Source organism: Nicotiana tabacum, chromosome 19 (assembly GCF_000715075.1).
Source record: "Nicotiana tabacum cultivar K326 chromosome 19, ASM71507v2, whole genome shotgun sequence".
Classification (NCBI taxonomy): domain Eukaryota; kingdom Viridiplantae; phylum Streptophyta; class Magnoliopsida; order Solanales; family Solanaceae; genus Nicotiana; species Nicotiana tabacum.
Window position 1 is genome coordinate 106926779 of NC_134098.1, and position 72089 is coordinate 106998867.

General features: G+C 37.0%; 2 protein-coding genes across 2 annotated transcripts; both read left to right on the forward strand.

Moving 5' to 3' along the window:
* Positions 1 to 22800: 22800 nt before the first annotated feature.
* LOC107772181 (phospholipase A1 PLIP1, chloroplastic) lies at positions 22801 to 30888 on the forward strand. Its single transcript, XM_016591681.2, has 7 exons — positions 22801 to 23178; positions 23376 to 23660; positions 26399 to 27113; positions 28152 to 28679; positions 28832 to 28891; positions 28982 to 29398; positions 29568 to 30888. The coding sequence occupies exons 3-7, from the start codon at positions 26439 to 26441 to the stop codon at positions 29985 to 29987; spliced, it is 2100 nt and encodes a 699-aa protein (XP_016447167.2). The 5' UTR covers positions 22801 to 23178; positions 23376 to 23660; positions 26399 to 26438; the 3' UTR covers positions 29988 to 30888.
* Positions 30889 to 50331: 19443 nt separating this feature from the next.
* LOC142173632 (uncharacterized) lies at positions 50332 to 50967 on the forward strand. Its single transcript, XM_075239258.1, has 2 exons — positions 50332 to 50451; positions 50536 to 50967. The coding sequence occupies exons 1-2, from the start codon at positions 50332 to 50334 to the stop codon at positions 50965 to 50967; spliced, it is 552 nt and encodes a 183-aa protein (XP_075095359.1).
* Positions 50968 to 72089: the final 21122 nt, after the last annotated feature.

Genomic DNA, 72089 nt, shown 5'->3' on the forward strand with positions numbered 1-72089 from the left:
TAAATTCACTTTCAACTTATCATTTATTTCACAAAAGTCACTTAAATATTTTTCATCACTTAAAAGTCACTCAACTTTACCTTTGCAACTTAAAAGTCATTTTAGTTCAAAACTTACAAAATATCCAATAAAAAATATGACATGGCATTACATTTAATTAAAAAATCTAACAATAATGCCACATAATAGACTATATCTAAGTCAGACCCATTTCTTCTTCGGCCCGATTTGACCTATAACCAAAATGGATTATTAATATTTGAACAATTAACTGAACTAGCACTTTGATTTTGTGATTAATTTGTAGAAAAAAAGTCTAAGAAATCTAAGAAAAATTAGGTCTTTTGAATTTATCTTTAGGTTTTTGTAGTACATTTACGGTCAATGACACAATACGTTATCTCTTTCTTTTGTCCAAATTATCGCTCTAGGTTGTCTACGATTGTGGTGTGTATTGACAATTTTTACTATGCAATTTTATTGTGGGTGTTTCTTACTGAGCAGTATTTTTGTCTGTTAGAATTAACTTATTATTCTTGTCTGTTAGTGGTACATTTAATTGTTATGTGAGATTGATATGGTAGTATTTTAACTTCATGAAAAATTATAAAATGATATGAAGGATGCAAAAACTGGTTATGTGCTAGTTGTGTTCATATTTTTAATGAATTTATAGGTAGTGGTATTAAGGTTATTACATAACAAATTAAGATATTTTTAGCTCAAAATAATTGTTCTCTTCTTTTCCTTCTAATTGTGAAGAAGAAATGAGTCTAACTTAGATATGGCCTATTTAAGCTTATATGGTATTATTGTTAGATTTTTTAATTAAATTTAATGCCATGTTATATTTTTTATTGGATATTTTGTAAGTTTTGAACTAAAATGACTTTTAAGTTACAAATGTAAAGTTGAGTGACTTTTAAGTAATAAAAAATAATTAAGTAACTTTTATAAAATAAATAAAAGGTTGGATGACCATAAGTGAAATAAACTTAATAATTCGTCGTTTTAATATCAACTAGTTGTGTGGTTCCTTACATATTAATAGGCTTTAATTTAGCAATCGGGATCTAACATTGGCTTCAACTCCAATAGTAGTTGCTCCCTCCTACTATTTCACCTAACATTTCTCTCTTTTTTCTTGGAGCCCCACTGAGTAATTTTCTTTTCTTGTGGTCATCGATCTCTAAGCGTGAGTTTAGTATGAAGCAAAATGTCATTTTATCACTGTTTTTTTATGTAATTATTTTACGTTGTTTGGTTGTCTTTTATTGGTAAAAGTACTTTACACCAATAAGGATTTTTTTGTTTGTTTTAATGAAGGTAACTTATTTCCTTTATAATTATCTTAAGTTTTTGTTCATTTTATATTAACAGTTTCTAAGGAATATATTAGCAGTAAGGTCAACCTTGATACTCGAGATTACAACCTAAATACCCTACTAATTTATTTTCCAGCGAAAGTTAAAATAATCATAAATTGTCTCTATTTTTTAAGTGGATCGTTTTGATTATTTCTCTTCCCTTTTCTGCTTTTTTTTTTGTTTTTCGTTTCCCGTTTCCCTTATTATAGTTTTAGTAAACTATGACGTACTAAGAGAGGAATCTTTTGTCTAATACGAAGTGAACCGGGGTCCCGGGTTGGGGTGTGGGTGGGGGTGGGGGGAAATAAACTGCCATTAATTTCACCTCTCAATCAATGGATGTTAAAAAGTCATGCAAATTACAATGTCACTGATAACTATACCATTTCTACTTTCATTTCCTTCAATTTCTTGGGTCCACCTCTACCAAACAAGAAAGATAAAAATAAATTACAAAGACAAAAATGTCACATATATAAATTTTTTTTGGGAAGACTTTATCTCCAAGTTGAGTGGTCATGTAATGTTGATGGGTATTCAATAAGGACCACGTTCACTATTCATTTTTTTTTTTTTTGGTCAGGATTCATCGAAAACTCCTTCACCTTGCTTGTGAAACAAAGCAATAATTCGTGCCAAATTTTTAGTTGGTTTGAGTTCATTGGACCTGATACACGAGAAACGCCAATAGAAACGCCACTTTGTTTTTAACTTTTAACTTTTGGCCTCATATTTGAGAAATACAAAATTGCTCCATTATTATTTGTTTGGGTGAAAATTAGTAGCGGATGTGCTTATGCTATATTTTTTAGCTCGAACTTTGTGTTTACTCTTATATATGTTAAGGAAATTAAAGAAAATGTACATTTATTTGAAACCAGATGAGTTTAGCTTTCAGTTTAATCTTTTATGGTTTGTCATACATTTACTTGTCACACATCTCATATCAATAGAACCTAACTGTCCTCTCAAATATTGAAAGGAAAAGGGTTAATTTAATGGGTTAAGTAATTACTATATAAATGCCCTTATAGATATAAAGCATTATATATCTGATCTGATCTTTTTATCTTATGTTATAACTTTTCAAGATGGACGTACAATCTTTCACTAAACGTACAAAATTAACTATAATAAAGTTGTAAACAGGGTTACCTACGTTGTCTTTGAAGTTTAAAATCTTGCCAAGTGCGTCGTTGGTTGTTGTAAAAAAAATTAAGGAAGTTGAAACATGAGTAGACTTCAATTAAGAAAAAGTGCAAAAGCAGCCAAATTTTTACCATGCCTAGGAATTCGTCCAATCAAATTTCCCGAACTTTGATCACTACGACCAAAAATATATTGCTAAGTTCTCGTGTTACACTCCGATTGGAAAATTCTCGTCCTCTGAATATGGCTTATCTCATAGAGTTTACTTTTCCTTTCACTAAATCACTAGGAATCATTTTTTTATTGGATGCATAATAGGGACATAGTTTGGCCAACCCAAACCTTATCCTATAGACCGTCCAAATCTCGTTTCATTGAAATAAAAATTAAATGTTAAAGAACTATATAAAATAAAATAAAAATCATAGTAATATTAAAGATTATTAAAAATATTTAAACATTTTGATTAAAAGACTAATTGAAAAAGAATAAAGAAATGTTCCTTATCTGTGCTTCACTTCATCCCGTTAGTAGTGATGTTGCATCAAAAATGGAAAGTTACCTGAATATCTCTCAACTAAAGGTAACAGAAATGATGTGTTCCTCTTTGATGGACAGCAAACCTAAAGCCACTCAAAACGTTTTTGAGCACTAGGAATGGTCTTCATTTGTTAAGGTTTTCTTCGTTGCATTATTGGACAAATATTACACAAACAAAAAGAACAACCAATAATGTCACATTAAAGTTTAGTTAATGGAGAAATCAGAGAGAAGTTATATCAACTCACTATATATATATATATTAACATTTTTTTATACCATCAGTGAATAACAACTTAATCAACAGTGTAATATATAAAAAAAAACTTAAGTTTTTATAGAATTAATGCTATACTGAATGTAACTTTTACATGTTTAAGGGATACTTTTATGTATTGGCATGGGCTACCTTAAAAGCTCTTTTCCCTGTATCTATACAGCTTGGTGCTTCAGTGTGGCGAATTAACTGCTTTCATTTCCTGCCACTGAGGCAATTAGAAGTATCAAATTTAACTCTCGTCCAAACTTGCACAAATTCGATAAGAAATATATTCATTGCCAGTTCAAATTAACTTGTTCAAAAGTTAGAACCAATTGACCCGATTAGGACAAGAAATAAAGAGCAAAATATACTATTATCTTTTCTGGTTCTCCATACTTGGTAGCACAGGATTATTATTATTTTTTAATTGTTATTTATTTCCCTGGTCGTATTTGATGAGCCTACGTGAAGTCTCAAATAAGGGAATGTGTTCCTAAAACTTACTTATTTTTAGTTGTTCATGACTTGCGACACTAGTTCTTGGGTAGTTATTGAAATTCTGCATTTTAGTTTCTTATTCATATGATTATCTTTTGCAGGTTACACTTGTATTAGTTAATTTGCCTAGCGGGCTGGGCTTGATACCATCACAATGTGGTGGGGTTTAGGTCGTGCCAAAATGGTATAGGAGTACTAGATTTATAAGTCTTACGAATTACGAGCAGTATTGTAGTAGAGTATTGTTTATGAATATGTAGCGCTCGAGTTTCAAACGTCTTTTTTATTTCGAAGCCTGTCTAATAATTCGGTTGTTGCAAAAAATGATCGATTCAAGGTAATTTTAAGCTTGCTTCAAATCTTGATGAGTTGGGCCATTACCGATTGTCTATCTCAAACTGGTCCAACTTGTTTTGACCGGAATACATTTTAGGTTGTTATGACTAATTCATTGAAACTTAACTTATTTCAACCCCTCTAAATTTGACTCGACTTGCCCATTGAACATCTAGACTCTAGAGGCAGGGAGGACGGAGGATGTAATGTAAATAATAAAGATTAAAACATTTGAGCAGCTTAATATATTAGTTGGGTAAAAATATGGCCATTAGCTAAAAGGCGCTACATCAATTTTTATATAATATAAAGTAGGAATAATTGTTTTCATAAGTTTGAGTTGTCCTAAGAGGAAAAAGAATTATTTTAATAAAATTAGTCAAATTTTCTAGCTCAAAGAGAAGAAGTACAGTTTTCTATTAGGATATAGACGATATTTTTCTTTTCTTACTCATATTTGGACAATCTTAATTGCATCGACAAGAAATTTTAACAATTTTCTCGATTTCAGCCAAATATTGAGCATATTATTCTGAACTCTGAAGGGTAAAGGGTTCCTGTTCATCTTAATCGATATTGATTATCCTATTGCAATTGAATTTATTAATTTTAGACTGAAAATTGATTTGAAAGATAATGGGTATCAGTCCCTTCGGGGACATCCGATAGAAAAAAAAGAATTATGAGAATTAGAAGTTCTTAAACTGAAACCCATGTTGTAAATTTGGGCTAAAAACCAGAAGTATTTTGACGGCCCAACAAGTGTACAACTTTTTCCAAGGATTATTTGGACCGCATCACCCCTTCTGAGGTCACCTTTTAAATTATACTGTTCCGTTAGTTCCATCCGATAAATTTTGCATTGCAATCAGATTTAATCATATTGATAGTCATGTTAATGAATTAAATTCAAATTAAAATAGCCAATATATCATGTAGGTTAAATTCCACAATCATAACAAGTTAGGCGGCTTTTCTAGTTTACACGGCTCAATAATTATTTTAGTGAATTTGTCTAATATCACATACTTAGCTTCACACGCATCTAGAAATATTTTATCTATTTTATTTCTCTAGTTGTGACTTGTGAGGCGTGTTCGCTATATGATTGTTGTTGATAAAAACTTTACCTAGTACTACTATTTATTGCTTGTATGAACACTGCTAATCATTTATTTGTCCAAACCAGCTAAGGTACAATAAGTCCCAATCTAGTTACAAACGATTTTTTTTTTCTTACTTTTACACTGCAAACCGGCTATAGAGTTTTGCAAGTATATCTAGTTCAAAGTCTGGTAAAGGAAGATATTTCAATCGATTAATGGTTAGAGTAAAATTGTTAAATGATGATCTTCTTGATAGCTATAAAAGTATTCATAAAACCGTGTTGATAACTTACGGGCAACATGAGTGTTGCATATTTTCTAACCTGCTTCACCAAATTGTATGATCTTCATGTCTTGCACGATTAATGCTCGATCCGAGTTTTGCGAGAGGTTTTCGACTTTTGTATATATTGTTTGAAATAATGGCATTCTCTTTGAATACTAAAGAAGCGATCCAAGGGAAAAGGAGAATAAATATAAATATGGAAAACATTTCTCTTACCCTACATATATATAATATACTGTCTATGCTTTTCACGTAATAACTGCAACATCTTTTAACCTAGTTCCATTACTATTCTAGGCCCTTTTCTTTTCCTCTCAATTCCCACCCAATGCTCTCTGGCGCCGCTCATAATTGACTGTCAAAAACAGTTGTTTTAAAATAAAGAGGCAAAAGAAATGAAAATAGGAAAGAAAAAAAAAGTCATTAATGAAGTAAGGGCGGCACAGTAAATTCTGAAGCTACTCAACCTTTGATGAACGTTCACAATAAATGAGGATGGCCGGATTGCCATAGCCCATAGACACTAAAACTATAATCGGTACTCCCTCCGGTCACTTTAATTGATGTTTTTGTTTTTTTTGGTCCATAATATTTAATTTTTTCAGATATTAAAAAAGAATTAACATTTTTTTTTCAAAGTTGACATTAGAGTAAAAATTTTAAAAGTATTTGTTGTATTCCCAAAGAACATACTAATGTTAATATGGTTAATTTTATTATTAATTAATGTTAAAAGATAAAAAATTTAATATATGTGAACACATTAATTAAAATGAAGTGATAAACTTCTACATTTTGCTTCTTCCATTCTGTTTCTTATATGAACTTTCTTTCCGTACATTATTATTAGAACGTTATTTATTTGAGCATTGAATAGCTCGAGTTTGTCAGAATATTTAGTGTCGCAGGTACTTCCATTACATTGTGCGTTATAAACCAAAGGTTGTGGTGTTCTTGAGTTAATTTTCTCTCGCAGTCTCGTTCTACCCCAGGTGAAATAATACGTACCATTTCCTTTCAGTTTTTTCCTTAATTTCAGTTTCTTTTGTTAGAAATTCAGAAGATACTTCTACTGTGGCCCATATATTAGGTAATAAATTATTTACCTTGTCTTCCAAGTAAATAATATATATTCAGTAGTTATGCTTATATGGTAGTTTCTTTAATGGAAAGAAACATTTTTATTAGGAGTCCCTAGGGCAACCGTAATTTATGAAGAAATCCTTAGGGCTAAGGTATTTGCCTAAGAGTCCCTAGTCTACCTATAAATACGTACCCCATCAGTCTGGCTACGATAGGCACATGCCCAGAAGACTCTTAGGTTTTCTATCAAAGGTTTCAAAGGCAATTTCCTTTAACACTTAAACAACTATATGGCTGAAGGTACGATCTTAATTATTAATATTCCGATGCATAGGCTTTGTGCATATGCTTAATTAACTCAAAGTAGAACCATCGTATTGTTCTTGACCTCTGTTCTTATCGTCAAATTCACGAGTACTGCATTATAAATGTGCCTTGGATCACTGAACGGTAACGTATTTCCTTTAAGCATGGGCCCATATACTTGGATTAATATTACTGTGACTCAATTTGATTGGAATATTTTATAAGTTTTGAATTCTTGATGAAGTGGTCTGCAATTTCTAATGACTATTCTAATATATTCTTTAAGCCATGGAGCAAATGGTCTGCCTTGTATCTATTCATTATGTGTGTCGGTGTTTCGTAATGAATTTGGAAGGTTTCGTATATTATTTTGAATCCTAAAAGTTAAACTTTCTTATAAAATAAAGGTCGTAAAGTAAATAAATCGAAGACAAGTATAGAGGGAGAATGATATTTTTATTCAACTTCAAACTCATGTACATAATTAACTGAAAATTCCTTTATTTATATAAGAAAGGAAGCAACTACGAGGCTTTTCAGGAAGCAGTTGCGAGGCTTTTCTTGAGTTGTTTGTAAGCTATCTGCATGAGCTGCTTGCAACCTGCCTGTTTAATAAGAAGTTGCTGCAAATCATTTCATTGAGTTGCTTGCAACCTGTCTGCATCAATTGCTTGTAGATAAACTTCAATAGAGTATCAAACGGATAATCTTCTTCAGGAAGATTATCTATAGCGGAGTAATAAATGTGACATCTACATTATAATTATTTTCATAACACTCCCCCTTGGATGTTCATTAAAAGATATTGTGCATCGTTAAAACCTTACTAGAAAAAGCCTAGTGAGAAAAATCTCAGTGAAGGAAAAAGAGTACACATATTTAGTAATACGCAATTCTAGCTGCCTCATTAAAAACCTTATAAGAAAAACCCCATGGAAAAAACTTTAGTAAGGAAAAAAAGAGTACAACACGTATTTCACTCCCCCTGATGAAAACCTTGTTCCAAATATTTGAGTCTCCGCATACCTATCTTGTATACCATCTTCTCAAAAATTGAAGTTGGCAAAGATTTAGTGGACAAATCTGCTGGATTGTCACTTGAACAGATTTGTTGTGCATCGATGTCACCATTTTTCTAAAGATCATGTGTGTAGAATAATTTTAGTGAAATATGTTTCGTTCTATCTCCTTTTATAAATCCTCCCTTTAATTGGGCTATGCATGCAGCATTGTCTTCGTATAATATTGTGGGTTTTTTATCACATTCCAACCCACATTTTTCTCGAATAAAATGAATCACTAATCTCAACCATATACATTCCCTACTTGCTTCATGAATAACTATTATTTCAGCATGATTTGAAGAAGTACCAACGATAGATTGCTTTGTGAAGCGCCATGATATGATAATACATCCACTTGTAAACACATACCCGATTTGAGATCGAACTTTATGGGGATTAGATAAATAACCTGCATCTGCATAACCAATATAATATGCACCACCTTTGTTAGCATTAACAAGATACACAAATGCATCAATTGCACTGAGATAGAGTATTTCAGGACCAAGGAGTTCATCATCCTCTTCTGGAGGTCAGAAAGGATCCTTATTCAATTCATGTGATCGAACACCCATTTGGTGTACTTAATGGGTGTGCTTTGTCCATGAAAAATTGTTTTAAGATATTTTCTGTATAGACAGATTGATGGATAAATATCTCGCCTGCTAAATATTTAATTTGCAGACTAAGACAAAATTTTTTCCTTTGGAGCTCTTCTGGAGTTCCTATGAGATTTATGTCATTAACATAAACAATAAGTATAACAAACTATGATGTTGTTTTCTTTGTAAAAATGCATGGACAAATGCCATCATTTACATAACCTTCATTCATCTATTCAGTGAGGCGATTATATCACATGCGCCCAGATTGATTTAAACCGTACAAAGATCTTTGTAATCTGATTGAATACATTTCACGATGCTTTGAACTATATGCTTCAGGCATTTTAAATCTTTCAGGGATCTTCATATAGACTTAATCAAATGAGTCATATAGGTTATGACTGGCATTTAGATAGCATGACATCTTCAGGTGTCTAGACTACAGGTCCGATCCTCACAATCTTTTACAATATTGTGAACTATATTGTATCAAATATATCGTCAACGATCGTTTTGTATCGGTTCCTAAGCGACATAATTTGTTGAGATCTCATCACTTTTCTTATTTTCAGGTACCTGAACTTTTTCTGTAGTTTCATGAAATGTTATGTCGTGGGCTCTTCTAGAGCTCATTTCCTCCTCATTATGATCATTTGCTCCTATCATTTTTCTAGGATTGTTACCTTTGGAACTGATCGGTTTACTACGCTTCACGCGTGCAGTAAACTTTATCCTTCAAGGACTTTAATTTTAATATGAGCATTTGTAGCTGAAATATGATATTTAATTTTGGATCAGCAAATGCTTATGGCATTTTACTTGAATTTTCTTCTAAGCGAGGATCATATTAATGATAATTTGATTCATATAGCATATTTTTCATATGTATATTTCATCCCCCAAATATTAAAAAAACTAACACATATCCCCAATCTTCTTTGGGAAGCCTATTTTTATGCATTGTGGCAGAAAAATTAATCATATACCACACATCAAAAATTATTAGATACTAAAAATATTTGGTTTCTGATCCTAAACCAATTGTGAGGGGAGAACTTATCATATTTTGTTGGTCTGATGCATATAAGTGTTGATGTATGCAATTTAGAAAATCTTAGACCAACACATGAGGCTTTGTTCTCATAAGCAATAGTTTAGCCATTAATAGGAGGTATTCAATACTAAACTAGCTTGGATATAAATCAGCATTATCAAGATGAACTATCTTGATTTCATAATCTGAAAATTATGTTCTTAATTGAGAAAAGCAATTTCAAATGCCAAACTGCAGGTTGACAATAAAAACACATGCAACTATCTTATATATACATCTATAAGTAGTTCACATGATAGGTGAATTAGCTCATATTCACCTTTTGTATATTCCAGAATTTAGGGATTTTAGTCCCAATTTTAGCTGGCATAATCAAGTTATTATGAGAACAAGCAACACAAGAGAATTCTTGAAGAATCTTCTAGTTCTTCAGTATATGCTTATCTGAATTCTCAAATAGCTCATTTAAAAATGGCAAATGAAAACTTCAAGTTTATCATGGCATGTGCTATCTCTAAGTAAACTTCTGGTTTACTATGGCATAAACTTTTGCATCAGTAAACTTCTGATTTACTGTGGCTACTTTTGTATCAGTAAATTTCTGATTTACAGTAGCTACTTTTGCCTCAGTAAAACTTTTAGTTTACTGTGACTGCTTTTGCATTAGTAAGTTTTTGATATACTATGATACATGATATAGTACAAATTAAAGATTAAGGCGGGTCATTTCTCATATACATATTATTTTACTCCCTATAATTGTGGAAACATGAAGATTTTCAATCTTCTAGTCATTTGTAGTCTCAATATGATAGCCATTTATTAGTAAACTGCAGGTTTACTACAACATATATTTTAACCATAACCATATAATATGAATGACATAATTATATATAAGCTCTCCGAGAGTCTTCATTTATCATCCACAATCTAATATTTATCCGACACTACTAGTGTCATGTGTCTTCTAGACAAACAGTTAGATCTTCAGGAGCTTTTGATAAATTTTGTACTACCAAATATTGTTCAGACACTTCTGGTGTCATGAGAGAAAATCATAATCAAATGAACAATATAAAAATAATTCTAAATTTATAAATGACGAAAATTAAGAATTTTAATATTTTTTACCACTACATAATATTTTCCTGCTTCAGGAGGAAATTATAATTATTTACTACTTCAGGAGAAATTTGAAATATTGAGAATATATTCTCTCAATCATATTACCTCTTCTGGAGGTGAATCGTAATATATTTACATCAAGAGCGTATTCATATTTAATATTGTCACATTCACTTCAGGAAATGGATTAATATTATCAAAAGTTCTCTTCCTTCAGGAGATAGAACATAATTATCTGAACGTGCATAATCACATCAAATTGTGATGCTTCGAACCTCTTTTAAGATATTTCTACTTTAGAAACAAATCGAGGTATGAATATAATATAGAGAATTTTCTCGAACTTATCTTCATTGTAACCATAGCAAGCTTAAATTATCACTTCTGATGGTCATAGGCATATAACACTTCTGGTGGTTAACAAAATTTAGTTACAATGAGATTTATGAAACATAACTGCTTCTGGTGGCCATACTCTGCTGGAGTTCAAGTGAACCATGAAGTTAAGTCATAACGAGACTTAGAAAATATTACCACTGTTGGTAATTATATATTTCTCATAAATTCTGTGGAGTTTAGATGGATCTGACATTTTTATTCACTTTGTAATCTTTTATGGAGATGACAACATGATGAAAACAAGTATATAAAAGAAATAGTTGTTATATACTAATATGTATACAAAGCACGTAACATAGCAAGTTGATTCAATATCTATTGTCTTCTTAGCCTTCAAATTTGTATTTCAAATCACAATATACCTGCAAGTCCTGCATTACTAGTTGCTTAGAATTAGCACGTGATGGACATAGATAATAAGCATAATTTTTCAAGCTCACGAAGAAAATCAAATTAAAATTATAAATTACTAAGTCTTATCTTTGAGAAATGACACCAGAAGAATTTCATCTCTTCATAGAGTTGGAAATTAACAAAACCAACGTGTTGTTCACCACTCCAAGGATGTAATTTTTCTCAAAATGCTCTGAATGAACTCGGTTTGTCCACGCACAAGGACAGTATGTTACCTCACAGTCTGGTAGTGATGATGAAATTAGAGATTCGTACTGATAATGTGTTATAAAATAAAGGCTGTAAAGTAAATAAATCGAAGACAAGTATAGAGGAAAATTGATATTTTTATTCAACTTCAAACTCATATACACAATGAACTGAAGACTCCTTTATTTATAGAAGAAAGGAAGCAGCTGCGAGACTTTTCAGGAAGCAGCTGCGATGCTTTTCTTGAACTGCTTGTAAGCTGTCTGCATGAGCTGTTTGCAATCTGCATGTTTAATAAGAAGTTGTTGCAAATTATTTCATTGAGTTGTTTGCAACCTGTCTGCATCAGTTGCTTGTAGATAAACTTCAATAGAGTACCAAACGGATAATCTTCTTCAGAAAAATTATCTATAGCGGAGTAATAAATGGACATCCACATTATAATTATTTTCATAACAAACTTTATTTTTTGGAACTAGAATTCAGTTGCTGCCTTTTAAAACAAAGATTTTTGAAGTGTTCTTGAAGCACTAGTCAATTTAAAGTATTAGATTAGGCCAAATACATATATAGCCCCTTAAAGTTTGCTTCATTTTTCAATACTTTAACTAGGCCTAATAGCTATTGAACACTCTAACCACAATAAAAGTGTACCTATTGAACACATCATTTACAACATGAGAAAAAAAAAATGCTTGTGATTCACACACTTGTGACATGAAAAATAAGTCAGTAAAAAAATGACATATGGTTCTTAATTTAAAAAAAGGCATTTGAGCATGAAAAAAAAAATAACAACAACAATCTAATATAATTTCACTAATAGGGTCTGAGAAGGATAGTGTGTACGCAGACCTTACCTCTACCTGGGATAGAGAGGCTATTTCCGATAGACCCTCAGCTCCCTCACTCCAAAAACTTCCACCTTTCTCTTGGGGTGACTCGAACTCACAACCTCTTGGTTGGAAGTGGATGATACTCACCACTAAAGCAACCCACTCTTGTCCATCGAAATAAAAAAAAAAAAAAGCTAAAATAATTCCAATTCCCCTACTAAGTTTGTTTATCGCTTTTTTTTGGGGGCAATAATTGGTGGAGTCTATGTCGGAGGCCCGGTGGAGGAGGTCAGTGGAGGCAGTAGCGACGGTAATTATGAAGCTGTAGTGAACCCTAATCTCTTTTTCCCTCAATCCTTGATTCCCTTCCTTGCTTTTCTCTTTTTTCCTTTTCTCCCACTTAACAACTAACACAGTTTAAAAATTTGCGGAGCTCCGTGAGTGATTCCAAGGGAGAATTCAACTGGTAGTGGTGTTCCTTCTGGCATAACAGAGTGCACTCTGAAATTACACTGTCGTTATCGTTGCCTTTACTTCCTGTGTTGTGCGGCGCACTTGATGAGGACCTTCAGTTGTTCGACCAGCGGAGCAATCAAGATCGTTGAATCAGAGTAACGTACTTGTCCGCGCTAGCAAAATTGCTGATCTGCTTTATTGAATTGATTGAATGACACGCTAGACATGTTGTAGACCATGGATCTAAAGTCTTAATTTTCATAGAACAATCGTGCTAATGATTGCAATATGCCCATGATTAATTGTTGTTTTGAGCCCATGGTATTTAAATACCTCAACAAATGTAAAGGTAATTTCACTTTTAAGTGTAATTGAAGATTAAAAAAGAGAAATTATATGAGTTTATCTTCATCGTCACATGGAACCAAGGTGGTGGTGGTGCCGCGTTGGAGGTAACGAAGGTAGTGGTGTCAAGATAGAGGTGGTGGCAGCAAGAGAGAAGAAAAATTAAATAAAAAGAAATTAGTTGCTTTATTTTTTCTTTCACGCTCTAAAAAGAATGTGTGATGCACACACTATGCCATGTCAGCAATATGTGTTCAATTGATACACTTTTATTGTAGTTGCAGTGTTCCATAGGCATTGTTCTGTCTAAATGAAATTTACTTTAAGGGGTCATATGTATTTGGCCATTAGATTATTAATCTGGAGGAATTGCCTAGTGAGATTTTGACATGATAAGAAACAAACACTTTAGTTTTCAATTCTGTAATATAACATATTGTGTTCGTTGAAATCTTTGGAAGTTCTTATAATATTTAGATTAATAATAAGAATTATTTGAGGATATATATGCATCCTGCCTATACTTTGTATCTCCACTTTGAAACTAATCAATATTCTATTGAAGTTAATTATAAAGGTTTATCAATGTAAGATGTCAATTTTGAAGTTTTCTTTTGTATTATGTATGCAGGAGTAGCCACAACATCTTGAGTGATTGATGTTTAATCACATAAAGATTAATAATATAAAATTATAATGACATCTATTTAGTCCAGTTATCTCATTGAAATGGCAACTATGCCCTACATGGAGGTAATCATTTCGGTGAGATTAATTGGAATGAGATAGTAAACCTTTAAGTTGAAAATTATCTTATGAACACAGGTACAGATTAATTTCTATGTGTTTTGGTTTACTAGTCTAATAAAGTAAAGTAAATTCTATGCATGAGTTTCAACCTCTACCCACAGGAGGGTCTAGAATTTACTTAGAATTGGTATTTTATGCGATTCACCTTTGATGGATTGTATTTCATAGCTTATGTATGTTTATCCTTGCTTTGCAGTCTTTACAGCTTTCATACCGCTGTTTATAATGAGAATGCTCGAATTCCAATGCTTTCTCGTGACAATTATGTTGAATGAAAGGAGAAAGTCCTTCTCACTTTAGGGTGCTCGGATCTGGACATGGCACTCCGTGTAGAAGAACCACTTATTTTTACGAAATCAAGTACGCCAGCGGCTAAGGCTAATTATGAGCGGTGGGAGCGATCTCATCGCTTAAGTTTAATGCTCATCAAAGCCCACATAAGCCAAAATATTAGGGGTTCTATCCCTAATAGCAATAAGGTCAAAGCTTACATGAAAGCAATTGATGAACAATTTATAAGCTCTGACAAGCCATTGGCCAACACCCTTATGAAGAGGCTCTCAAGTATGACTTTTGACAAAAGTCGTATAGCGCGCGAGCACATTATGGAGATGAGAGACATTGCTGCAAAACTCAAGTTCTTTGAGGTGGATATGTCTGAACCATTTCTTGTGCATTTCATTCTCAACTCCCTTCCTGCGAAATATGGTCTGTATAAGATTTCTTACAACACACATAAGGATAAATGGTCAATCAATAAACTTTTGACCATGTGTGTTCAAGAAGAAGAGAAGTTGAAGCATGAGACACCTGAAAGTGTTAATTTGGCGACTCATAATAAGAGAAATGCAAAGAAGAAAAAAAGTGTTCACATAAAGAAGAAAGGCACTTTTGACAAAGATGTTTGTCGTTTCTGTAACAAGAAGAGACACTGGAAGAAAGATTGCCTGAAATACAAGAAATGACTTGAGAAGAAAGGTAATTTTACCTTTGTATGTTATGAATCTAATTTTACTGAAGTTTCTAATAATACATGGTGGATTGATTCTAGTGCTACAATTCACATTACCAAAATCATGCAAGGCTTTCTAACTCAGAGGAAGTCGATAGGAAATGAACAATACGTCTATTCTAGCAATAGGACGCGCTCACGTGTGGAAGGCGTGGGGACTTATAGGCTCGTTTTGAAGGATGGTACGTTTTCACTTAGTTTTAAAAAATACTTTTTATGTTCCAGAATATTCTAGAAATTTAATTTCTCTTTCAAGACTATCAATAAGTGGATATAATTTAAATGAAAATTTATATAAACTTTAGCTATACCCCACATTTGAATGCAATATTTTAACTTTGCAAGACAAAAAGATTCGCATTAAGCGATGGATTATCAATAGGAACTCATCAAGTCTTTGGCACAAGAGATTGGAACACATCTCTATTGTTAGAGTCAAAAGGTTGGTTAACGATGAAGTTCTAAAAGCTTTTGATTTTTCTGAATTTGGGACTTGTGTGGACTGCATAAAAGGTAAGCAGACAAACAAATCAGCTAAATGTGACAAAAGGAGTTCTCAATTGCTTGAGATCATACATACAGACATATGTGGACCTTTTCCTACCCCTTGCTTGAATGGTGAGAGATATATTATCTCATTTATTGATGACTATTCAAGATATATGATCTCTATTTTCTGTTTAACACATCAGAAGCACTTGATACTTTTAAAGTTTACAAAACAGAAGTAGAGAAACAAACTGGTGCTCAGATCAAAATTGTAAGATCTGATAGGATGAAGAATATTATGGTAGGTACACAGATAGGGGACAAGTTAAGGGTATATTTGCTGAGTTCCTTGAAAATGAAGATATAATTGCCCAATATATCATGCCAGGAACACCATAACAAAATGGTATGGCAGAAAGAAAGAACCGGACATTAATGGATATGGTAAGAAGCATGATTATCAGATCAAGTTTACCTTTATCCTTATGGAGTGAAGCCTTAAAAATTGCTGTGTATATTTTAAATAGGGTTCCATCCAAGGCTGTCCCCAAGACATCTTTCGAGCTACGGAAAGGATGAAAACCTAGTTTAAACTATTTACACATTTGGGAATGTCCAACTGAAGTGCGGGTTTATAACCCATAACTAAAGAAGTTGGATGAAAGAATAATAAGCGGTTTATTTTATAGGCTTTGCCGTTAGGTCTAAGAAATTTTGATTTTATTGGCCTTCTCATTCTCCTAAAATTATTGAAGCTAGAAATGCTAAATTTCTTGAGGAATATGAAGAAAGTGGGAGTGGTTTGACTCAAAGGGTCGAATTTAAAAAAATAAGGGAACCACATGTGGTACCTTTATTTATTGGAAATTTGAATGTTGCTCAGAAAAATTCTCATGAATTATCTGAACAACAACAAGTTCAAGAGCCATCACCACTTAAGGAGCCACAAGAAGATCAACCCGCTTTACCTGAACTTATAGGTGTCAAGGGGCCGGGCCGGGCCAGTAGGGGGTAGAGGAAAAGGGAACCGGCCGGTTTCGTTACCGGGCCGGTTTTCGGTTATTTTTTACCGGGTTTACCAGTTCCGGGTTTCTTCGGTGCAAAATTTAACCGGAACGGTTCCGGGTCTAATGGGTCGGGCCGAGTTTTTTTTTTTTTTTTTTTTGTATTTTGTATAACAGTCGTAATTTATATTAAGATAAAGTAAAAATATAAAACACTAAAAACTAACGTATAAAAAGAATGTTTGAATAAATTTCAAAGGCTTTAAAAGCCTTATATTTGAAAAATTCATTACGAATTTAAGATAATACAATGAACATGAAAAAATATAACTTATAGTATAAGTCTTATACTGGAGTGTTGATAACTTGATATGTAAGGATCATACTTCAAAGGCTTTCATAGTTTCATTTTAAATTTTCATTGCATAATAATACTCCAAATTAATCTAACAAACTAAAACATTAAGCTTAAATACGTCTAATAATTTTAAAATAATACAAATTGTCTCAAATCAACTTAAATACGAATTTTTGGAGGACACTCAAGATAACTCTTCATATGCCTCCTTAAATAGCCTGTGCCCTCCCACTTTCGACGAACATTTAAAACTCGACCGCAGTTCTTGCACTTTACTTTGCAAATTTTTTCATTTTCTTCTACCACCTCAAAATGTTCCCAAACACGAGACATGATTTAACTTGAATTGAGAATTTGAGTTTGAGAATTGAGATATGAATGAAGAAATGAAAAAGAAGGAGGGGGGGGGGGGGATCTATTTATAGTTTTTCAAAGGGCTAAATTAGTAAATAATAAAAGTATTATTTTTGGAGAGAAAATGCCCAAAAAGGGGCTATTCTTGCAAATTAGCCGTTGGGCAATAGTCAAAATGGCAGCTGACCGTTGCCAAATGGTCAACTTTATAAAATAAATAAATTGAAATAGTCGTTGAACCGGTCTGGGCCGGTCCGGTTAACCGATTCCCAAATGACTTGACCATAACGGGTCGTACCGGTCCGATTAACCGGTACCAAAAATTTACCTGGCACAGACCGGTTCCCGTCCCAACCCAGCCCGACCCCCTTACTACCGGGTCGGTCCGATTTAAAATCGGTCGGGCCGATCCGGAACCGGGCCAGCCCGACCCGTTTGACACCTTTACATGAACCTACTGAAGAAGTGTCTGAACCAGTGGGAGTAAGAAAATCCTCAAGAGTTCAAAATCTAGCAATTTCTAGTGACTATATTGTATATCTCCAAGAGTCTGATTATGACATTGGACTAAAAGATGATTTATGCTCTTTTTCACAAGCCATGAGTGGAGAAAACTCCACACTTTGGTATGATACAATGAAAGAAGAGTTAGAATCTATGGCTAAAAATAAAATTTGGAATCTCGTCGAATTACCAAAGGGGTCCTCAGCTATAGGTTCCAAATGGGTCTTTAAAACTAAAAGAGACTCATCTGGTAACATCGAACGATATAAAGCCAGACTTATAGCCAAGGGTTTCACTCATAGGGAAGGCATTGATTATCGTAAAACCTTATCTCTAGTATCAAAGAAGGATTCACCGAGAATAATCATGGCATTAATAGCTCATTTTAATTAGAGTTACATCAAATGGATATGAAAATAACTTTCCTGAATGGAGATCTTGAAAAGGAGGTATACATGCGTCAGCCTGAAGGATTTTGTGATAAAGATAAAAGTCACCTTATTTCCAAGTTGAATAAATCCATTTATGGGCTAAAGCAGGCTTCCCGCCAATGGTATATTAAATTTCATAATGTTTTTTCTTCATTTGGATTTACGGAGAACATCATTGACCAGTGTATATATCTTAAGATAAGTGGGAGCAAATATATTTTTCTAGTCCAATATGTGGATGACATTTTGCTTACAAGTAGTGATTTGGGGTTGTTGCACGAGACTAAACAGTTCCTTATCCAGAATTTTGAGATGAAGGATATAGGTGAAGCCTTTTATGTCATTGGCATAGAGATTCACAGAGATAGATCCCAAAGATTACTTGGACTGTCTCCAAGGGCCAACATTGAAAGAATTCTGAAAAGATCCGGGATGAAGAGCTATTCACCTATAGTAGCACCCATAATTAAAGGTGACAAATTCTCATCGAATCAATGTTAAGGCATTCCCTATGCTTCGCTTGTTGGAAGCCTTATGTATGCACATGTCTGCATTATACATGATATTGCTTTTGTGGTAGGAATGCTTGGTAGATATCAAAGTAACCCTCGTCTTGACTATTGAAAAGCTAGTAAAAGAGTTTTGAGATATTTGCAAGGAACCAAGGATTTTAAGCTCACATACAAATACTCTAACTCATTGGAAGTTATTGGATATTCAGACTTTGATTTGGGTGGATGCAAAGACTCTGGTAAATTCACTTCAAGATATATTTTTCTTCTTGCTAGAGGTGTTGTATCTTGGAGAAGTGTCAAGTAGACAATTGTTGCAACATCCACTATGGAAGCTGAATTTAAAGCATGCTATGAAGCTACATCACAAGCGTTATGGTTGAAGAACTTTATTTCCGGCCGTAGGATTGTCGATTCCATTTTAAGGTCATTGAGAATCTTCCGTGACAATTCAACTGCAGTGTTCTTTTCAAAGAACAATAACAGTGGCAGCCGAAGCAAGTACATCGACATAAAGTACTTGATGGTTAGAGATTATGTGAAGAATCATGATGTAAGTTTTGACATGTTAGTACTACTTTGATTATTGTTGATCCTATGACTAAAGGTTTGCCGACTAATATTTTCAAGGATCATGTAACCCATACGGGGCTTAGTAGCTCAATTTAGTATTGCTTTGCTCTAACAGTTTGTCTAGACATTATGTTTATTTGTATACATGACAGTGCACACTTGATTTTTCATGTACTATTTTATGATCATTGGATCAATAAATTAAGTTGGACTCTGAATGACTTATATTAAGTTTACTCATAAGTTACACTTTGTTAGAACATATTATACATTGTGATGTATGGAAAAAATTGTTTATTTAAGAGTATGACCGCTATAATTCATGTAATGATATATTCTAGTTAAGGTGATTGTTGCATAACTTTTAGTTGAGTGATAAATTCTAAGGCCATATTGTTATGTTTATCTCTCATAAAGGGTTATCTGATTTTAATATGTGGGCCAAGTGAGAGAATGTTAGAAACTCACCGTCTCTTCTAGAGACTTCTAGTGTGGCCTATATATTAGGTAATAAATAATATATTAGATAATATTCTGTAGTTATGCATATATGGTAGTTTCTTTGATGGAAAGAAACGTTTTTATTAGGAGTCCCTAGGGCAACCATAATTTATTGAGAAGTCCCTAGGACTAAAGTATTTGTCTAAGAGTCCTTACCCTACCTATTAATACGCCTGTGACTCCATCAGTTTGGCATCCTACGATAGACACACGCTAGAAGACTCTTTAGGTTTTCTGTCAAAGGTTCTAAAGGCAATTCCCTATATCACTTGAACAACCATAGCTGAAGGTACGTTCTTATTAATATTCCGCTACGTAGGCTATATGTGTATGTGCTTAAATTCTACATCTTTTTCTTACCCTTTGCCATCCAAACAAAGCACAAATTAAATTACATTGATAAAACAACCACATTTTCTATATTAGCTGATTCAGCATGGTGAACAGTGACGTACTGAGACATCTTTATTAGGGATGTTATTCAATACCCCTTCATAGAAAAAGTTCACAAATATATATTTATACAACATTTGTGTACGCTACTACCAACAAATAAATAATACGTCTTGGAGGTGATAGCTGAAACATTTCAGCGATAAGTGAACATGATCTTCAATCCACTGAAATGCAGAGAGGATTCATTGAACTAAGAGTTTCGTTTTTACAAAGATCCAATGGGGCTGACACGTTTTCATGGTAGAGTCATTGCATGGTTTCTGAGAGAGACAAAGTAAGTGGTTTTGCTTCTTTTTGTTTGTTTTTTGGGCATTTGGCTCGCTGCTGGAAAAAATATATAGATGTGTGTGAAACTGTGGAAAGATGGGCAACTGTACTTCTCTAGCCGGGTGGCGAAAGACACCGGTGTTCCACTGCATGCAACCGCACATTTGGCACTCACATTAACTAAACTTTATTGACTGAACTGGAATTAGTATGTCATTTTCTCAATAAATATCTCTCCGATGTCAGATTTTGTTGCATACTGACTAAAATACGCCTTTCTATTTTTTATTTTTATTTTCCCGGATCTATAGTATATTGCCCACGTACTTCTAAACGTGATTTAATTTGAAAAGGAAAAGATCATAGTATGAGATTGTGTAGTTCCCGTACATATCGATGTGTCTAATTTGTCATTGTAAAGAAGCTTTTGCATGGCAAGGTTCAATCTCACGAGCAAGTGCGAGTGCTGAAAACCTTCATTCTCTTTGTCATCAAAAGGAGCTTTTGCATGGTTAAAGGTTCAATCTCACGAGCTCAATGAGCAAGAAACGATATAAAGCTTTCTGTACAATGGTTTAGCTTTATGAAAAAATTGTAAAGGACAAGTGAAAAATTGAAATTATGCAAACATTATTTCTTGGTCTCCCATCTTTGTTAGTGAGAAAGTCTGATTGCTATATCGACAAGTTCGAGGGGCGGAGGCAGAAGTTAAGCTACGGGTTCGCTAAAATTCAATAGCTTTTGTTCCGCAGTGTATTTTATATTAAAAATATTATTAAATATATACAAATATTAAATTTAGAACTTAGTCATTTTCACTTAAAGTCATTGTTCCAATATTTAAAAATCATAAGGTTGAAATTCTGGCTCCGCCTCTGTCGACAACTACCTTCCAATATGATAATTTTATGCTTATCGGCGACTAATTCAACTGACACGCTCTTTTTAAAATTAAACTTTACGGATTCAGATATTGCATCCATATTACGTACTACGTATCCCTCCATTCATTTTTACTTGTCCGGTATTTTAAAAATAGATTTTCACTTTTACTTGTCACTTTTAGCATATCAAGAAGACAATTTTTTTTTTGTTATACCCACAGTATTAATTACTCATTTCAAATCATTTTTTCAAATCCTTTAAAAATACGCATCAACTAATATGAGTATCATGGTAAATTATACAGTTCATTTATTATTTCTTAAGGGGTGTGCAAAGTCAATAGTGGACAAGTAAAAGTGAACGGGGGAGTACAAGTTTTCTCATATAAAAATTGTTAGAACATGCGCAGCGGAATCAATCATGCAATCCAGGCATCACATACATGTAAACTAGACAATGATATCATTACGAGATTAGAAGCACTAACCTCTTGAAATCGTTGCACAGGTCCTCCACAGAGCAAGAATCCAGGGTCGCAGTCTTCTACTATGGTCTTAGTAAAACCTTGGACGAAATTGCTTTGAGTGGGCAAGAACAATACAACTCTAAAAAGTGAATTATTGGGTGAAAAATGTCTTCCTTATGCACACTCGTTTTTCAGCCCTAGAGGGCTCCAAAAACGTGTAGGATTCTACTTGTGCAAGTAGAATTCTACTCTAACTCAACATGATTACTTTTCTCCCAAGTCACTTTTTACCCAAGTCAGTCGAGGTTTTTACTAGGTATAGCAGGGGCCACAGAAATAGTAAGAGGCTACCAATTATAGTATTAATTCGAAAATTTAGATAAATTAATTTCTACTATAATTAATTGCAGTTTATTCCACTAAAAAACTACAATTGAACTCCTCAATCTGAATTTCGAAAATTTACCAACACTTATTTTAACTCCACATGTTAAGATCACAAATATCAATTAATTAAATTAAATCACTGACAATTTAATTTAATCAACTAATTAAATTCTCTATAATTTCGTTTAAACTATTTCATATGACGGATACAAATTCTACCGGTAACAAAAGAATACATTTTAAAGTTAAATGAAAATGACAAAGATATGAGGAAATGGGCTTAATGCCAAGGTTAAAAATGTCAAGCGGAGGTGAAGATTCTCAAAGGAAAAAGAGGGACTCAAATACCACGTGACAAGATTCTTTGAGGCTGGTGTTTGTTATTCCACCCTGCCATTTGCCAACGCCCCTTATATAATACCCCCACAGACACCACAACACTACCCCAGATCTCATGCTCTCCAACTTTTCTATGTTCTTAGCAAAAAGAGAGTGAAGATCTTGGTGTTCATGTGTTTTCTCAGCAGGTTCACAACATTCTCACCACATGAAAATTTACCAAACAATTTCACCTTTCTCAGCACTTGTTCAAGTACATTTAACTTTACATTTCTAATAGGATTCAGTGCAGTGATATGCATTGACGTTCAGTTTATACATTAACTTTTTCTGGCAATCGGAGCTTTGAAATCTGATTCAATCGGCCTTGAAGTAGCTGCAAGACCAAGAGTGGTTTCGGCTATCGCATTGTATGTTAATCATTTATTTTGTTGCTTTTAATTCTACCTTCTCTTTTTTCATTTGTTTCGAATAAAAAATACAACATTCATTAGTATATTAAGTTTTGTTTGTTGTGGTAGATTTTTGGAGTAAATGTTGGACGCATGAGCTTCTTACCCCATATTATTTGAGCCGGAAATGAACTAAATGTTTTCCCCTTTCACAGACGCATTCACATTTGGAGTTGAGGCTTTTGCTCTGCGAGGAAAGTGACTCCATTTCTCCAAAGTTTTCTGGCAGAGACGATTGATCAGAGGTTTCCTCTGTTTTTGCTACTCTCTGTTCAACGTGGCGATTGGATTTATGTTATGTATAAAATAGACGGTATTTGGTTTCTCTTTTCCGGTGGCTTTCTGATCGGAGTTTTGAAATCTGATTTCATGACCTGGAAAAAGCTCTAGAAGTCGTGTGGAATCGTATGTGATCGTTAATCAATATTGAGAATTTCCAGGTATTTATTTCTCTTTTGCTTCATAGTATCCTTAATTATTACTCTCAAATAATTATCTGTGTATTTCTTTTTTACCCACCTTGAGAGAATGGGAGAAAAATAATTAATTTAGTCTTGAACTTCTAAAATGATAAATAATTTGAGACAACTATTTTTAGAAAACATGACAGATAATTTGAGAAAGAATGAAATATTTTTTACTGTCGAGTGAAATTATGATTTCTCAACATTGAGTGATATAGTAATTCTCATATTTTTCAACATTTACTGATACATTGAATTGTTCAGAAATGACAAAAATCTGCTCTTTCTTAAGTTTGTTCTTTGTGGTCAATGTTTGGTGTACTACTTCTTAAATGCTGCTATAGTTCGCTGGTAGATGTTCACTTCAATTACGTATCGCTCTTTTAGTCTTTCTTTTCTAATTCTTTTTCTTTTTCCCGAAGCATAATGCTCTTATTAAATCTTGCAAATGAGTACTCTCGCTATGTTTATTTATGTGCCCTGTTCTGCTTGGGGGCAGTTTAATCAACTTCCGGAATGAGATTAAATATAATTAAGTACCTTTTGAGAAAACCGATTTTCTAGACTTAAAATCTACATTAGTTGATTTATTTGAAAAATACATTGATTTCCTTTTTATACAACTTAAAACAAAACCAAAAAAAACAAAAGGAAGTCATAATAATAGAGCTGGAGTTAGAACCTACTTTTGAACCATTACTGAGCTTTATTTCTTTAAATAGTTGAGCAGCAATCAGAATTGCAATGTGCTTAACTGCCATAATAAAGAGAGTTGTCGCAAAAGTAACAGAAATGTCTTGCAAACAAAATAGTAAAACAGAACAAAGTGGGCAAAGCATAGGTGAAGGCTGATTTTTGGCAAATGTCTTTATCGTTAATTGTTTAGTTATTTATTATTAGAATAATATGGGTTTGAATATAGCATAATAAATACTGAAAATTCAAACAACTGACTCGAATTAATTTAGAATTAAGACATTTTAATGTGACCCGGGGATGAGACGAAAAAGGAAAAAAACAAAGGAATTAATAGAGCTACAATTTTTCTCAATTGAATGACGAAAGACAAAGAAAGCCAGATTTGTGCTGACTAAGATAAATTTAAATTAGAAGAATGGGTTTGCGAGGAGTAGTAAAAGAACCAACTCCTTTACAGCAATTAAGCAAGAACTTTCCAAAAGTAGGAGTGCTTTAATTATTAAGGAGCCTCCTTTTCTGTTGGGACTACTTTGCGTGTTCATTTATGATGGGCAAAAGGAATACTATATCTCTTCGTAATATTATTACTCACTATTTTGCATAGAAATTTCCGTTCTAATGTGAACATATTAGGTGGTAGCTAGGAAACTTATGGGACTACAAATCGTAGGACTTAAGCAGCGACGATAACTCCAAGGATGCAGATGCAGAGGGATTTGATGAACGATATGGTCAATGTAGGAGTTGAAATTAGGAGTGACCCAATCTTCCCATACCCAAACTTCAATTTCTAGTTTCTCATCAAATCTCCTCTCATTAAATGGTTTTCATGGGCTGTTACATTAAGTCATGTGCCTTGGCTTTTGTAGGTTGTAACTCCTTCTTTAGTACTCTTAATCCGAATCACGTTATTTATAGGCGTTTGTATACGTTAAAGATATTATATATGGACTTAATTATAAGAATATTTTTCTAAATTGTAATTTATATATGTCTTTAAATATTCCACTAAATTAACATTTCACTAATTGAATTAATAAGTGTAGATTAGAAAACAAAGTATATATTTTTTGATCGAACATCCATCACCCTCCATGGCTCAATGTCCATTTTTTCTCCTTTAGATTGATCCAGCACCTAGTAGATAAAATTCCACGTAATCGTTGCTTTCGATAAAAAATGGAGTTCAAATTTGTTTCCAGTGCTGAAGTTTAATACTGATCCTCTTTTCATTTTGTTCTTGGACGTTATTGTGGCGGACGCATATATAGTGACGACTGTCTTAGTTGAGAACGCTAAAATTGAGGATCCTACATCGAAATCAACAGCAAAATGCTTATTTTGTCAATTTCATAGATCAAAACAAATCTTTGTTGCTTACCAAGGTACGGACTTGGTTATTATTTCGTGTAAACTTCAGAAGGAAAATGTGGTTGCCACATGCATGACGCAACAGCGACATGGGATGGCTAAATCTAACCCTTCTTTTCTCAAATTTATTCTCTAGCCATTTAGGAGTTCGATCGGACTGATGGTATCCTAAGGTCCTATATGAGGCAGCCCCAGACTGGACTTAGCTTGTCAAGAAATATATATAAAATTATAAACTTTACTAACGCACAGTAAACTTAGAGATTCATGTCCTTGGAAAACTAATTCAAATTTTGGTTTAGGAATATGAAACGATTGTAAAATCCAAAGAAGAACATCGATTACAGTGTTTAATTCTAAAATTCTACTACTGTCTCATTAGAGGTCCAATTACTGTTAAGCCCATGTCCTTTTGATAGATTAGGCAAGCTACATTAATTATGATAAAGTAGTCATGTTCAAAGTTCTCCAAATTTGTGCTTTACGGTCGTTAAATGGAATCATCCTTATGTCCTCGTTGCGCACAAAGCCATATTTTGTCATGAATAGCTTCTTTTTAAGACCCCTCTTCTTTAATGTTTAAATTCAACAAGCCCCCAAGAATCCTTCTTATTCTCCCCTTGATTTCTTCTTCTAATGTGTAGGCTCTAGGTCGCCACAAGCAGTGATCAAGTCTTGGCAATCATGGCATGCAGTTGTGTATCCATAATAAGCTCTCCTGTGACCAAAAGCTCTAAAGATGCGTGGAAGGACCAAGACAACTTCCGGAGTTCATTTTCGAGCAAAGGGAATCGCGAAAAGGCTCAAATGAGAAGATCCTATTCCGACAACCACCTGTGCTGTCGTGCAAATCGTATCCAGTGTTCAGCAACACAGCCAAAACTGAAGAGTAGTCATTCCACAGGAGGTCCCTTTAAACTTCAGTTGTCAAGTTCTTTCCTCCCTGATTCTCTTCGGTCGTTCTTGTTTGATATTGACACCAATAAGGATATTAACATAGAGGACGTTATCTTTGAGACTGATCCTGACCATGATCATGACAACAACGGGATGGAGGTTGAGGACGAGACAAGAAGGTCCAATTGGATTCGAAGGCTCGTGGAACTTAGGAGAAATTGGATAGAGAAACAGAAGAAGAATGACACTGCAGAGATGCTCGACATGGAAAATAGTGGTGGAGATTGCGAGGATGAAGGTTGTGAAGTAGACTATGAAGATGACAATGATGCAGCTGGGGAGATAAACATTGATAGAGAATCCTTCTCCAGGTTGTTAAGGCGAATCTCCTGGTCAGATTCCAAGCTTTTCTCTCAGCTGGCTTTCTTATGCAACATGGCTTATGTTATTCCCGAGATTAAGGTTTGTTCACTTGTCCTGGACATGCATAAAGCTGGTTATTTATTTATTACTAATTTGCTCATAGTTATCTGGATTCAATCTTTACCTTCCTTATACTCCCACTCCACTATATATGAAAAGGAAACAAACAGAAAATGGATATAAATAAGCTATTTATTACTAGTATTCATCATTGTGTATGTTGCCCTTTTCTTTTGTGTGCTTTTTTTTTCCTTTCCTTACTGTGCGAAAAAAGGACATAACATGCATGACAATTGACAGAAAGCTGTTGAGCATTACATCCATCATAGTGAAAACTACCAAAGAAAAGCTCCCAGATTTCCCCCCTTTCAGCTTTGCTCTTTACTCCCTCCTGTCCACAATAAGTCATTTTTTTGGCTATTTTTACACATAGTAAGAAATTTACCTTTTAACATTAATTAGCAATGAAATTGACCATATTAACCTTTACTATCTCTTCACATAAACACTCCCAACACACACTCCAACACTATTTACTCCAAGGGCAATGTAGGAAAAAAATAATTCATTCATTCTTGAAATCTGGAAAAATCAGATATTTTGGACCGCAAGAAAAAGGCCAAAAAATCACTTATTATGGACCGGAGGAAGTATTTTTAGAAGTCATTATCTGGAAGTAAATGGTTTATCAGTATTTGGCACTTGCCTTTCATTTCCAAGGCTAGGGGATTTCTTTGCACGTGAAGCCTTAGGCCACATAATAACACTGAAACCAGAACAAGGTAGGTAGATTTACCCCGACAGCCATATGCAGTGCTCAACAAAGGCCTCCCAGTGCGGTCCCAAACATCTTTTCCTAGTTGATGTTAAATAAGTTTATCATAGCTGTACTTCAGTAAAATAGTCATTTAATCAAGAGGTGCCTAGAGCAATTCACGCCTTTAGGACATTCTTAAACTTCCTCGCCTTTGAAGAAATTCTCCCTGCTTGTGGCATCATTGATTAATTACTACTAGTATATATTTTTGACTGTTCTCATTAAGTCTAAGAAGTGAATATCACTCCTCCAATATGCAGCCCGAGGATTTAGAAAGATGCTATGGTCTGGTCTTCGTAACCTCTTCCTTGGTGAAAAAAGCAGAAGCTATGGCTATCAAAGCCAAGTTCGACAAGGATTCAATTCGTATTCCAGTGCCATCATCAGATAGTGCAGTGCCTAATACAGATAAAACAGAAGAAACTGAGCATAAGCATCTACCTCGGCCATCTGTTGCTTATGATATAGCAGTTTCGGCAGCATCTTATGTCCAATCCCGTGCTAAGGACCTATTATCACTTGGCAATGAAACCAATTTGGCAGTTGATGATGTGACCTTGAAAGGCAATAAAGAGTGTTTCACAGATGAAAAAGATAACTCTTCCCCAAGGGTATACAAGTCAGAGATGGCTGCATATGTAGCTGCATCAACAATGACAACAATGGTTGCTGCTGATGAGGAACAAAAACTGGAGGCAGCAAGGGACCTACAATCACTTCAGTCCTCACCTTGCGAATGGTTTATTTGCGATGACTTAACCACATGTACTCGTTGTTTTGTTATTCAGGTAAATAAGTTCTGATATTGAGATAGAAAAGTTCAAATAAAAATTGGATATGTTATCAAAGTTGGACACTGAAAAAAAAACTTTTTCCCAGATAAAGTGTGGTATGATTTACTTTCACCCAGATTGACAAGCTAACCATGTGTGAACTGCAGGGCTCAGACTCACTGGCATCCTGGCAGGCAAATCTCTTCTTTGAACCCAGCAAATTTGAGGTAGGCATCAGTATTTACTCTCTATAATCTTGTCTTTATAATTATGGAGAAGATTAACTGAATTGGCTATGAACAATTGCATTGCCACAGGAAATGGATGTCTTGGTTCATCGAGGAATTTATGAAGCTGCAAAAGGAATATATGACCAATTCATGCCGGAGATAATGGAGCATCTGCAGAGGTTTGGAAACAAGGCAAAGTTTCAATTTACTGGCCACTCTCTTGGAGGAAGCCTCTCACTTTTGGTCAACTTAATGCTGCTAACCCGAAAGGTCGTCAAACCATCCTCTCTTCTACCAGTTGTCACTTTTGGATCACCATTTGTGTTCTGCGGTGGTAAAAAAGTGCTCAATGATTTGGGTTTAGATGAGAATCATGTGCAATGTGTGATGATGCATAGAGACATTGTTCCGAGGGCATTTTCATGCGTCTACCCAAACCATGTGGCCCAAGTCCTCAAACGTTTGAATAGTACATTCAGATCCCATCCCTGTCTGAATAAGAATGTGAGCACACTCTCTCTTACGTAGTTTCTAGATTTAGAATTTTGGAGTTACTTTAAATCCCATCCAGTGACCGAGAAAAAAGTTACATTTACATTTTTACAACTCAGATGTTACTTTCAGCTTTGTGTAACAATCTAATCCACCCTGGTACATGTGCTTATTTTTGCAGAAAATGTTATACTCTCCAATGGGAAAAATATTCATCATCCAGCCTGATGAGAAGTCATCCGCTCCTCACTCTTTGCTTCCTCCGGGCAGTGGCCTTTATACCCTAGACAACAACCATTGTGCATTTACTAGGAGAGCTTTCAGAGCCTTTCTGAATTCTCCACACCCATTAGAAATTCTAAGTGACCCTACAGCATATGGTTCTGGTGGTACAATTCTCAGGGACCATGACTCGAGCAATTATCTGAAGGCTGTGAACAGCATTATAAGACAACGGAAGAAGCTCCTTGTCCGGAGAGTAAGAAAACAGAGGAACATTATTTGGCCGTTATTGGCTTCACAATCTCCACATGCATGGAGCCATGAGCGCAACATGGAAACTAGAGGAATATTAAGAAAGGAAATAATGTCAGGGGTTTGATTTCTTAGCGAGAATTCATAGCCCCTCCCTTGACTCTTCTCTTGTGTCAAACGTGCCAAATTACAAATTGTTAGAAGAGCTCAACCTCATTTGAGAAGTCTTCCTGCCAACTAACCTCTTAAGTTATCCCATAACATAAGATTTTGACAACCATATGAGGAAGAAATGGTTCAGCCTATTATATGAAGACTGTTGATGTACCATATAACAACAAAATGCTGATTTATCAGGAAAACAATAAACAAGGGAGCCTGGTATGACTCCTATTCTTCACACTGCAATATTGAAGTGCATGACGTTTGTAGAGATCCTTGGAAAAGGAGAATGGATATAGTAATGACAGAAATCATAAGGGGAAGTACAGGAAATGTTTTTAAAAGTTGTCAAATTGTATCATCTTGTATATAGTCTAGCGAGTCACAACACCTTGTCAAGTAATTATATCATGGAAATAGTTGTTTATAGTGTAAATAAAATGTCAACTTGTGAGTTGTGAAGTCTTACTTGAAAACTAGTGATAAGATTTTGGAAGCTCCTCTCCCATCATCCACACAACATCAGATCACTGAAAGGTTCATAATGCTCTCTCTCCTCATCACAACCAAGAAGCTATTTAAGTTGTCCTACATTGTTCAAAGTTGTTTCAAGTACCCGATGTGAACACTCATATAAAGCACAGACGTGTTATAGAAACTCACACTCCTCCTTTCAGATATTAAAAGAGGAAACTTTTCAAGAGTTAGTGTCAAAGTGGACCAACAGATTTGAAAGGTGAGCTGGTGATTGGAGAAAGTAGATTCTAGCTAATGCATAAATTTAACTCTCTGCTCAATGTTATTCAATTGTATCAGCAGAAAAAGGCAGCAATCTGTCACTGTTTAGTTATACTCTTTCAGAAGCAGTGCTCTTCTCTCAATTGTCATTTCCTGTGTTATTTAGAATTATACAGGCAGCTATAGAACTTGTACATTTATAGCACCTTCTTGTTACTTTATAATGAACGGTAAAGGTCCAAATATGCCATCATACTATACGAAATTGAGCACATTTGCCCTTCGTTAATAGTTTAGCTCAAATATGCCCTTACCGTCACATAGTTGGTCCATATATGTCCTTAGAATTACACAGTAATCCCATATATGCCCTTTGGAAACGGAATCCACCCAAACTAATTAGCTCTTTCGTTAATTGTATTAAAGTGTATTACAAACACTATTTCCTTTTTATTAGTACTTTTTTTTCTTTACCTTTCTCTTTTCTTTCATCTTTTTTCTTTTCTTCTCTTTTTTTTCCTTTTTCTTTCTCCCTTATCCGATTTCCTCCATTACTGATGTCTTCTCCATTTTTATCACCAATTTCACTTGACAAATCTCATAAATTTCAATTACTAAGAAAATTCTCCCATAAGAATATTTTTATAGATCATATGTTTTTCAATTTTTACTGAACATATATTTAGTTCTAAAAAATTTAACAAAGTAAGATTGAAATAATATTTATGTAACAAAAAATCCGAAAATCCAACAAAACCGTACAATCCAAACCGATATAATTGGTTTGGTTTGATTTTGATAAAAAATCGAACCAACCCGTTCCATGTACACCCCTAATTTACATATATAGTTAATAAAAATAATAGAAAATGTTCAACTGAAAAAAGACTAACAACTCAAATTTATAACACTACAACTTGAACTCTAGGCTTTTAATCATTAAATTATCTTTCCGGAAACAATTTATATATTTTGGTCTTTTGAGTATTGTTAAAGGTTGAGATATTTTTATTATTTTAAATTTTAAACCATAATTTTTGAAATAATTTAATTTTATTTATTTAGAGGGCCAGTGAAATTGGAACTTGATTACCTTATGGGAGCATTTTCTTAGTAATTGGAATTTATGAGTTTTGTCAAGTGAAATTGGTGATGAAAATGGAGAAGACATCAGTAATGGAGGAAATCGGATAAGAGAGAAAGAAAAAGGAAAACAAAAAAAGAGAAGAAAAGAAAAAAGATGAAAGAAAAGAGAAAGGTAAAGAAAAAAAGTACTAATAAAAAAGAAATAGTATTTGTAATACATTTAATACAATTAAAGAAAGAGCTAATTAGTTTGGGTGAATTCCATTTCGAAAAGGGCATATATGGTCAACTGTGTAACTCTAAGGGCATATATGGACCAACTATGTGACGGTAAGGGCATATTTGAACTAAACTATTAACGAAGGACAAATGTGCTCAATTTCGTATAGTACGAGGGCATATTTGGACCTTTGCCCTATAATGAATGTACTTCACCTATTAAAAAAGTAAAACTATACCGGAAGCCAAAAATAAAAGACAATATCACAATTCTAAATGACCAGAAAAAAAAATGAAACTTGAGAATTAGTAATTCAACAACAGTCATACTCTATTTAGACAAATTTTAAAATGCATTCCTCCGAGGATAACCTATTACAGAGTAAATAAACAGAGATTTGCTTCAGTCCTCACCCTTCAACCTGCAGTTACTTTCAAAAACTCCTCTAAATTCACAGATGCAGGGTCTCACTTTTCCTCTTGTTCATTCATAACTTCTTCATTCCTCCTCCTTCTCGTCTAAGGCTATAAGGTATTTTTCCTGTAACTTAGCTACTTTAAAGGCAACAATAATGCTTGTCGGGTTTTTCATATCCACCATAGTTTTAATTTCTGGCTTCAGTCCTGCAATAAAACACGACACATAGAACATCTCCTGTAAACCAGGATAGGCATCAACCATGTCGCACATGACCTTCTCAAACCTTACTAGATATTGCTCAACATCCATTTCCTCGGTCTGTTCTAAACTCCTAAATTTGGCCATTACATCCATGGGTTCAGGACCAAACCTTTGACAGATGTCAACGCAGAATTTCTCCCAAGTAACCGATCCTCCATTTTCCTTAACATAGCATTGATACCAAATGTCAGCTTCACCCTTAATGTTCAGGGCAACATACGCCATTTTCTTATTCTCTGGAATTTGGCAAAGGTGGAAGAGGTTGTTGCATCGGAATATCCAGCCCTTTAGATTTTCAAGGTCAAATTCGGGGAATTTGAGTTTAATTTTTGGGGGTTTGTTAATGATTGAGTGTAACATGGAGGTTAGCTGGTTGTGGTCTGTTTCAAGCTTATCGAGACGCTGCTTGTTGTATGCGACAAACGACTGAAGCTGCGACTCCATTCGCCTAATGCCCTCCTCCAGACCTTTCGGTTCTAGGTCCAAATCAGCCATGGCAGATTTCTATCTCCAAACACAAAGGAAAAGAAGGTTAAAGGGAATAAAAACAGGAGAAGAAAAGATAAAATCAAAAGAGCTAGGGTTTGAATTCTGACTAAAGGAGAAGGCTGCAGGGGGTATTTGTAGGCTGTAGCACTGATCAGTTAACTGTATATATATTCCAAATGCACGACGATAACAAACTGACACAGCACAATTTCACTCGCTTACAATAACCCCTGCTATTTTTAAATTGGACAATAAACCCCCGCCATACTCTAAAACTGAATTGATCATTTGTATTTTCAATGAGATAGACCTTTGACCTGTGTGGGAAGAAAAAATGATTTACTCAAAATTGACTAGTTACAATAAATCTTCAATACTGGCAACAGCACACGTAATAAAATGGATTAAGTCATATTACAATTTTGAAATTTTACATAAAATATCCTTTGAAGCAAAATGAGGTTTTCAAAATCAAAAGAAAAGAAAGGTATGAAATTTAATTGCTATACAATACTACTGCTTAAATTTTTAATTAATGAAAAATGCATGATTTAATTCATATTAAGTGAAGGTCATGTTTTACCTTTTGAAGATTTTGTCACTCATTTAGCCTTTGATTTTGAGGTCAAGGCAAATTATTTAGCCAAGTCAAAGGGAGAATGGAGTATTCTTTCCTAACTCAAAAAGTTAAAGGGATTAGGTGAAATTTATTCTTAAACATGGAGGGCTGAAATGTAAAAATAGAATGGACTAAAGTTCTGAAATTAGAAGTGCCAGTGGCTAGTCCTAACTTATGAAAACCTTCATTAAATCATTTTTTCTTCACTCCATTATATGTTGGAAAAATGACACTGTATAATTGCTCTCAAAATAATAGTCGAAAATATGTATATTTTTTGTGTATATATACATTATGTATGTTATATACAAAAAATATACAAACTTTTTCGGCTACTGAATATAAATAGTTTCTGTCGCGAGCTAAAAGTGATAAAAGCCCTTATATGTTGAGCCGTCAATATGGGCTAGGTCCGCTGGGCCGATCTAGCCCAACCCGTAAATTGATAAGGTTGGGCTAAGATTTTTGGAGCCCATATAAGAACAAAGCTTTTAAGCCCGACCCACGTAAATCAGTGACCCACGAAGCTTGAATGAGACTAGGTTAGGCCAGCCTGTGGACCAGATAGATGAATGTGCATGATGAAGATGATGTGTTGGTGTTGGATGTGTTACTCTTGCCATGAAAGTTTTTTTTTTTGTTTAAATAATTAGTTTGTTTTGAATTTTGACTTTTAATGAATAAAATATTGTCCTCCCTTTTTTTTGTGTTTCATTGTAATCTATTGGAACAATGTCTAAAATTATTAAGTTTTGCAGAAGATTTCTATCCAACAAGATATTTTTTGGCTTGTAAATATTTTTTATTAACCGTTTAGATCAGAAATTAAATTAAAAAATATTTTTGGAAAATGGTGAGCCAGCTCGTGGAGGCCTGCAACCCACGTAGGGCTGGGCAGGGATAACTATTTTATGACCCATCGAAATGGTGGGTCGGCCCATCCTAGCCCATCAAATCCCAATGCCCCCGTGTGAGTTGAGCTGGGTGAGGCCATATTGACAACTCTAATTATACGAGGAGTTCATTACTCATATAGTTATTCAACTATTCGAAATTACCTAATAAAGTTACGTTTATTTGTTTGTAGCAGAAAAATTATTTAAACTATGCTTATAGCACTCAAAAGGTCACTCACCTATATTTCTTAAATTTTCAATGGTCAACTACCTATTTTACCATCTAAATTACCAAATTTTCTCTTTTTTTAAATATTTTTTTAATAATATGATATATTTTACTTTCTTATTAATCCATATTATGGAATTACATTTAGAACAAATAAATTTTATTTATAAAGTAAAAAATTTAAAAAATATTTTTTAAGTATGTATAATATTAAAATAATAAAATAATTGAGGGTGAAAACGGTATAATTACTATTTTACCCTCTAAATTTTGAACCTTCTTCTCCTTTTTTCACCCGTTTTCGAGGATCAATGTTTTTCTTTGTTTTAATGCTTGGAATGCGGAATAGCAAAATTTATCAATCCCAAAATGTCAAAAATAATAAATTTAATATAGAAAAAATACCGTTATGAATCAAACGGATCATTCTTGTCATGAGGTAACCCCTTTGCCTGCTAGGTAGAAGAACAATAATTTTTTTTTGTCACACAAGCGCGCGCACACATGTCATAAGCAACAGAACAGAACTGCGTGTATCTTAAATTGCCCGCTAACACTAATTTTTAACTTAAAATAATTACTTTAATCATGTTGTCTAGAGCATATTCAAGATTTTAGTTTAATGGTTCAACTTTTTAATATTTTTGAGTATTGAACTCACTATACTGTTAAATTCTGGGTTAGTTATTACTAGCAGAAAAAGAGTGATTTCCGACCACGATATCCGTCGGAAAATGGTCGAAAATTACGGATTTCCGATTACTTTTTGACCAAAATTGGTTGGTCAGAAAAAAACTGGTCGAACAATAATTTTCGACCGAATTCGTCGGTGATTTCCGACCAAAGTAGTCGGAACATTCAAAAAGTCAGACGACCAAATTATTTTTAAATTTTCGACTAAAGTGATCGAAATTTTACCGATCGAATCGGTCGGAATTATTTAAATAAATATTTATTTAAAATTAAATAATAAAAATAAATATTTACCGACTGATTCGGTTGAAAATTAATAATTTAAAAATAAAATTTCGTTAACTTTCAGATCGAAACCGTTGAAAACTTTAAAAAAACAATTAATTTTTTTATCATTTCCGACCGAATCTGACAGAAATCTGAGTGTTTTTTTTTTTGAAAAACTGGACAAATGTCCAATTATTTCTGTCGAAAATCAGTCGGGATTTTCTGTAAAACTGGACAGAATTCACTCAATTTTGAGCTACACCACCTATCAAACAATTACAATATAATAACCAATAACCAACAACCAATCAACAAATGTCAACCAATATCACATCTAAACCAACAAATCCAACCATTAACACGATCTAAACCAACAAATCCATTAAATCTAACAATTTTGGGTAAAAAAAATATCCAAATAGTAGCCCACATTCAAGTTTAGAAACAAAACATAAACTTGTCTCTCACATTCAAGTTTAACAATCAACCAGTATCATACACCTAAAATACTACAAATCAGATTCAGTTTGTTCATCCTCGTCATCAGATAGATCATGCCCATGTTTTCTCGTGAATTTATGCATCTTAACAAATGTTCCGAATTGTGAGTCCAACTGTTGCTTCAAATCACGAATGTTTTTCCTCATATCTTTCATCTGTTCTTGATTTTTTGAAGAAGAAGAATAGGCTAAGAGTGGATTTGAATGACCTGTAGGTCGGCGTACTCCAAGTCCGTAGACTCTGCCTTTGTTTACTCTACCAGATGCCTCTGTCCACAATGAAGCCATATCATTAGGTGTTGGTTGAGTTGAAGGAGGCTGAGCTTGTTGCTATTCTTCTACCCTTTTATGATAACCTTCCTGAAACGAAAATATAATTATTATGTAAACAAACTAATATTAATAAACCGTAAATAATTATGAAGGTAGCATTTTATATATGTGTCCGACGTACGCGTCTCCACCCAGTGTTCTCTTGTACCATCCTTTTTCTTTTTTCTTATGCGTCTCCTCGAAGACCTCCGCATGACTCATATCTCGCCATCTTTTGGTTTTTCATTCATAGAAATGAGTGAGATGATGCCGGGGTTAAGACCGGACCCAACGGCTAGAGTGAAGCTTCACGTTAACAGATTTACGAACATTTTCATCTCCATTGGAATTATCAAAACAAATAGCAGAAGTAGCAACTAAATCTAACATTATGCTAATGTTGTTACCAAAGATAAGATATATTCTTTTCGCTACTTTCAGCAGTCTACTAAGATGGATTCATGAAGTTCACAGAAGAAGAAGATAGAAATTATAAAAATTGTGAAGGTTCGTGCCAACTAATAAATACGACGTAAACCTGAGAGTGTAGAAAGTGGCAAGGTTGCATCCAATTTGTTGCTTCCCTGAATACTCATATCAAGGAAGAACACATTTACAAGAAAATGCAATGGAACAATCAATGGAAGCCTAAGAGAAGAAATAACATCTTAAAATTGCAGAAGGTGAAATCTAAAGGCAATGTGTCTGTAATATGCAGGAAAACAGATTTGAATAACCACCTTTGGTATTGTCAATACTTTCTTCTCTTGAATTATCAAGTGATAAATCTTCTCTGCTACCTGAGCATTTGAAGAAAACAATGATGATAATCAAAACCGTTGCACAAACCAACTATCTTAAAAGCTTAATTAATCTAGGTTGAGAAGTTTCCAAAAGTTGATCTAACAATAAGTACCTATTTTGGTATGCCTTGGCTGCGTATAATCAGTTGAGTTTCGATCTAATGTTCTATCTTTAGTAATTTGCGGAGCTCCACTACTCAGAACATCCCCCTTATCAATTCCCTTCAAGATGCCCTATATGGAGAAACATTAATCCATTCATTGAATCAAGCCAAAGTATATGTTGCCTCAATAAACAAATACAACTTTACCTATTCGTTAAAATCATAATTTTATGTCATCCTTGTATTCAAAAACTCGTTATCTTCAGAGTAAGTAGTCACTCCAGCTAGACAACCTACAATGGGTAAGAAAAAGGACAGTCAGCTACTAAATGATTTTTTGGTTCAATATCACTCTATAAGGATCAATCGATAGAAATACAAAAGCAATTTCTACTTTTCTAGCATGTAAACACACAAACGTTATCAAGGTAAACAATGAAGACAATACAATATAGAAGGAAAAAAGAAACAAACGATTAAATCTACCACAATAGTTAAATGGTATGCCTCAAAAAGAAGCCATTAACGACAGTTTGGAAAACTACCTTGTATCCTCGATTTTCTATTAATGTACTTATGAAATATATGAAATTTAAAGTGTTAAACATTTTAATTCATAATATTACTAAGTGTGTCAATCAGAAGTTCTAATGCAATCAGAATACCTTTAAGAACAATTTTGTTTTGTGTGTATATTTGTCTTGAATGGATGAAAACATTAGTGTCTTCTCAATTAATGTCTTCTGTTTTTCAGCCTTTGCTGAAATTTGGCCCCACGTGAATTTCAATGTGTAACGACCTGGCTGGTCGTTTTGAGAGTTGTAGCTCTGTTCCCCTATTTACTGCTTATATTGTACTTTATATCTACTATTCGGGTCCGAAAAGGTTTCAAAATGAATTAAGACACTTAGTCTCAAGGATGAAAACTTAAGTTGAAAAGGTTGATTGGATGTGGACTTATGTATAGACGACTCTTTGATGATTCCGTTAGTTCCGTTGGGTGATTTTGGATTTAGAAGCGTGTCCAGATTGTGATTTAGAGGTCTATAGTTAAATTAGGCTTGAAATGGCAAAAGTTAGAAATTTAAAAGTTTAACAGCGAGTGGACTTTGTGGTTATCGGGCTCGGATTGGGGTTCCAGGAGATGGAGTAGGTCCGTGGTATCATTTATTACTTGCGTGCAAAATTTGAGGTCAATCGGACATGATTTGATAGGTTTAAGCGTCGTTTGTAGAAGTTGGAATTTTTTTAATTTCAATAGGCAAATTGGGGTGCGATTCGTATTTTTTGATGTTGTTTGATGTGATTTGAAGGTTTAACTAAGTTCGTATTATGTTTTAGGACTTGTTAGTATGTTTGGTTTAGGTCTCGGAGGCCTCATGTTAATTTAGGATGGTTAACGGATCAAAAATGGGACTTAGTGCATTGCTGAAGTTGGGACTCTTCTGGTGTGATCGCACCTACGAGGGGTTGGCCGCAGATGCGGCTGGATTTGCACAGGTGTAGATTTGTGCTAGCCTAGGACAGGACACAGGTTCTAGGGGGTAACCGCATCTGCGAGCCTGCAGGTGCGATCAAGGCTCCGCAGATGCGGAGTTGAGGGGCGAGGTCTGTTTCCGCAAAAGCGGATAGTGGGCCGCAGAAGTGTCTCCGCAGGTGCGGAACCTGGAGCGCAGATGCATGCCCTGGGTATTTAAGTAATTTTTGCATAAGCGGATGATTTTACTGCAAAAGCAGTTCCGTAGGTGCGGTTATTTGGCCGCATGTGCGAAAAGCCTGGGCAGTGTTTTATAAACGAGGGTTCCGAGATTTTTACCATTTTAAACATTTCAAGCTCGGGATTTGGCGATACTTGAGAGGATTTTTGGGGGATTCCTTGAGGTAAGTTACTTGTGATCTAATTTATTCAATAATTGTGTTTCCCTATTGATTTTCCCACCTAGTTTGTGTGTATTTAAGGGAATTTGGGAGTTTGAGGCTAGGGATTTGGAGAATTTTATTTGGGGATTTGGGTGGCGATTTGGTGTCAGATTTTGGTAAATTTGGTATGGTTGGACTCATGGTTGAACGAACTTTCGGATTTTGTGACTTTTATCTCATTTCGAGACGTGGGCCCACTGGCCAACTTTTGAGTTTTGATTAATAACTTAGTATGCCCTTATGGAATTGATTCCTTTAGCCCGTGTTGATTGTATCGCATTATTTGTGGCTAGATTCGAGGAATTCAGAGACCATTTCGCGAGGCAAATGTGTGTTGGAGTAGAGATTTGCTTGGATTAAGGTAAGTTATACTTCTAAGCTTGGTTCAAAGGGTATGAAACCCCGAATTTCATGATATGTGATTTATGTTGAGGTGACGTGTATACTAGGTGATGGGCGTGTGGGCGCGCACTGTAGAAATTGTGATTAGTCGATTCCCTGGAACTGCGTAGCTATTCTATTTGAATATTTTGTTGTACTCTATGTGTTAGAGTATTTGAACTGCGATTCATGTTAGAAATCATGTTTAGGCTATATGTTGGTACTATTAGGACCTACAATGGTCGTTCTTTGCTGTTGAGTTATCTGTTTAATTGCAGTCGTGAACTCAGTCAGATTTATCATTTCATGCCATATCTCAGTCTCTGTTATCGTATATTGTCACATCTCGTATCATTGATTAGGGCTGCTTAGCATGAGTGTTGTGAGCCCGAGAGACTGGAGAGATTAGTGACTGAGTTGGGGGCATGAGTGTCGTGTTGTGAGTGATATATATATATATATATATATATATATATATTATATGCTGCAACGAGCCTTATGTCTATATATATGTGGATCGGGTTGCACACTGCAACGAGCCTTATGGCTATATATATGTGGATCGGGTTGCACGCCACAAAAAGCCTTATATATATATATATATATATATATATATATATATATATATATATATATATATATATATATGTGTGTGTGTGTGTGTGTGTGTGTGTGTGTGTGTGTGTGTGTGTGTGTGAGGTTTTGTGTTATTCTGTGCATTGCATTTGATATCTAGAACTTGCCCTTGTGTTTGCAAAGTGCAATGATAGCTTTGTTCAGTCTTGGAAGTGATTTAGGCATTTCTTTGTTGAGCCAGTTATATGCTATTATCCACCTAATTGTTATGTGTCTTAGTTAACCCATTTGAGCTTGTAATCATGTTTCGTTGGCATTTTCATGTTATCCTTCACACTTGGCCTCTTTTTTACCTGTGCTAAACTTAACTATTGAACCTGAAAGCATGTCTATTTTTCTGCGATCACGACCCCAATTTCCCTCCATAAGATGCCGTGATGGTACCTAGTCTCTAAGACTAGGTAAGCCTAACTATTTGCGGAATAAATGGACAATAAACTAAACTCCAATCTCAACACTGGATATATAAATATAAAACTGCAAATCAATAATTACAACTCCCAAAACCCGATAGAAACAAGTCACAAGCTTCTAAGAGCAATACTAAGTGTCTCTATACATCAGAGTCTAAAGTAAATAAGGAAAACAACATATTAAGGATAGAGGGGGACTCCGAGGTCTGCGGACGCTGGCAGATATACCTTGAAGTCTACACGTGCGCTCCAGCTCATTGGTATCTAGTCTGGTAGGAAGAACCTGAATCTGCACAAAAAGATGTGCAAAGTATAGTTTGAGTACGCCACGACGGTACCCAGTAACTGCCAAGCCTAACCTTGGTAGAGTAGTGACGAGGTCAGGTCAGGGCCCTACTGGTTTAAAAAGAAAAGTAAGGCAGAAGATATAATAATATTCGAAATGACTGAAAATTTAATAATGGGAAACTTTAGAAAATAACAGCTCCACAAATAGATGAAAACAACAGGGGCACTCCAAATGTACCGCCTCGTCGTCCCAAATGTAAGTATGCAAGACATAAGGATCTCCCGATGAACCGCCTCATAGTCCCAATGTAAATATGCAGTACAGGGGGATCTCCCAAGGAACCGCCTCGTAGTCCCAAAGTAAATATGCAGTACAGGGGGATCTCCCGAGGAAATGCCTTGTAGTCCCAAAGTAAATATGCATTACAAGGGGATCTCTTGAGAAAATACCTCGTAGTCCCAAAGTAAATATACAGTACAGGGGGATCTCTCGAGGAACTGCCTCGTAGTCCCAAAGTAAATATGCAGCAGGTAATCGTTGGAAACACGAATTTCCAGCAAGGATCTTACAACTAAAGATTTAATTCAAATCAAGAAAAGCAAGAAATTCAGCTAAACATGTTGCACAAATTTGCAAGTAAGAGTTAAGACACGTAGACATGTGATACTAGGCTAAATATGATCACTACATATGCTAAGGCAACTCAGTAAATGAATTTTAAAAGGAGACAACCCAGTTAAGGAATTCAAAAGATGACAAATTAGCAAGAACCGAAATTTCCATAATCAGCCCGTGTACGCACTCATCACCCTGAGTACACGACTTTCACATATCACAAATGGTTACAACAGTTCTAATACCTAAGGGGATTCCCCCACACAAGGTTAGACAAGTCACTTACCTCAAATCTTGCTTATTCAATCGATAAGGATGTCTTTCCATCCATTTTCCGACTCTGAATGACCCAAATCTAGCCAAAAGCAATTACATATCATGAATACTACTACGAGAAACTAATTTAAATAATAAATTTACGACTTTAGCAAAGAATCAAAAATTCGGCCAAAAAGGTCGACCTGGGCCCACATCTCGGAATCGGGTATAAGTCACAAAATATGAACACCCATTCGATATCGAGTTCACCCATACCAAAATTATCAAAATACGACACCAAATCGCCACTCAATTCCTCAAATCAACTTTCCAAACCCTTAGCCTCAAACTCCCACATTCCACCTTAAACACACACAATCTAGGTGGGAAAATTAATGGGGAAACAAGGTTATTGATAAAAAAATAAGCACAAGGGACTTACCCCAAAAAATTCCTCGAAAAGTATCTCAAGAAATCATCAAACCCGAGCTCAAAATGTCTAAAATGAGCAAAAATCGCGAATCCTTGCATTTAAATGTTCTGCCCAGCTTTCTCGTTTCTGCGATCACAATAGCCGCTTCTGCAGCACCGCTTTTGTGGTCCGGACCTCGCATCTGCGGAGGCCACTAAGCTGCCCAAAAGCTTCTGCGGTCTTAACCATAACCCGCTTCTGCGCAACAAAACCCACTTCTACGGACCAGCCTCAAACTCCATCATCCGCTTCTACGACCCTCTAAGCGTAGGTGAGAGTCCTCACCTGTGGAACACCCTCCACATCTGCGATCCACAGCCCCCAGTCCAAACCTTCGCATCTGCGCAACACGGCCAGCACTTGCGAGCTCGCACCTGCGATCAAAGCTCCGCAGGTGCGATTACACCAGCAGAGTCCTGCTTCAGCCATGCACCAAGTTCCTTTTCGATCTGTTAGCCATCTGGAATCCACCCGGGACTCCCAGGACCTCAACCAAACATACCAACAAGTCCTAAAATATCATACAAACTTAGTCGAGCCTTTAAATCACATAAAACAACGCTAAAAACACAAATCGCGCATCGATATAAGCCTAATAAACTTTAAAACTTCAAACATCTACATCTGACGCCAAAACATATCGAATCAATTCCAATTGACCCTAAATTTTGCACACAACTCATAATTGACATTACAGACCTATTTCAACTTCCGGAATCGAAATCCAACCCCAATATCAAAAAGTCCACTCCCGGTCAAACTTCTCAAAGATCATCCCATTTTCTAACTTTCGCCAATTGATGCTAAAATGACCTACGGACCTCCAATTCAACATCCGAACATGCTCCTAAGACCAAAATCACCCTACGGAGCTATTGGAACCATCAAAACTCCATTTCGGAGTCGTCTTCTCACAGTTTTAAATACGGTTGATTCCTACGACTTAAACTTCTATTTTAGGGACTATGCCTGGACCTACAACACCAATCGAGATTCACAGTTTCTTGGGCTTAGTAGGGTATTACAGAAAGTTTGTGGAGGAGTTATATACTCTTGCCTCTCCGTTGACTAAATTGACTCAGAAAACGATTAAGTTCCGATGGTCTGATGCTTGTGAAAGGAGCTTCCAGGAGTTAAAATCGAGATTGACTACGACACCGGTATTGACCCTGCCAGAGGGTACAAAAGGGTTTGTGTTATATTGCGATGCTTTAAGGATCGGGCTTGGGTGTGTATTAATGCAACACGACAAGGTTATAGATTATGCTTCTAGGCAACTCAATAATCATGAAAAGAACTATCCAACTCATGACTTAGAACTTGCGGCGGTGGTTTTTGCATTGAAGATTTGGTGTCATTATTTGTATGGGGTCCATGTGGATGTATTCAAGGACCAAGAGTCTCCAATATATTTTCAAGTAAAAGGAGCTGAATCTGAGGCAGAGAAGGTAGCTTGAGTTACTCAAGGATTACAACATCGATATTCTATATCACCCGGGGAAAGCCAATGTTATGGCAGATGATCTTAGTCGAAAATATATTGGTAGTTTGGCTCACTTGGAGGCATGTCAAAGGCCGTTGGCCAGGGAGGTTCATCAGCTAGCCAGTTTGGGAGTTCGTCTTGCGGACTCTAGTGAAGGAAAGGTAATTGTGCAAAATAAGGCCGTATCACCGCTTGTTATGGAAGTCAAAGAGAAACAATACAACGATCCATTGTTGGTACAGCTGAAGGAGGGGATTCATAAACATAAGACTATGGCTTTTGCGCTTGGCATGGATGATGGTACACTGAGGTACCAAGGGCGACTATCTGTTCCGAATGTAGATGGTCTCCGGGAAAGAATCATGACATAGGCTCATGCTTCTAGGTATTCCGTGCATCCAGGTTCTACAAAGATGTATCACGATCTCAAGAAAGTCTATTGGTGGAATGACATGAAAAGAAATGTGGCGGACTTTTTGGCAAGGTGTCCGAATTGTCAGCAAGTGAAGGCCAAACATCAACGGCCTGGTGGGTTGGCACAAAATATAGAAATTTCAATGTGAAAGTGGTAAATGATTAATATGGATTTTGTGGTAGGATTACCATGCACTCCGCGCAAGTTTGACTCAATTCGGGTGATTGTGGATCGGCTCACAAAATTAGCACATTTCTTACTAGTTAAATATACCGACATAGCGGAACAGTATGCTCAGCTGTATATCAAGGAAATAATCAGGCTGCATGGCACTCCAGTTTCTGTCATCTCCAATCAAGGGGCTCAATTCATGGCAAAATTTTCGAAGAAATTTCAGCAAGGTTTGGGTACTCAGGTGAATCTTAGTACAACCTTCCATCCATAGACTGACGGGCAAGCAAAGCGGACTATTCAGACGCTTGAGGACATGTTGCGTGCTTTTGTTCTTGATTTCAAGGGTAGCTGGGATGATCATTTGCCACTCATAGAGTTTGCTTATAACAACAACTTTCATGCTAGTATTCAGATGGCACCATTTGAAGCTTTCTATGGTAGGAGATGTAGATCTCCCATTGTGTGATTCAAAATTGGAGAAGTAGAGTTTATAGGGCCAAACCTCGTGCATCAGCCTATGGAAAAAGTTAAGGCCATTAAGGAGCAGTTGAAGATTGCTCAGAGTCGTCAGAAGTCCTATTCGGATGTTCATCGTAGGGATTTGGAGTTCAAAGAAGATGATTGGGTATTCTTGAAAATTTCCCCCATGAAAGGCGTAATGCGATTTGGTAAGAAAGAAAAATTGAGTCCGAGGTATGTCGGACCGTACACAATCATTCAGAGGATCGGTGAGGTAGCGTACAAGCTTGAGCTACCACCCGAGATGTTATTAGTTCACCCGATATTTCATGTGTCCATGTTGAAGAAGGTAATTGGAGATCCGGAGTTAGGCCGATTTCGCAGAAGCAGAAATGTTACGCAGGTGCGCGCCCGCAGGTGCGGAACCTGGGGTTGCAGGTGCGTAATTGAGGGCTTAAGTGGTTCTCGCATGTGCGAGGATTCGACCGCAGGAGCGGACATATGGCCGCAGGTGCGACTGTGCTGGGCAGAAAAGCCCCAGCTCGTGTGTTTTGTCTTCATTTTCCATTTTTTGATTTGAGAAACTCGGGAGAGAGGCAATTTTTCGAAGGTTTTCAAGGAGCAATATTGGGGTAAGTGATTCTAACCCATAATGGTATAAATTTCGTGAATCTATGGCCTTGTTCATCATTAATTACTAGGATTTGGAGTGAAAGTAGAGGGTTAGGGCTTGAAATTTTTAAGAGTTTAATTTAAGGATTTGAAGGACCAAACGATGTCAGATTTTGATGAATTTGGTATGGTTAGATTCGTGAGTGAATGAGCTTTCTAGTTTTGTAAATTTTGTCGGATTTCGAGATGTGGGCCCGGGGGCCGGGTTTGAGCCAATTTCGAATTTTGGTCTAATTTTGTAGCTTTTCCATTGGAATTCATTCCATTAGCGTATATTGATGGTATTGTACTGATTGTGAATAGATTTGGTGAATTTGGAGGCCGAGTCCCGAGGCAAGAGCATTGCGGGGTAGAGATTTCACCGGTTTGAGGTAAGTAACGATTGTAAATCTAGTCCTGAGGGTACGAAACCCCGGATTTTGTATCATTCTACTAATTTTTAATGACGCACATACTAGGTGATGGGCGTATGGGCCTGCACTGTTGGGGATTGCGACTTGGTCCGTCCCGTAGCAACTGTAAAGTTGCATACTTTGTTGAAACTATATGATACTTATATGTTTTAGAAAGAGTTTCTGTAAAATGGGCTGAATGCCATGTTTGGGCCTTGTGCCAGTGTTGTTTGGACCCTTAGGGGCCTTTTCTTACTATCCTCTCATTGTTTTCGATTGAAAATTTATACTCAGTCATGTTTATACTTGTTTAACGCATAACTCAGTTTTATGACTCTATTTTGATGCATATAAATATTTTGGGCCGAATGCCCGTTTTACTGAAATGCCCGAGTGGCTTGAAAGGTTTATAATTGAGTGAGGCCGAGGGCCTGATTTGTGAGGATATTTATGGGATCGGGTTGCATGCCACAGCATGTTTGATATCGACCGAGGGCCTGATTGTGAGGATGAGTGTGGATCAGGGCTTCCCGCCAGCAACATATTTTATTATTATAGCATGTGAGTTGTTTGTGCAGCATGTGAGTTGTCCTTGCAGATTATAGCGCTTGGGCTAAGGAGCCCCTCCGAAGTCTGTACACACCCCTAGTGAGCGCAGGTACCTACTGAATGCAAGTGCCGAGTGCTGAGTGACTGGGAGGCATGAGTGATTGTGAGGTATGCCCGAGTGGCAAGAGTGATGGTGAGGTATACTCGAGTGGCACGAGTGACTGTGAGGTTTGCCCGAGGGGCTGTATATGAGTGATGTTTTGCCCGAGGGGCTGTTTATGATCTCATCATTTTTGCTCACCTTTGCATTTTTCCTCTGTTTGCAAATTATTGAAAAATATCTTTAAATAGTTTTTACTGGAAATGGGTTTAAACAAGATATTTTGATTCAAGCCCTGATTTTAAAAGTATGTGGTATTTTACTGAGATTTTCTAATATGAACGTTATATGCTTTATTGCTCGTCACTACTGCTCAGTCTTTATTTATTGTTGTTACTTACTGAGTTGGCGTACTCACGTTACTCCCTGCACCTTGTGTGCATATCCAGGTATAGCTGGACACGGTAACGGTTGTTGATTATTTTGGTTGCAGATTTTCTTGGAGATAACAAGATAGTTGTTTGGCGATCGCAGCCCCTGCTCTTCTTCCTTTTATCTTCCTCTAGTTGTATTTAGCTATTTTTCAGGCTGAGTTAGCCTTGATATTGTTAGATAGATTGTAGTAGATGCTGATGACTAGTGACACTCCAATGTCGGGCTTTCCCTTCTGCACTTTTATTTTGATTTGAACTCTTTTGCGAAGGTTTTTATTTTAAATAGCACTGAAATTATCTTTGAAATAAAAATATCGGTTTGTTTTGGAAATGAGTCGGCTTGCCTAGTTCCACGATAGGCGCCATCACGATAGGGGTTTGTTTGGGTCGTGACAGTTCCAAACCTGCTGAACTTCTATATTGCGCTTAAATGTGACGCGGGCTTGGATCAACGAATATATAATCTCCCTACTGCATCAGAAGTTGCTACAATATGGGTTGAAGAAAATAGTAATGATGTTATTCGAGCACCTCATATTCGAATTTACACTAGGAGTAACGGATCACACTTATTAAATTATAATTATGGATGTTATGATCTTTTACAGTATCCATTACTATTTCCATATGGTAAAGGGGAATGGCATTGTGGAATTAAAAAAAAATTATGCATGCGAATAGAGCTTATAGACAAACTATTTCTTGTGAAAATGAAGAGTTACCAAATATTAGAAATACGTGTTCAATTGATGGATATCTTGAAATGGAAGAGCTTCAACGGAAAAAACGAAAAAGAGACAATGTTTCTATTCGCGAGTATTATTGTTACAAACTTCAAATGAGAAATGACGATGAAGATGATATTTTACACAGGAAGACTATTTCAGCAATACTCTGTAGATAAGTATATAAAACTTGAAACACAAATATTATATTTTATGTCATTTAATCCAGACTTGTTCAGAGTCGATATGCATGTTACATGGAATAATCGATGCTTTACGGTTTGGTGAGAGAGAAGCTGCTAATATTGGAAGACAAAATTTCCTCTCTGCTACATTTATAGGTGGACCAAGAGATATGCATCGGTGATATATGGATGTTATAGCGTTAGTGCAATAATTTGAAAAACATGATATATTTTTAATTATGACATGCAACCCATCTTGGCCACAAATAAAAGAACATTTGTTGTCAACAGATGAAATTCAAAATAGACCTGGCTTAATTAGTAGAGTATTTAGAGCCAAAGTAGAAGAACTGAAAAAGGACATACTAAAACGAAATATATTTGGAAAAATTATTGCTTTTATGTATACCGTGGAATTTCAAAAGCGAGGTCTTCCGCACTCTCATTTTCTTATCAAATTGACTGACAAGTATAAATTACTGACACCTGAATCTTATGATAATATCATCAGTGCTGAAATAACCAATGAAGATACAGAACTAGATCTTTATTCACTTGTTCTTCAATATATGATGCATGGTCCCTGTGGAGAACTAAATCCTACGAATTCATGCATGAAAAAAAGAAAGAAATGTTGTAATACAAAAGAGTACTTTGATCAAACGTCGAAGGGAAAAAACTCATACCTAGTTTACAGGACAAAAAGAATCGTAGAAAAGGTAAAATTCAGAGGATACTTTTTAGACAATTCTTGGGTTGTTCCCTATAATCCTTATTTACTTAGTAAGTTCAATTGTTACATGAATGTTGAAATATGTTCAGATATCAAGGTCGTCAAGTATCTCTACAAATACATTTGTAAAGGGCATGACAAAATTGCATTTACTGTACACAATGACACAACTATAAAAATAGATGAAATAAAAGAATATCGGTTAGCTAGATGGGTGTCCCCTCCTGAAGCTATGTGGCATTTATTTGGTTTCTCTATAAGTGAAATGAATCCAAGTGTTTACCATCTTCAGTTACATCTTGACGAACAATAATTTTTTTTTAAAAGCACTGCAAATATAGCCACAGTGGTAAACAACCCAATGATTAGAAAAACGATGTTAATTGAATTTTTCTATATGAATAAAACAAATGATGATGCTACTTGTTATATAAAGAATTCCCAGAACACTTTGTGTGGTCAGTAAGTGAGAAAATATGGAGTCACCGCAAACTACAAGGTACTATTGGGCGTGTGGTAACGTGTCACCCTACTGAAGGAGAAAGATAATATCTTAGATTATTATTAATGAATATAAGAGGTCCAAAATCATATGAAGATATACAAACAGTGAATGGAGTATGTTGTGATACATTTAGAGAGGCCGCAGAGAAAAAAGGATTATTATATTGTAATAGTAATTTGATTGATTGTATGTCAGAGGCGGTGAGCTATTAGATCCCTTAAAGTCTAAGACGCCTATTTTCCACATTGTTGGTACATTGTTGTCCTACTAATCCAAAAGACTTATGGGAAATGTTTGAAGATTCGATGTCAGAAGACTTTAAGATTTTGCCATATCTTCCCACGAAAGATATTCGACATAAAGTTTTGAGTCATATTAATGAAACTTTACATCTGATGGGACACAATGTTAATGAGTACAAATTTATTTCTGAAATTATCTAGACTTCTAGAGAAGCAAAAGAAGCAAGAGAAGCTCACTTTGAAAGAACAATTACTGAATCTGAGGCTGATATATTGTTAGAAAAAAAGTTGAATGTTGAACAATGAAGAGCATACAATGTAATTATTACCAGAATATTTTCAGCTAGAGGGGGAGCATTCTTTATTGACGGTCCTCGAGGAACAGGTAAAACTTTTTTATATCGTGCTTTGTTAGCTACCGTGCGATCTAAAGGATTCATTGCGCTAGCAACAACAAACTCAGATGTTGCAGCTTCCATCTCCCTGGAGGACGAATTGCTCATTCACGTTTTAAAATTCATATTGATATTGATCAAAACTTCAGTTGTAACATTAGTAAACAAAGTTCACTAGTAAATTTAATTCGAGATGCAAAGCTAATTGTATGGACCAAAGTATCAATGGTGAAGAGTAAGAAGATTGAAGTCTTTGATTTGCTTTTGAAAGATATTATGGATTCACATGCACTATTTGATGGGAAAGTAGTTGTGTTTGGAGGTGATTTTAGACAAACCCTTCATGTAGTTCGAAATGGAAAAAAGGAAGACTATATCCGTGAAAGCTTGTTATATTATAATATTTAAAATCGACTTGAAAAATTACAGTTAACTGAAAATATGCGTATCAAATCTGATCCCGCCTTTTGTAAATATTTGATGAGAATTGGAAATGGAATAGAAAAAGTCAATTGTGATAACAAAATTGAAATTCCAGATTCTATAGTTATTCCTTTTACATTTGAAGAAGAATCTTTAGATGAATTACTTAAGATCACATATCTAAATGTAAGTACATTCTTTTCTGATTCACCTTCAGTAACTTCTCCTATTATTTTAACAATAAAAAATGACTTTATTGATGAGTTAAATGATATGCTTATTGCTAAATTTTCGTTTACAACAAAGAAATATGTTGCTATTGATGAAACTGTTGAACGCACTGATCAAAGTCAATTTGAAGATTTTCTGCATACTTTAAACCCTCCTGGCTTGCTTTCGTACAAGTTAACTCTAAAAAAAATTATCCAGTTATATTAATGCGAAATCTAAATCCTTGTGAAGGGTTATGTAATGACACGTGATTAACATGTTGTGATTTCAAAATGCATATTATAAGTGCTAAAATTGCCGCTAGTGATTTTAAGGGTACACATATATTTATTCCTAGAATACCACTAATATCGTCAAATGATGAAAATGTCCCTATTCCATTCAAAATATTACAGTTTCCTATACGACTATGTTTTGCAATGACTATAAATAAAGCACAAGGTCAACTATTAGATTTTGTTGGTATTTATTTACACGAGCCTGTTTTTTTCATCAACTCAACGTTGCATTATCGAGAGCTAAAGTTCAGAGTGTGTCAGATTGTTGATTCGACCACCTACCTCAGATAATCATGATGACCATATAATGAAGTTATTCGAAAAGCATTTTCATGAATTTAGTAACCTAATAGAAAAGTAACATGCTTATGACATACAAAACGAAGATGTTACTTTAACTCTACATTACAGATTTGATGTAAATGATCGAGGGCAATTTGAAGTACCATACATGTATTTACAATCTCCTCCTTTGTATTTTGTTTTGAATATTCATGAAATACTATGATTACTATCTGAGAATTATCTCTTTCCTTGATGTGATGCTACTTCATTTCTTTACTCCCTTAAGTGTTATTTTTGTCTGAGAGAAGCATATTGTATTAAAAGACTCTATTCTATAACATATTACTGAAATAGCCAATGTTGGGCTTATTCGACAACTCCATACTTTTTTAATCGGCTGTTGCTTAAGTCAATCTTTAATTGAGGTGAACAACCCTTGCATAAAAAAAACAAATAGTGTGTCTGATAACTTCTTTTTCATCAATCTTTTAATTTTTTTTAACTCTGATTGTATTTGAGTTATACTATAACACAACCGGTCCCAAGCCTAGTTAAAGGAGCAGGATTTACTATCTATTAGATGTTAGTTCCCTAACTGTCTCATTTTAATTTCTTGATGATTTTATTTGTCTTGAATTTGTTCTTCTCCATTATATAATAAAGTTGCTTCTTATCCATCAAAGTCCTTTCCTATTTAGTAGTAATAGCTTTACTATAAATTTCACTAATTGCTACTATTGTTTTCTTCTGTGTCTTGCAGTGAAATAGCTACATATACGACATTCTTAAGGGTGTACTTTTATTAGCAAACTAAACTTCACTGTAGGTGGAAGTATAGTACTGCTTATTTAAATGAGTCAGCCAATATAAATATTGAGTAACTGCAAAAAATAATAATCTAATACATCCCCCCTTTTAGTAATATTCAGTTGTAAGGTACCTTTTGTTGATGCTAAATGCCAGGTAAAAGTGTTGCTTTTTTATTACTTTATGCATCCTCTTGTAATTTTTGGTATTACTGCCTAGAGACATACTTTCTATTTGTATTGATGTGTTTCATTATAGATCCTCCCCCCCTTTCCATTCAAACACAACATCAAAGCAATAATATGTTTCCATGTCATGTACATGTTTGGTCAAAACTGATCCTGAAGGAGTACTTGAGGATTTTGTTAAAGTAGTACGTATGAACCTGAGAAGGCCAGAGTGGTAAGGAGTTGAAAATGTGTAAATTTTCCAGTTATTGCTGGTAACTTTTTAGTGTGTTGCCCTGGGTTGTGTCTGGATAAAATTATTAACAAGTGTACCATATATTTGTGAAATCAGTTATATTCTCAGTGACTAGTGGATAGTGATGCCTATGTCTCATACATATATAGGAACCAGAATATCAGTGGTATAGTGAACCGACATTCACATAAAAGCTATTTTTCTACTATAGTAAACTATCAACCGAGGAGAATGATAGTTCAAAAGGCTTGCAAATGCAGCGCCTGGTATTGTGTCACGACCCAAAATCAACCCGTCATGAGGGCGCTCATCATGATACTAGGAAAGCCGACTATGCAAATATTTCCAACACTTTAAAACTTTGAAAGATATGGGGAAAAAATAGCTTAATTAAAGGAAAATCTTTTTAAAACAGGATAGGAAGTCATAACTCAATACATAATCTCTCCCAAATTCGGGGTGTCACCGAGTACATGCGCATATACATAAAGATAGAGTCTGGTACACTGTCTAGAAAATAAGACTGAAATAAATAAAATGAAAGATAAGGGAGGAGAGTCAAGGTCTGCGAGTGCCCAGCAGCTATCTCGATGATCTCTGAATGTCCGTACTCCGCAATTCAGCAACCGTCGTGACCGGACGCACCTGAATATGCACATGAGGTGCAGGGTGTAGCATGAGTATAACCAACTTAATAAGTAACAAGTCTAACTTGTGGTCTGAAAGCAGTGACGAGCTCTAACAATACAGTAAGTATGCAAAATTTAGCAATGCAGATGTAATGACCCGACCGGTTATTTTAAGAGAATTAGTCCTGAACCCCTAACAAGTCTAACCTGTGGTCTAAAAGCAGTGACGAGATCTAACAATACAGTAAGGATACAAAATTTAGCAATGCAGATGTAACGACCCGTCAGTCGTTTTGAGAGAATTAGTCCTGAATCCCTATTTATTGCTCCCTTTATTTAATTTTTGAATTTTATGACTTGCCGGGAGGATTTGTCTTTGGTTTCGGAGTGAAATGGGACACATAGACCCTAAAATAAAAGTTTAAGTCGTATGAATCAATCGTAGTTCACACTGTGAGAAGACGACTCCGAAATGGAGTTTCAAAGGTTCAAAAGCTCCATAGGGTGATTTTGGTCTTAGGAGCATGTTCGGGTGTTGAATCAGAGGTCCGTAGGTCATTTAGCGTCAATTGGCCAAAGTTAGAAAATGGGATGATCTTTGAGAAATTTGACCGGGAGTGAAATTTTTGATATCAGGGTCGGATTCTGATTTTGAAAGTTGAAATAAGTTCGTAATGTCAATTATGATTTGTGTGCAAAATTTGAGATCAATCGGACTTGATTTGATAGGTTTCGGCGTCGGATATAGAAGTTTGAAATTTTAAAGTTTATTAGGCTTGAATCAATGCGCGATTTGTGTTTTTAGCATTGTTTTATGTGATTTAAAGGCTCGACTAAATTTGTATGATATTTTAGGACTTGTTGGTATATTTGGTTGAGGTCTCGGGGGCCCCGAGTGGATTCCGGATGACTAACGGATCGAAAAAGGGACTTGGTGCATGGCTGAAGCAGGACTCTGCTAGAGTAACTGCACCTGCAGAGCTTTGATCGCAGGTGCGAGCTCACAGGTGCGGGCCGTGTTTCACAAATGCGAAGGTTTGGACTGGGGTATGTGGAGCGCAGATGCGGAGGGTGTTCCGTAGGTGCATAGTCGCACCTGCGCTTGGAGGGCCGCAGAAGCGGATGATGGAGTTTGAGGATGGTCCGCAGAAGCGAGTTTGGTTGCGCAGAAGCAGGGTTATGACCACAGAAGCGGTTGGGCAGCTTAGTGGCCACCGCATATGCGAGGTCCAGACTGCAAAAGCGGTGCCACAAAACCGGCTATTGTGACCGCATAAGCGAGAAAGCTGGGCAGAACACTTAAATGCAAGGGTTCGCGATATTTGCTCATTTTAGACATTTTGAGCTCGGGTTTGGCAATTTATTGAGAGCATTTTTGAGAGATTTCTTGAGATAAGTCCCTTGTGCTTATTTTTATATCAATAATCTTGTTTCCTCATTGATTTTCCCACCTAGATTGTGTGTGTTTAAGGTGGAATGTGGGAGTTTGAGGGTAAGGGTTTGGAAAGTTGATTTGAGGAATTGAGTGGCGATTTGGTGTCGCATTTTGGTAATTTTGGTATGGGTGAACTCGATATCGAATGGGTGTTTATATTTTGTGACTTTTACCCAATTCTAAGACGTGGGCTCGGGTCGACTTTTTGTGCCGAATTTTTAATATTTTGCTAAAGTTGTAAATTTATTATTTAAATTAGTTTCTCGTAGTTGTATTCATGATATGTAATTGTTTTTGGCTAGATTTGGGCCATTCAGAGTCGGAAAATCGAGGGAAAGGCATCCTTATTGATTGAGTGAGTGAGATTTGAGGTAAGTAACCTGTCTAACCTTGTGTGGGGAAATCCCCATAGGTTTTGGAACTGTTGTAACCATTTGTGATATGCGAGAGTTGTGTACGCGAGGTGACGAGTGCGTACACGGGTTGATTATAGAAAATTCGGTTCTTGCTAATTTGCCATCTTTTGAATTCCTTAACTGAGTTGTCTCCTTTTAAAATTCATTTACTGAGTTGTCTTAGCATATGTAGTGACCATGTTTAGCCTAGTATCACATGTCTACGTGCCTTAAATCTTACTTGCAAATTTGTGCAACATGTTTAGCTGAATTTCCTGCTTTTCTTGATTTGAATTAAATCTTTAACTATAAGATCCTTGCTGGAAATTCATGTTTCCTTTGATTACGTGCTGCATATTTACTTTGGGACTATGAGGCGGTTCCTCGGGAGATCCCCCTATACTGTATATTTATTTTGGGACTACGAAACGTTTACTCGGGAGATCCCCCTATACTGTGTATTTACTTTGGGACTACAAGGCGGTTCCTCAGGAGATCCCCTTGTACTGCATATTTACGTTGGGACTACGAGGCAGTTCCTCGAGAGATCCCCATGTCTTGCATACTTACATTTGGGACTACGAGGCGGTACCTCTGGAGTGCCCATGCTGTTTTCATCTATTTGCGGAGTTGTTATTTTCTGAGGTTTCCCGTTATTAAATTTTTAGTCATTCCGAATATTATTATATCTTCTGCTTTACTTTTCTTTTTAAACCAGCAGGGCCCTGACCTGACCCCGTCACTGATCTACCGAGGTTAGGCTTGGCACTTATTGGGTACCGTTGTGGTATATTTATACTACACTCTGCACATCCTTTTGTGCATATATAGGTTCTTCCTATCATACTAGATACCAGTAAGCTGGACCGCACGTGGAGACTTTAAGATATATCTACCAGCGTCCACAGACCTCGGAGTCTCTCTCTATCCTTACTACGTTGTTTTTCGTATTTCCTTTAGACTCTGATGTATAAAGAAACTTAGTATTGCTCTTAGAAGCTTGTGACTTGTTTCTACCTGGTTTTTTGAGTTGTAATTATGGATTTGTTGTTTTATATTTATATATCCAGTGTTGAGATTGGAGTTTAGTTTATTATTCATTTATTTCACAAATTGTTAGGCTTACCTAGTCTTTGAGACTATGTGCCATCACGACATCCTACGGAGGAAAATTGGGGTCGTGACTAGTTGGTATCTGAGCACTAGGTTCATAGGTGTTATGAGTCGCAAGAAGTTTTAGTAGAGTCTCGTGGATCGGTACGGAGAATCCTGTACTTATCTTCGGGTGGCTATGGAACTGTTAGGAAAAGTTTCACTTTCTTTGATTCCTTATCGTGTGAGATTTTGACTTCGGACTCTAAACTTATGTCTTTCTATTCTCTCACATATGGTGAGGACACGTACAGCTGGATCGGACGATCAGACACCTGTGCCCCCTGCTAGAGCTGCGAGAGGTCGGGGCTGGGGTAGAGGCCGAGGACGTCTACGTGTTACACCCAGAGCACCCGCACGAGCTACTATAGATGAGCCACCTGTAGCTCCAGTTGGAGGACATGCACCCGAGATGCATGTTACTGCAACATTTCTCCAGGAGACTCTAGCCCAATTTCTGAGCATGTTCAGCACCTTGGCTCAGGTAGGATTGATACCTCTTGCTCCTGCCACATCTCAGGCCGGGGGAGGAGCATAGACTCCCATCACCGGTACCCCAGAGCAGCGGGTTCAGGTAGACCAGGATCCATAGATCATACTGATATAGCTAGTAGCTCCAGTTCAGCCCGAGGTTAGGGCAGCATCTTCTGAGGCGGAGCAGCTCGGGCTCGAGAGGTACAAGAAGTACCACCCTCCTACTTTCAGTGGCTTGACGTTAGAGGATGCCCAGGGTTTTCTTGAGGAGTGCCACCGTATCCTCCGTACTATGGGTGTTATGGAGACTAGTGGGGTTTTTTTCACTACATTCCAGCTTAGAGGAACGACATATCAGTGGTTGCGCACATACGAGTTGGATAGTCCGATTGAGGCAGCTTCGCTCACTTGGACTCAGTTCTCAAATATGTTCTTGAGGGAGTATGTTCCCAGAGTCTCAGAGATGCTTGGCGCACAAAATTTGAGCAGTTACACCAGGGTGCTATGATCGTGTCAGAGTATGTGGTTTGATTTAGTGATTTGGCCAGGCATGCACCAGCCCTGGTCGCTACTGTTCGAGAGCAGGTTCGTCAGTTTATCAAGGGGCTCAACCCCAACATCAGATTGAGCATGGCCCGAGAGTTGGAGATGGATATTGTGTATCAGCAGGTAGTGGCGATTGCTAAGAGGTTAGAGGGTATGCTCACTCAGGATAGAGAGGAGAGAGAGGCCAAGAGGTCTCGAGAGTCTGACACTTATGATGGTACTCGTTCCCTAGCGGCAACTTGTCATGGCATGGTTATATGGGTCGCCCTTTTCTTTCAGCACTTCCATCCGCCACCGGTGCTTCGGCCACTACTAGGCCCCAGGATCATTATTATGCACCGCCAGTGTCTAGTGTGCCTCCTGTATGGGGTGCTTCCAGTGATCAGTCCAGTCGATCAGGCCCGAGCTAGTCACAGTAGCCACGTCCTCCAAGAGCTTGTTTTGAGTGTGGCAACACTTGTCATTTAGTGAGGGATTGCCCCAGATACAGGAGGGGTGCACCTCCACAGATTTCTCAGGCACCGTGTGCTCCACCGGGTCCTCAAGCTATGGTTACAGCACCAGCTACCACCCAACTGCTCAGCCAGCTCCAGGTGGAGGTCGGACAGGTAGAGGTCGCCCTAGAGGGGGAGGCATGCCAGATATTACGCCCTTCCTGCTAGGACAGAGGCAGTTGAATTAGATTCTGTCATCACAGGTATTGTTCCGGTCTATCATAGAGATGCATCAATTTTATTTGATCCAGGCTCCACATATTCCTATGTGTCATCTTATTTTGCTTCGTATTTGGCTGTATCCCGTGATTCTCTGAGTTCACCTATTTATGTATCTACACATGTGGGTGATCCATTGTTGTTGACCGTATGTATCGGTCGTGTTTGATTGTTCTTAGTGGTTTTGAGACTAGAGCCGATTTATTATTGCTCAGTATGGTAGATTTCAATGTTATTTTGGGCATGGACTGGTTGTCGTCCTATCACGCTATCCTTGATTGTCATTCCAAGAAGGTGACGTTGGCTATGCCAGGTCTACCGCGACTAGAATGGAGAGGTACCTTGGATCATGTTCCTAGAAGAGTTGTTTCATTTCTTAAAGCTCATCGAATGGTTGAGAAGGGGCGTGATGCGTATCTGGCCTATGTGAGAGATGTTAGTGTTGATACTTCTACCATCGAGTTTGTTCCAGTAGTGAGGGACTATTCAGATGTATTCCCAGCGGATCATCCGGGCTAGTCAACTTAGCCCATTTCTATTCCAACTTATCGGATGGCGCCAGCAGAGTTGAGAGAGTTAAAGGAATAGTTGCAAGAGTTGCTCGATAAGGGCTTCATTCGGCCCAGTGTATCGCCTTGGTGGTGCTCCTTTCTTGTTTGTGAAGAAGAAGGATGGTTCCATGCGAATGTGTATTGATTATCGCCAGTTGAACAAGGTTACAGTGAAGAACAGGTATCCATTGCCACATATTGATGACTTATTTGATCAGCTTCAGGGTGCCAGAGCGTTTTCTAAGATCGACTTACATTTAGGCTATCATTAGTTGAAGATTTGTGAGCCAGATATCCCGAAGACTGCTTTCAGGACTTGGTATGGTCACTACGAGTTCCTTGTGATGTCATTTGGGCTGACCAACTCCCCAACAACTTTTGTGAACCTCATGAATAATGTATTCTAGTCATATCCTGAGTCTTTCATCATTGTGTTTATTGACGACATTCTGGTGTACTCCCGGAGTCGGAAGGATCATGAGCAGCACCTGAGGACTGTGCTTCAAACTTTAAGGGAGAAGATGTTGTATGCAAAATTTTCGAAATGTTATTTCTGGCTAGATTTAGTGGAATTTTTGGGTCATGTAGTATCGAGTGAGGGGATCAAGGTAGACCCGAAAAATATTGAAGCAGTGCAGAGTTGGCCTAGAGCGTCATCAACTACGAAGATCCGGAGTTTTCTTGGCTTGGCGGGGTATTACCATCGATTTGTTGTGGGTTTCTCGTCTATTGCATCATCTATGACCTGATTGACCCAGAAGGGTGCTCCATTCAGGTGGACCGAGGAGTGTGAGGAGAGCTTTCAAAAGCTCAAGACTTCTTTGACTACAACCCCAGTATTAGTGTTGCCTACCGGATCAGGGTCCTACACGGTGTATTGTGATACATCGCGCATTGGTCTCAGCGCGATGTTGATGTAGGACGGTAGAGTGATTGCCTACATGTCTAGACGGTTGAAGGTGCATGAGAAGAATTATCCTGTCCACGACCTTGAGTTAGCAGCTATTGTTCATGCCTTGAAGATCTGGCGGCACTGCTTGTATGTGTTCCTTGTGAGGTTTTCACCAATCACCGAAGTCTACAACATCTGTTTAAATAGAAGGATCTTAACTTGCAGCAGTGGAGATGGTTACATATTACACATATATTTTCAAAACAAACACATTCGGGATAGCAATTTCTAGGACGATCAATTTGGGACTTGCATCGATTTCATGAATACCATGGGGTTCAATTCTAAGAAGAGGGGGTTTAGCCAACATACCATAATTGAGCTTCTTAAAACTCTAAGATGTTCCGGAATATTAGCAACTTCAATCTATTTTAGCAATATAGCAAAATTGAACCAAAAATTAGGAAAACGATCATGATTCTAGCTCACTTGAGCATTTTATCAAACACTATGTGTGTATTAAGGTTCCATGGCCCTTTTATGAAAGAATTCACCATCCCACACCCCATTCTTTTCTATCTTAAACTCACAAGCTCCCCACGTACCTTAAGAATACATGCATGCAAGGTAAGCACACACATCCCCATGAACTATCTTACTAATTGCCCATTCTAGTTATATTTCGAATTTAAGAGCTTGGTGATAGAATCTTACCTCTTAGGATGAAGATCTAGGGTGCTTCTCTTGATAATCTTTAAAGGTTTAAGCAAGAATTGAAGAGAAATTTTTGATGAGGATCACTTTCTCCCTCTAGGACTCTCTCTCTCACTCCAAAGATATCAGAAATAAGCTCAAAATGGTCTATGGGATGTGTTTTAACGGAATAGGGTCGGGTTTAAAAACCCCAAAATGAAGCTCCAAAACAGACGCATAATGATTATGCGGTCCGTGAAATGACCGCGAAAGGTGGCTCTGGAAACTGGGCTGGCCTGCTTTACTCTACGGCCGTTATGCGGACCGCAGACCTGTTATGCGGTCGCATAATGCGCCGCAGAACCTCCATCCGCAAAAGTCAAAGGATAACTATGCGACCACAGTGCGACCCGCAAAACGGTTATGCGGTCGCATAATTGGCCGCGAAATTGACATAAAAATGTGCTAGAAAACTGCATTACTCTGCGACCATTGTGCGGTCCGCAAAGTGGTTCGGTAGACCGCATAGTGGTTCTGCAGTCGCAGAACGGGCCGCAGAAATGCCTACTTCTGCCCAACATTTAACTTCAACTCCCCAGGCACTGTACAATCCAAAAAGTCCGAACCGCGGCTCGCAAGCTCATCGCGAAGAATTTCTACTACTATTAAACTCTCCGCCTACTTCTGCATCAGAGAATCCGGGTTTTTAGGAATAATTTTACGTGGCCTTGCATCCTCCCCCATTTAAGATTATTCATCCTCGAATGAGGATCAGGGTCAACTATTAGCACCTTGAGCAACTCAGTTTTTCATACCCCACACCAGTAGCCCCAAATTTAACTAGCTCCCCAAATTTTCAAAATTTTTGCCAGAGTTTACTTTGTAACTCGGCCTATCCACCTGTCAGAGAGCCCCAAAATCACATCCTAAAAACATGTACACAAACCAACGATGTAACATAACTCATAACAATACCAACCGTGGCCTCATGTAAATAACATATAATCAAAAGGAACACCTTTACATTAACAAAACAAGTGATACAAAATTCATACGAGACAAGTTCATAAAAAGGATTACACAGTTATTCAAACAAGTAAGGATACTTCTTCTTGATATTTTCCTCGGCCTCCCAAGTGGCCTCTTCAACCTGCTGGTTTCTCCATAACACTTTCACGGAGGTAATTTCTTTATTTCTCAACTTTCGAACTTGTCTTTCAAGAATGGCAACTGGAATTTCTTTATATGACAATTCTTCATTACCTTCAATGGTCTCAGTCGGCACAATTCCTTTCTGCATCTCTGCTCAAGGACTCGCACCTGCGGGTGTACAGATGCGGCCAATTCTTCGCACCTGCATTCCCAGCCTTGGCCTTCCATTTTCGCAAGAGCGGCTTCCCCAAATGCAAGAGCGGCTTCCCCAAAAGCACTAGCGGACTCGCACTTGCGACTCTTTCTTCCGCAGGTGCAAAAATAGCAATAGCAGCAGCTTCAGCTGCATTTTCCAACTTCGACAATTCCGTTAACCACCTAGAATCACCCTAAGGCGCTCGGGACCTCAACCAAAAATACCAACAAGTCATATATCAACATACAAACTTAGTCGAACCTTCGAATCACTCAAAACAACATCAAATCATCAAATTACCCTCGGATGCCTAAGAACTTCTAAATTTCCAAATTCGGCAACCGATGCCGAAACTAACCAAACCACATCCGAATCACCTCAAATTTTATACACATATCACAAATGACACTACGAACCTACTCCAACTTTCGGAATTCCATTCTGACCCCGATATCAAATTTTTCACTGCCAACCGAAATCGCCAAATTTTCAATTTCATCAATTCAAGCCTAATTCTACCACGGACCTCCAAATCATATTCCGGACTCACTCCTAAGTCCAAAATCACCTAACGGAGCTAACGGAATCATCAGAATTCAAATCCGAGATCATTTACACATAGGTCAACATCCGGGTGACTTTTCCAACTTAAGGTTCTAAATAAGAGACTAAGTGTCTCATTCCACTCCGAAAGCACTCCGGTCCCGAACCAACTAACCCGGTATATCATAATATAGCTTAAGAGCATAAAGGAAACAGAAATGGTGGAAACGGGGCTATAACTTCCGAAACAACCGGCCGGGTCGTTATATCCTCCCCCACTTAAACATACGTTCGTCCTCTAACGTGCCGAGAGTTGTTCCAAAAGCCAAGAAATGGCTGTGTAACTTTCCCATGCACATACCCGGGGGTGATCCCACGTCACCCTATCCCATACAGGTCTGATAGCACAACATAACTGAAATTTCTCAATTCAACCTAGCCCCCAAGCCTTCGAATCAAATTTCCAACATTCAAAATTTCCTATAAGATCAGAGGTTCGCATCTACATACCGTATAAGTCTGAACAAGATGTACCAAAAGCCGTAACCATAACTCAAATACTCAAATTCAAATACCGCGTAGCTCAAATGCTCGAAGCAATGATTTCAAATCACAGTATCGACTCAAATCAACCCAGTGCTGGTAATAAATCTCATATCAGACAAAACCTCATTCTAAAACCTTCGTACACTGCCGATGATGAAAGAAACACACCAAATTCATAACCATTCATTAGATCAACAGGTCATGGAGCTCCTGTTCCTTCTACAAGAACTATGGCCAATTTCAGTGCCGACTTCCGATATTATCCTCCCAATTATACCACAATCAAATCTTATAGCATCCATTATAGGCCCAATGACCTCGTCTCATCCACCACGACCACTCTAGTGACCTGACACATCAATAAAATATAAAGCCACAACTCGTGCAATCCGTGCACCAGATAGAAACATTCCAAATATACCCAATCGTAACAATGACCCAAACAGGAGAACCGTTCCGCAAGCTTGACGAGTACCACCCCGACGCAATGCTAAGAACTCATCACACACCACAGAACCATAACACACGAATCTTACACGGGGGATCATATTTCCACATAACTCTGCTGCAATACGCGACCCTATCCAAATACTGGTCCATATGAAACACCTCAAGCCACCCTGTTAAAATCAATAACCATGCGCAATTTGACATCAAGTACCCAAAGTGCATTACCATAACCATGGAGAAGCAAACGACATCATACCACATAAAACCCGAAAGAACATAACCAATACATCATCAACCAAACAATATCCAATACTATTCTCTCTCAAATTCCGCTATAAGGCCACAATAGAACCGCACCATATGTGCGTATAACTAACAAATCACAACTCCTCATAGTATAGAAGAGTAACTCACAGATTATTTTAGAACACGAATAAGCTTCACATCAACCGAATGGCACATCCTTCAACAATAGCAGTATGGAGCCAATCAATCTGGCTCGGTGTAGAATACACATCCTAATTGGGCCTACCAATGGGTCCCAAATCAACTATGGTCAGCCACCAATAGATAAACAACCTCCGAAAGTCCACAATGACGGAATCATAATACCTTCTATCATCTGGCTAGCTCCGGCCACAATTTCACAATCCACAACCATAAAACAATCTGCTCCTGAGAGCTCCCAATCTCCAATTCCATAGAACACATGAATCACTATATTTGATTCTACCTCCACCACCCGAATGCCTAACACCTCTCTCATACACAATCATCCCACGAGAAATACTTTAAATATTCTTCCGTGCCACCTGGCAAAAATTTGAATATCAACAGTCGATCAACCAGGAGAGTGCCGCAATACCAGCAAAGTACCCATAAATCAAAACACACCGCTGCTTCTAAAATGTACACTCTCATCAAGCTATACCAGATAGTAATATCATTTACCTGGTCATCGAAAACCGTTCATGCTGCCTAAGAATTTATGTCCTTCCCTTCAAATCTGTGACCTTGTACATGTAAATTATATTCCCGCATAACACACCACATCTATTATGCCATCATGTGACAAGCATAAGAATTCCATTATCAACTCTGAGTTACTAGCAAATTATATACCTTATTAGTCAGAAACCTCTTTCTTGCTTCTTTCTAGGAGGATCATAACACACAACACGTTTCGTACATTGGTAGAAAATATCCGGTTCAAACCATGGTAGAACCTATCATGAACACTTTGAAATCCATTCGCACATAACTAAGTTGTCCTATTTCTCCAAGTTCTTTCTAAATTGCCTTCAAATTGCTACTTTTTTCTTGTTAGAACACTACTATCCTTAACTAAAACTTACCCCACGAACTCTAACATAGAATCACGCCGCCCTAAGGCTTATAAGCCGCCGAATTCCCTTTTTATGTATCCCAAAGGTTCCACAACCAAAAATGCTTACTCCGAAGAGACTTTATGTGAACCTAAAAATTTTTCCTTCACCTTCTTGATACTGAAATGCACAATTCACAATGATATAAGATGCCACGAGTCTCAACACCGTTCAATGCAACTCTCAGTTTTCTAGCCATATTTATAAATATTGAATCCATTAGAACCATTCTCGAGAGTCATCCACTCTACTCAATTCTCGAATTAACCGACCAAACGGACCGAAACGTCCTGTGTCCCATTAGCACACCAACTCCCAAGGGAATAAAGAGTAACCCACACTCCTATGCAACCGAGCAAATTCCCGCTCCATGTACACTACATTCTCTATGAATAACCACTCAATTATTTTATGGTCCTCCTATAACCATAGAGTGTAATACAACTTGTGTCCAGAAATTCCTTTACCCGAGTCATCCTCGATCTCGACCTCTGCAAGTCATAACTGATTCGCCGGTATACCCCAAACCGAAACTAATATGACCCATAACCGTGCAATCAACTCGTCGATAGCAGACTCCCCCACTTAGCCTTAAGCTGCAATTATATAAAATTAGAACCCGTAAGGATTTCTCCTTCTCAATTACCAAGGTCTCGCACCGTTAACCTGCCAGACTTCTCGAAGTCTTTTATTAAGCCTTTCATGAACATTCTGAATCTCCAGCCAAAATCACACACGCGACCTCCTACCGGGTAGCAAGTAATATTCCTTGCAAAAGCTTCATCAATATCACGCCACCGCTAGCTGCACACAGGAGATAACCCACATGTGGAATTCCTTACCGATATCTTCCAATGACACTACACTGAGTGCAACGACCACTAAATCCGTAAATTCTCCCGAGTTCATGCTCGCCCACCATTTGTATAAGTCTGCACTTTCCCTATTGACATTAACTGTACGTCAACAATACCTTCCGAACTCAAGTCATATTGCACCTGACACGATAATTAGATCTTCACGCCTATATTCATTTCAAACATACTCCTTTCTGCCATATTCAATTTTCCTTTGTACACTAACCATCACTCCAAATAGAGTCTGCATGCCGATTCGCATATTAACACGATTCCAAACCATTCTACACTTTCTCAAGGTGCATGACTACCCTACCAATGAATTCATATGCTAATCTGCCACTCTTACTTCGGTTAAATCATCTCCTTTAAGAAACTTCTCAACCTATACTTCTACTACTTGACCTGCTAGTACTTCAACCACCGTGAAACACTTCCCGTTATGTCTTCCCTCATACTTTGCTACCCAACTGCTGCATCAAATCGAAATGTATCTTTATCGCACCTGAACTAATAAAATATTACCGACTCTAAGTCTCTTCAAAGATAATCTTTCTCGAGCCATCAACATCAAAAATACCCATTCGCAACCACAATTACCACACAATCACTTACTCTTCTTGAGTCCAAACTCATTGACAAGACATGAGAATTTAATTTGCCCCAAAATTTCACAACGTGAAAGATCCTTCAAACATTCACACTCGAGTTCGTACGTCACATCAAAACGAAAATCAAGCACCCAATGGCCTTCCTTTACATTTCAAGGAAACATTTCTCGTCACATTCAAATCGTCTTTAACACATCCCGCAGTTTAAATCATACTCATCACAAAGCCATTCCACCGCTCATCGAGCCACGAATTCCACTCGTGGGGCATTACCGGACATATGAGTCCAAATGTACAGGTTACAACTGAAGCTACCGAGCGAAAACTACGTTTTAAACCTGGCCTCAAGTCCTCCAGACTAGCCCATCACAAAAACACATAATACAAACCTCGAACCTCATTTATAGAATCACAAGCCGGCGATGCACAACTGATACCTAGCGCTCATGTGCGTATACGAATGCGTGGAAGGAATTCAAAGAGTTATGTTTCAAGCTGAATTAATTTCGCACGATAGAATACAAGAAGGTCTAATTTTCCTAAGGGTTTTGTAGCCTCTCGAAGATAAGTACATACGTCTCTGTGCCGATCCGCAAGACTCTACTAAACCTACTCATGACTCGTGAGACCTATGTAACCTAGGCTCTGATACCAATCTGTCACGACCCAAACAAACCCCTGTCGTGATGGTGCCTGTCGTGGAACTAGGAAAGCCGACTCGTTTCCAAAACGAACCGATATTTTCATTTCAAAGATAATTTCAGTGCTATTTAACATAAAAACATTCGCAAAGGAGTTCAAATAAAAATAAAAGTACGGAAGGAAAAGCCCGACATCGGGGTGTCACTAGTCATGAGCATCTACTACAATCTGTCTCACAATATCAAGGCTAACTCAGCCTAGAAAATAGCTAAATACAACTAGAGGAAGATAAGAGGGAGAAGAGCAGGGGCTGCGATTGCCAATCAGCTACCTTGCTATCTCCAAGAAAATCTGCAACCAAAATAATCAACACCCGCTACCGTGTCCAGCTACACCTGGATCTGCACACAAGGTGCAGGGAGTAACGTAAGTACGCCAACTCAGTAAGTAACAAAAATAAATAAAGACTGAGCAGTAGTGAAGAGCAATAAAGCATATAACGTTCATATTAGGAAATCTCAGTAAAATACCACATGCTTTTAAAATCAGGGTTTGAATCAAAATATCTCGTTTAAACCCAGTTCCAGTAAAAATCATTTAAAGATATTTTTCAATAGTTTTCAAACAGAGAAAAAATGCAAAGGTGAGCAAAAATGATGAGATCATAAACAGCCCCTCAGGCAAAACATCACTCATACACAGCTCCTCAGGCAAACCTCACAGTCACTCGTGCCACTCGGGCATACCTCACCATCACTCTTGCCACTCGGGCATACCTCACAATCACTCATGCCTCCCAGTCACTCAGTACTCGGAACTCGGCACTCGCACTCAGTAGGTACCTGCGCTCATTGGGGGTGTGTACAGACTCCGGAGGGGCTCCTTCAGCCCAAGCGCTATAATCTGCACGGACAACTCACGTGCTGCACGGATAACTCACGTGCTATAATAATAAAGTATATTGCATGCGAGCAGCCCCGATCCACACTCATCCTCACAATCAGGCCCTCGGCCGATATCAAACATGCTACGGCGTGCAGCCCGATCCCATAAATATCCTCACAAATCAGGCCCTCGACCTTACTTAGTCATAAACCTCTCAAGCCACTAGAGCATTTCAGTAAAACAGGGCATTCGACCCAAAACATTTATATGCATCAAAATAGAGTCATAAAACTGAGTTATGCATTAAACAAGAATAAACATGACTGAGTATAGATTTTCAATCGAAAACAATGAGAGGATAGTAAGAAAAGGCCCCTAAGGGTCCAAATAATACGGGCACAAGGCCGAAACATGGCATTCAGCCCATTTTACAGAAACTCTTTCTAAAACATATAAGTATCATATAGTTTCAACAAAGTATGCAACTTTACAGTTGCTACGGGACGGACCTAAGTCGCAATCCCCAACAGTGCAGGCCCATATGCCCATCACCTAGCATGTGCGTCATTAAAAATTAGTAGAATGATACAAAATCCGGGGTTTCATACCCTCAGGACTAGAATTATAATCGTTACTTACCTCAAACCGGTGAAATCTCTACCCCGCAATGCTCTTGCATCAGGACTCGGCCTCCAAATTCTCCAAATCTATTCACAATCAGTACAATACCATCAATATATGCTAATGGAATGAATTCCAATGGAAAAGCTATAAAATTAGACCAAAACCCGAAATTGGCTCAAACCCGGCCCCCGGGCCCACGTCTCAAAATCCGACAAAATTTACAAAACTAGAAAGCTCATTCACTCCCAAATCTAACCACACCAAATTCATCAAAATCCGACATCGTTTGTTCCTTCAAATCCTTAAATTAAACTCTTAAAAATTCCAAGCCCTAACCCCCTACTTTCACTCCAAAATCCTACTAATTAATGATGAACAAGGCCATAGATTCACGAAATTTATACCATTATGGGTTAGAATCACTTACCCCAACGTTGCTCCTTGAAAATCTTCGAAAACTTGCCTCTCTCCCGAGTTTCTCAAATCTAAAAATGGAAAATGAATACAAAACACACGAGCTGGGGCTTTTCTGCCTAGCACAGTCGCACCTGCAGCCATATGTTCGCTCCTGCGGAACCGCACCTGCGAGAACCACTTAAGCCCTCAATTCCGCACCTGCGACCCCAGGTTCTGCACCTGCGGGAGCGCACCTATGTAACATTTTCGCTTCTGCAGAACCGGCCCAACTCTTCCTTTCCGCATCTGCGCTCAAGTACTCGCATCTGCGGGTGCGCAAATGCGGCCAATTCTTCGCACCTGCGTTCCCAGCCTTGGCCTTCCATTTCCGCATCTGCGGCTTCCCCAAATGCACCAGTGTCCTCGCACCTGTGACTCTTTCTTCCGCAGGTGCGAAAATAGCAGTAGCAGCAGCTTCAGCTTCATTTTCCAACTTCGACAAATCCGTTAACCACCCGGAATCACCCCGAGTCCCTCGGGTCCTCAACCAAAAATACCAACAAGTCATATATCAATATACAAACTTAGTCAAACCTTCGAATCACTCAAAACAACATCAAATCATCAAATTACCCTTAGATTCAAGCCTAAGAACTTCTAAATTTCTAAATTCGGCAACCGATGCCGAAACCAACCAAACCACGTCCGGATGACCTCAAATTTTACACACACATCACAAATGACACTACAAAACTACTCCAACTTTCGAAATTCCATTCCGACCCCGATATCAAATTTTTCACTGCCGACCGAAATCGCCAAATTTCTAATTTCGCCAATTCAAGCCTAATTCTACCACGGACCTCCAAATCATATTCCGGACGCGCTCCTAAGTCCAAAATCACCTAACAGAGATAACGAGACCATCAGAATTCAAATCCGAGATCGTTTATACATAGGTCAACATCCGATTGACTTTTCCAACTTAAGGTTCTAAATAAGAGACTAAGTGTCTCATTCCACCCCGAAACCACTCCGGGCCCAAACCAACTAACCCGGTATATCATAATATAGCTTAAGAGCATAAAGAAAACAGAAATGGAGGAAACAGGGCTATAACTCCCCAAACGACCGGCCGGGTCATTACAGGAACACTAGTCAACGATCTTTAAAAAATAGAATATGGATTATTTTGCAGCAAGTCCATTAGATTTCTAACTATACTTTCATCCATTCTATCGGAACAAGCCATTCTGTTTGCTAGTTCATCATCATTGTCATAGAAGTATAATTGCAGATTTTCCTTTTTGGTTCGTAGGAAATAGATCATCTATGAAATGATACATTTGTCCTTGAAATGTAAAAGTATAAATACCATGATTTCTTCTCGCTAAATCTTTGTTGTAGCTCACACCAAGCGATGTAAATGCAAAGATATTATTATATGTTCTAATGTATGTGTGAAAGTATTTAGATTCCTCAGTATTTACTACATATAAATTCTGCAATTTTGTGGGCATTTTGTGTGTAGTTAAGCTAACTGAATTATTGCGATAACAAAATGTATGAGGTTCAAACTGAAATTTCTTAGCTCGACAGAACTTGAAACGTGAAATTAGTTTTAGTGGGACGTATTTTGATCGCATTTGGCTAATGGTTATGTTGCCTTTTTTATTTACGTTTGGACCTGCAACTACCAAAACGTCAGAATGAATGAAGGGAGAAGCAAAGCCAGATTGGTAAGAAATAATACTGCAATATACACCAACCTTTATTAAGAATAGTGTAAGAACTCTGATTTTGTTCATTAGTCGTACCAGGACCCAAGTAGAAGATAATTTTAGGATAAATATAAGTAAATGTTTTCTTTGTTAAAAAATGGTAAAAACTTTTTGCATAGAGGATTGTACTTGCCTATTTCAAATATTGAGGATGGGTAGGCCGAATTTGTTGCCCTGTCATAGTAGGTTGCCAACGTAGTGGCGCGATGCATATTAGCTAATAATTTCAATACAAAATATGGTTAATGTCAAATTATAACCAAATAAGCTTGACGAAGTAAGCGTATTTATCAGCACATATATACGAACATGTAGAAAATTCTACAGAAAGGTAGAAAATACATATGCTTAGTATTCTAACCTGTTTCAGATGACAATACAGGTGCGGTGGATTTTTTTGCTCGTAGTCGGCGTTTTAGCAGTAGAGCATGTTTTCAGTGGATGCTACTTGCTTATACTTCTCACGCCGTCTGAAATTCATTTCTGCATTTCGTTTGGCTAAGTAGGAAGAATTGTTTTTGTTCTGAGAATGTATTTGTTTCAATGTAGTTTCTATCTCCAATTATCTGTAGTTGAGGCCAAGTTTGATATGAATCAATATCCACCACATGCAGAAGAGAGAGTAAATATTCTAAAGTACAAAAATAAGCAAATAACAACAGTAAAATGGAGACATCAATAACCCTATCTTCCTAAATCAATGTTGCTGGAGCAAAATTAGTACCTATCACAAATTGACCCAAATCTATAGCAAAATTTTGAAATTACAGAGCATGCCTTGTAATTGAAATTCTCAAAGAGGTATTGTTTGGTGAAGCGCAGAAGAAAACCAAATACCCCGAAATAAATTCAAATGTAAACAAGCGGAGAATAAGAGTGAAACATGATGACAAAACACAAGTATAAGTAATCAAGCAGAGCAGAGAAATAAAGAGGGAAAAAATAAGTGCAACAACTAGAGAACAACTGTGCTCGCCAAAAGGCAAAAAAGTCACAGAGGCACAACAACTGAAACTGAAAGTAAAGCGAAGAACATAGACGTATTTCATGATCCAAAACTAACCCGTCGTGATGGCGCATATCATAGTACTAGGCAAGCCGACTACCCAGGCATTTTCAACACTTTAATACTTTGAAAGATATGAAAACAACTTAATTAAAAGCAAATCTTTTAAGAGCATGATAGAAAGTCATAATTCAATACATAATCTCTCCCAAAACCGGGGTGTCACCGAGTATATGAGCATTTACATAAAGATATATCCTGGTACACCGTCTAGAAAATAAAACTGAAATAAATAAAATGAAAGATAAGGGAGGAGAGTCAAGGTGTGCGAACGCCCAACAGCTACCTCGATGATCTCCGAATATCAGGACTCTGCAATCAACGATCGCCGTGCCCGAAAATTCTTGAATCTACACACGAGGTGTAGGGTGTAGTGTGAGTACAACCAACTCAGTAAGTAACAAGACTAACTATTGGACTGAAAGTAGTGTCGAGCTCAGCATGTACAGTATGATATAGAATTAACAGTGCAGAAATATAGGCGTGCTTTCAAGTTCAACAGATAAACTCAATACAAGTAAAATAGATCAACTCATAATGATAATAGGAATGTGATATCTCTATATCTACATGCCAAGGTACATGTTGTACGGGATGCACTATAATGGAAGTCTCGTGAACTCACACTCTCAGAATACTCAATCACTCAGGACTGTATATGGCCAATCTAGCCCAGAAAAGATCCATCCCTCAATTTAAAGATCAGATGACAATCAATCACTCAGTACTGTATAGGGCCAATCCAGCCCAAATACAAATATTTAGGGCAAATCCAACCCAAATATAAATAGTAGTTGCGCTCACTGTGGGTGTGCAGACTCCGGAGGGGCAGATCCAGCCCAAGCACTATAATAAGCCAAATCCATGCATAAATCAATAAAATATGTTGCGGCATGCAGTCCAATCCCATAAATATCACTCA

Coding starts and splice junctions, on each gene's coding strand:
- LOC142173632 (XM_075239258.1), top strand. CDS start 50,332: ATGGTGAAGAGTAAGAAGATTGAAGTCTTTGATTTGCTTTTGAAAGAT. Junction 50,452..50,535: donor ATTTTAGACAAACCCTTCAT/GTAGTTCGAAAT, acceptor GAAAAATTACAG/TTAACTGAAAATATGCGTAT.
- LOC107772181 (XM_016591681.2), top strand. CDS start 26,439: ATGGCATGCAGTTGTGTATCCATAATAAGCTCTCCTGTGACCAAAAGC. Junction 28,680..28,831: donor CTCGTTGTTTTGTTATTCAG/GTAAATAAGTTC, acceptor TGTGAACTGCAG/GGCTCAGACTCACTGGCATC. Junction 28,892..28,981: donor TTGAACCCAGCAAATTTGAG/GTAGGCATCAGT, acceptor GCATTGCCACAG/GAAATGGATGTCTTGGTTCA.